Source organism: Cryptomeria japonica, chromosome 1, assembly GCF_030272615.1.
Source record: "Cryptomeria japonica chromosome 1, Sugi_1.0, whole genome shotgun sequence".
Classification (NCBI taxonomy): domain Eukaryota; kingdom Viridiplantae; phylum Streptophyta; class Pinopsida; order Cupressales; family Cupressaceae; genus Cryptomeria; species Cryptomeria japonica.
This window is the reverse complement of record NC_081405.1, coordinates 524,428,866-524,500,954: the sequence shown is the minus strand read 5'-3', so window position 1 is coordinate 524,500,954 and position 72,089 is coordinate 524,428,866. Positions and strand designations below refer to the sequence as shown.

The 72,089-nt window shown below is 33.9% G+C and overlaps 1 long non-coding RNA gene across 2 annotated transcripts; it reads right to left on the bottom strand.

Annotated features, from left to right (window-relative positions):
* Nucleotides 1-18,550: 18,550 nt before the first annotated feature.
* LOC131060217 (uncharacterized) lies at nt 18,551-57,811 on the bottom strand. 2 transcript variants are annotated; one of them, XR_009110313.2, is made up of 5 exons: nt 57,532-57,811; nt 57,054-57,413; nt 56,860-56,947; nt 56,383-56,470; nt 18,551-18,893 (listed from the first exon to the last, which is right to left on the bottom strand). It is a non-coding gene; the product is annotated as an uncharacterized LOC131060217 (long non-coding RNA). The 2 variants fall into 2 exon arrangements; XR_009110314.2 differs by lacking the exon at nt 18,551-18,893 and adding an exon at nt 50,889-50,995.
* Between the last annotated feature and the right edge of the window lie 14,278 nt (nt 57,812-72,089).

Genomic DNA, 72,089 nt, shown 5'->3' with positions numbered 1-72,089 from the left:
AAATTTAAATGAATATCTTTGATGATCATCATCATATGGGTGTCCAATTGAAGAATTAAATAATTTAATGATAGCCAAATTGACATCAATTTTTACCGACACATGTACTAAGCAATGACAATTAATAACACCAAAATTTTAATATATGACCTATCTAATGAGCATTCAATTCATAGGATCCATTAGAAAAATCCCAGTGTTACTCTCAGATCACTCAGACTTGTAGACAAATCATTAAAAATATCAGATTTTTAGATTTTTATCTCGTCTTCTTTCTAGATAAAATTGTCTCACATTCTTCATTGTTTTGAGAGTACTTTAAGAAATTTTTCTAAAGCCCCTTCCTATGCAAGTTCCTTTTCCTCTATGAGTTTGAATAAAACATACCATTGTGAATGAACTCAATATTTTATTTATTTCAAGTGAAAATATTTACTGGATTGCCTTGAAGGTTTATACATTCAATACTTTGATATTTAACTCAACATTCACAAAGGAATAGTGCCAAGTTTTTTTTCAATGTTATTGAGATAATATAAGAGAAAATATTGTAGAACATCCCTTTATAGCTTTGTTCATGATATATAGATCTAAAGGCTAAGATGAGTTGACTTATTAGCTGTATCAAAATTATTTGGTTGCATAAGAATCCCTTGATCAAAATCCTAATTTCATGTTCGATGAAAGGATTTTGACAATACAAACAAAAAAAATGTTGTTTGTCATTAAATGGAGCCCAATTTATGCACAATCTGATTCACATGTTGAGCTGGTCCTAATTGGCCTCTTCCATCACAATGTTTAGCACATAACTTCTTTCTATTCATAAGCATGTCTTCCATTACCATGTTTAACCTTTTTTCTTCTACCTTTTCTTTCCACGCTTTTTTTGTTTCTATGAAACTCTATGAGCACTACTTGATAGGCCCCTTGTATAGAATGTGAAATATTTGATTATGAATGAATAAAAAAAAAATATTGATATACTTAGAGACTTCATTTGCATCATCTTTTAAATGGTTAGTCTAAATGTTGAAATCTATAGTCAATTTAACAATTTTTCTTTATTTGACATCTATATTTTAGAATTTCTTAAATAAATATATTATGTATTTCTATGGCATGATTTTTTTTAGTTGACTGATCATGTGGTCTTAATTCATAATCTTTCTCTTATCTATCTTAATGCCTTCATTTCACACAAAGTCCAACTGCAATGTGGTATGTCCTAACTTTGTGCTCATCTATATGACTCTTTGGGGGCCTTAGATTGACTCAAATTCAAAGCACATTTCATGTTTTTAATGATCTAATTTATTATCTCTTTTGATTTGAAGATCCTTGAATAGGTTGAGAGATCCAAGTTCTAATATGGCTCTTACAAACTTATCCTCAATGGAGACTTCCTCCTCAAAGTTGAGCTCCACTAGTCCAACTATAGTAGCATCTACTTCTCGCCCTCAGTAATATCTTTCAACACAATCAATCTTTTTATCCAAAAAATCTACAACTAAGTCTTGTGTGAAAGGTTCTCAACATGTGAGCAAGGTTTGCCACACATGGTGCTCTCCCACCTACACTATTTTCCACTCCTCTTATTTCTTTGTGAGTCATAGCTCCATTAGTTTGTGAGTGATTTGAAAGCATTTGACACAAACTTTGTAAGTGGGTCAAATAAACAACTGACTAAACTTCAAGAAGATCAATGAAGAATTAGGAAAGCATGCTCAATATATTATTTTGAAGAAATGAACATCCTATGGGCCACTCTAAAATAGATGACATCCAGCCAAATTTTACTACTTGAAATAATTGAGTATAATCATCCTACTTAGAGAGACTCTTTAAGGTATAGTCTATCTATTTTCATAAAAGTTTGTTTATACTTAAGAACCATTTTATTTGCATTCTTGTCTTCAACCATTACAACCAGTTGTGAGTGACTCAATTTTCTAATGATTTGGAATAGTTTAACATGCCTAGCATTCACAATATAGTTTAACCACAACTTTGAAATAAGTGTGATACAATAGACAATCCGGAGAATGAAAAGTTATCTTTCACCTATCTGTCACTAAATCTTCAAGAAACCTAATGCTTCAATTTCCATTATTCCCTAGCTTTTGTTGAATTCCACTATAACAATAGTAAAACATTTGTAGAGTCAAAAGTATATGATGAGAATGAATTAAAATTTTCTATTTATTAGCCAAAGAATGTCTCCTTCACAATCTAATATCCAACAAGAAGAATTATCCTTTTTGGTAACACATGACACCTTGTGACATAGTCTACCAATGTAATTACATAAGGGTTGTAAGGGTTGTTTCTACTATCACTTAAGGAAGAGCCTACTTTAGAATGTGTGTCTATATTTGAGTCTAATTTACCTAGTTCACCAACACATAATCCTTTAAGTGTATCCCAACTAGAAAGATGAATCTCAATTCAACCTATACAAAAACCAAGGATCCCATCATCTTCATAGTTGTTTTTTTCTGATGACAAGACAATCACCCCATACTACATGTTGTGATCACTAGAAATGACATAAATATAACAATACATAACAAATGAGGCTATTATTATACACATACATAGTTATTAACTCACACATAGTGCTTAGTTGACAATAGGAAGTGGATACAACCTTATTGTATGCATCATCCCATTACTTGGTTTAGTAATAGCACCCTCTAAATATATCCCAACTAGAAATAGGAATGTCAATGCATCCCACACTACATTGTAGGTTTCATCCTTCTAGATTCATTTTTAGCTATGTTGACAAGACAAACTGTTGGCATTTGATCATTTGGTCAAACTGCAATGTAATGGAATGTAATGTGTTTTTGCTTGATGCAGCCAGTATATGTCTATTGTGCATAGAGATTAGAGTTATGTATGATGACTATTTTGTATATTCTCATTGATGGAAAATATGTTTCTTCAAGTCATCTAAGTCCTATATTTCAACTGACTAAACTTAACTGGTAAAGAAGAGACAATTTCATCAGAACCGGTAATTAGGACTTCAACCGGTAAAATGACTGACAGAGTTTCACACCGACAACTAGGACATGAAATCCATGAAGGATGAAGGAATGCGGTTTTGCAACAACACTGATGACTATTAGATGAAGATAACTTCATGACTGCATGAGCAGATTTGATTAGATGAATGAGATTTCATCAACAAGGTAGAGATCAAGAAACACAATTAACCGATAGTGATGAAAATCACTCAGATTGGTAAAACGACACAGAATTGGATTTGTTATGTCGGTGGCCGACATAACTAAAGCGTACAATGTAAGATTGTCTAGATTCATTAAACCTAGGAATTTGTAATAAGGTTCTAACCAACCTTGTGATAATTTTAATTATGTGATGAGGTATGAAAGGATATATATACATGAGCTTGAAAGTGTGAGATGTGATGAGCAAATTTTGTATTTCTTATAGCGCAAAGATCGGAGGAGTTGAGAGATGAAGTCTTTGTGATGCTGTATAGTTCTGAAGTGGATCTTATAATCAGACACAAAAGGTGTTATATTGAGATCATTTGTACTTTTTGTCTTCCTAACATTTACAACAAGAATCCTCTTAAAAGGTCACTCCTAACAAGGTGCAGTCAGATCCTAATAGTTTTGATCATTAAATCCTCTAACCATGTGACACATTATCTTGTGTTTTCAAATCCTAGTAACTTGGGTAGCTCCTAATAGGGCTGGTCCTCATAAGCCTTTTTGTAAATCTCTTAACCAAGCTTAGACAGTTATAATAGGGTGTGCCCCTAACTAGGTGTTGTAGACCTTAACTGGTCAGATCTCTATACTGTAGATAGTGGATCTTGTGGGTACTAACTCCCACCGTGGTTTTTCCCATTTGGGTTTTCTATGTATAAACTCTTGTGTCATGTGGTTTATAATTTGTGTGGTAATTGGATACTTGGTGTTATTTCTTACATGCCTATTGAGTTTTAAGTTTGTGAAATTGATATTCAGATTTGTATTATTTTTTACTATCATTGATTAACCCCCCCCCCCCCCCCCTCTCTCTCAGTGCCTTATAAGTTCATCAATTGGTATTAGAGCCTAACTTCCTTAAGGATTAACTGCTTCAAAGGGATCTCTAATCCTAAGGTAAATATGGGTGAAGGAATGAGTTATAGAGAGATGGATAGAGAACTTATTGAAACCAAGGATGAGCTAGAAACCCTAAGAGGCAAGTATAAGACATCACTAGATAAAAGGAAGGAACTAACTAAATAATTGTTGGAGATCTCCAACAACAACTCTTCAGATGAGGCGAACATTGATGCACTGGTTGAAGAAATGGAGGAGTTTAATGGTGAGAAGACTAACTTGAGAAGAGAGTTGGAGCACTTACAATCTAGATGAGTGAGGAACTTCAAGCTAGAAGAAAGGTTGAGGATCAAATCCAAGATAAAGAGCATGAAATCTTTAAGATCAAGCATGAGAATGCAACTTTTGTATGAACATTAGCATGAGGAGAAAGAATAAAAAGAAGCATTGCAGTCAGATCTTGAAATGGCAATTTTTCTTAAAGAGACCCTCATGAAAAGAAATGAAGATCTTACAAAGGAATTTGTTGAGGCCAATGAAGAGCTTGATAAATTCAACAAGAGCTCCTTTATGCTGGATGAACAGATCCAATCTTAGAGGATGAAAGGTGATACATCTAGGTTAGGATATAATACATCTGAGAAGGGAGAACCTTTTGGTACCAAGAGCAACATGCATGAAGGTAAAACTGATCCTAAGGCTTAGAAGCCTACTGATAAGAAAGCTTACAAACCTGTTTGCTTTAACTATCATAAACTAGGACATACTACTAATGTTTGTAGAAGTAGATCTGATGCTAACATTGGATATAGACCTAATATTAGATATGTGCCTAGGAGATTTGAAGATTATTGTTATAAATGCAACATGTATGGGCATAGATCAGTTGAATGCAGATATGGAGAAAACAATCTAGCAACTCACATGAACCCAAGACCTATTGGTGACCAGAGAAGGAATTTCACTAACCGAAGGAACACAAATTGGCAAAGACCCTATGTTAACCGGTCTATTCCTTATTAGATGGAAAAGAGAGTCAATGTGACTTATTCAATCTGCAACAATTTTGGACATGTGGCAATGAATTGTAGAAGAAGAATAGGTAGAGGCAACTCAGAACCTTGGAGAGCATCTTGAATGGCATTCTATCATTGCAACAAACTGGGACACATTGCCAAGTTTTGCAAAACACAGAAGAACCAACCGGTGAATCATCCTACTGACTGGAAAGGAAAGCAGAAGGTTGATATTGAAGAAACTAGAGCTGAGATGAATAAGACCTAGAAGAAGAAGAGTGATGACAAACCATTTGTGGAATCATATTCTTCACCTAATTTGGAGAATCCATCTCTGATAAACTAAGTTGTTTCTACAACTTGGGGTGAGCTTATTGTCAAATCTTGAGTTGAACCCTTGGATGATGTACTGTAAGTTAAATCTACATATTTTAATGCATTTTGATGTTTTGATGTGTTTTTGGATCATAACCGGTAAATATCGTTGATTTTTTGCTACCAGTAATATGCTTTATTTTGCTAAGGCATTTTAGGGTTTTGTCAGTAAATGCATTTATTGCAATAGTTAAAGTACAAATAAATAGAACTTTTTGAATTTCATTTGTCACTTTGTACCTTGAGAACTCTTGGTGAAGCAAGCAAAGAAGAGATAAGTTTGAACAAACAACATTCAGATCATTTACCAGCATCTAAGGTGATCAAAGTAAAGTTTAATTTGGTGATCGAGTATTGAAAGTATTTGACTATTGGAAACCCTAGCACCGAAGCAGAAGAGATATTTATCAGTGAATCTTACTCTTTGCTTCAAATTTTTGCATATTGTAGTATGGATACTCTCCATCTAGTTGATATGACTGAGAGGGAAAGACCTAAATACAAACGACATCCATACAAGTTGAAGGAAACTGAACCTGTCAGTGCCCTATCCAGTGTACCAAATGGTGTTTTGCATGTAGAGGGTGTAAGATCCTTTTATCACTGCAAACTTGAAGACTTGGGAGTTGCAGTTATTTATGAGCAATATAGATCTCTATGTAATGAATAGGGAAGATTGAAAGAACAGTTCAGAAGCATAGCCGATAAAGGTTTTCATCATGTGATCAATTTCATCGATGATTTTGATGACAAGTTGGCGAGATTTATTTTGAGTGGTATTCATGCTTAGTTCATGTGGTTGGACAGACCTCACAAAATCACTAAGGAAGCAATCCATGTTGTAATTGGCTTCTGCTCAACCGATGAAGTGCCATTACTTAGGCCTATACCTAAGAATGATGTTGAGAAGTTAACTAGATCTAAATGGGATAAAAGAGACATGACCGTGAATGATATTAATGATCCTGTTGTTAAATTTGCATCTATGGTGATTGGCTATAGAATTTTCTAATCAAGCAGAATGAACAACATACCAGCAACAACTATTCACACTTCTTATTGGATGATTAAGGAGGATGTTGATTATGATCTTTGTGAAGCAATGAGAGGCCAATTAGAGACAAATTTGGAAGTTGTAAAGAAAGACAAGAACCTGAGATTAAAGTTTGGACAACTTATCATAGGCTTATTCTTTTATTTCCAAAACTTTTTCCTTGGTATTGGTGATGTACAATGGATAACTGGGACACCTACCCTATTGCAGATGAAGAACAACATTAGGATGCTGAAAAACAAGTTTGATGATATTTTATGGGGATATTTTAATAAATTTCATAAAGAAATGCATGCTCGTGAATGCATACCGAGAGAGGTAGTCAATTGGTATGAAGATTCTATCTATTTTATGGTTGACACTGTCATGTGTTTGTGAAGTGTGGATTGTGAACCTGTAGTTGCAACACAAGGACACTCAATAGATCATTACAAGAAATGATAAGTGAATTAAATCAAGGAAAGATAAAACCATAGCTAATCGATCTATCGCCTCCTAGTAAATGCGAGTGTGAATTTTGCTCTCAGATCTAGTTATGTGAATTCCAGTGACTTGACTACACTTAAATGGAGGATTTAAATGATGAAGATGCATGATCTAGATGAGATAATGATTTAATCTATATGATTCTATGATATTTCTATGAAATAAGCTAAGATTTAAGATAAAATTGAACATGATAACATTGCTAAAATTATATTGCTAAGCTATATGCCTATAGTAACAATGCTTGAATGCAAATGGGATGGATTATGATCAGGATTCTTTGAGCTCCAAAATGGGGTCTATTTATAGGATTTTCCAAGGTTAGGGGTGATGTGGCATGAATCAATGGTCAAGATTAAGTCTGAAGATATCAATGGTTAAATTGGAGGTGGGTGAAGAAGAGGTTGGATGAAAGGAGACAATTGGTGGTAGGTAGGAAAAGAGGTTTGGTTGGAAGGGAACTCTTGGTGAAAAGTGTCAAGAAGATTTTCTCATGAGAGGGCAAAGTGTCCATGGAAAGGGAACATGGTGGTTAGGATGTCCAAGCTAGGATGGGGTTAGGCAAACCTGGGTTTAGATAGAATGGGTTAGGTTTAGGAGTGGTTAGGTTAGGTGGTTAGAAGTTAGGAGAATTTGAATTTGAAAATTCAAATAATTGGAAAAGGCTAATTAGTTTCAACAACTCATGAATTTGATTTGTTTTAATTAATGGATTTAGAAGAAATGGATTTGATGGGGGGAATGAATTAATTTGAATTAATTAAAGGGGATTATTGAAATGAACCTAATAAATAAATCCTTAGATTTATTAATATGTAGATGAATGGGAGAATTTAATCAAATTGTTTGATGAATTCAATTAAATTGGGATGGAGGATTAATTAAATAATTACTTATTCAATTAATTATCTTCAAACCATTTTTAGGTGTATACATTTTTCCCCTCTTTGAAGAGAGGTGTGATGATGCATTGATTCAAAGAATAATTTCATTTTGATGATGATATTGATTTGATAGGATGCCCCAGACCTTGATTGATAAATTGTGGTATGATTATGCCCCCTCAAGAGATCAATTGAGATAATGGTTTGGAGTGATTGGATGATTACAAAATTGATGTCCTGATTAGAAAAGATTCAATTTTGCAACATTGATTAATGAAAGTGCGAGTTATTTGATCACAATGATTGATAAGGTTTGATAAATCTTGTTTGACAACATAAGATTGATTCAATTTGATAAGATCTAGATTTAGTCTAGTTTTAGGAAAGGTATATCCCGCATAAGACAAAGATGATCAGAAGCATCTGGTTTCAAGAATGATATATCCTGTATAAGACTTGATCAAAAGTGTCTGGTTTCAGGAAAGATACATCTTGTATAAGACATGATAAAATAGATCAGATACGACCGATTGATAAGATGGATAAAGTTGATTGGATAAAGAACTGACATTTTGTTGATATCAGGTTGTTGAATTGATTTAGATATGCTGATGTTGGTGCATTTTAGGGGGGGTAGTATAAGATTTTTGTTGGGTTGACAATATCTGGAGAGAGATGGGTCATCATTCTGATTGTGAATACACCTATGATAATACATTGATGATTCCTGTGATATAGTTGGCCTTGGATAAAATGAGCTTTTAGGGATCCCATGCAAGAATGAAATGCAAGCTAAATGCTAATGTAAATGCAAATGAAATGCAAAGCTAAGATTGGACCAGTCACTAGATTATTACTTTTTTGTTTTGTCATCATTGAGCTTTTTGAAATGTGGGAAGTGTGTGCAAACATCGATGGTATAATTAAACCATGATGACCTAAGCACTGCTTTCTTGGATTTTGATATTGCAAGTTAGCATGAGGTATAATTAAACCAAGATGACCTGAATGGTGCTTGCATAAAATAGGCAATATTAACTAGTGGTATATGCAAATTAGAAATGTCTTTGATGATACTCCGATGATCATGTCCTAAGACAAATTTGCACCTACTAATGATTAATTTTCGGACAACAAACAAGAAAAATATCATGTTCATTCCTTGTTCCTCTAGTCAAAGACATCATGGAGGTACTCAGAAATCATGATAGCGAAAATCAAGATAATAAAGTTGAACCAAAGTGCTGAAAGCAATATCCAAAAGATATCATCCATTAAAAAATGTTCGATGTGCTTAGATTGACATGTAATATCTTGATAGTTAACAATTTGATGTCATGTTCAACATTGGATGTGTCTCAGTGAATTCGCTTGACAAGTGTTGTCTAACTATTGTTTTACCTATTTTATTAAGCTCAAAATGATCAAAAGTTTTTTGCCCCAAGCCTAGAAACAAAGTTGTTATGATATACCCAATGATCCAAACCATGGTGAGAGAGCAGCTATGATGCTTGCATACGTACAAAAGCTTATGATGGATATGGATAACATTGATGGAAAATGAATGCAAGTTGAAAAATGCATGAACTAATAGATGGAAGAGCTAGCTGGTAGATAGCGCATGTTTGCCAGGTTTTCACCATCTGTTTTTATTGCACTTTTTCTCATATTTAATTTTTATTGTTTTTAGACATCAAACTTCTTCAGATGCATGCTATTGATTGGTTCCTCAAGCTGATCCTTGTCCTGTGTTGATAGTTGGTATACTCCTGACCCAAATACTATTGTGACCAGAAATGGTCCTAACCAATTTGGTTCAAACTTTCCTTTCTTTTCTTGATCTTCCTGGTTGCGTGGATTTTCTTTGAGTACTAGTTCTCTGACTTGAAATGTTCATGGTTTGATCCTATGATTATAACTCTAACACATTCTTTGCTGATATACCTTTAAATGATCAAAGGTATTTTGTCTTCATTCATAGATCAATTATAGCTCTTGTAGTCTAGATGCTCATTGTTCTTCATCTGGGATAAGACCTTTTAATGATACTTGGAGAGAGGGTATCTCTACTTCTATTGGCAGTATTTCTTCTGATCCATAAACAAGAGAGAAAGGTGTGGCACCTATTGGTATGTGGATACTAGAACGGTAGGCCCATAGAGCAAGGTTCAATTGAACATGCCAATCCTTGCCAGCATCATTCACTATCTTTTTGAGGATTTTCAGAATGGTTTTGTTTGATGCTTCTACTTGTCCATTTCCTTGTGGATAGTAGGGTATGGAAAATCTATGTTGGATCTTGAATTTTTCACATAGCTCTTGTACATCTTGATTCTTGAATGGTCGCCCATTATTAGTGATAATGGTCATTGGTATTCTATAGCGGCAGATGATGTAGTTCAAGATAAATGCAGCAATTTGTTTTCCTATGATATTGATGAGAGGTACTGCCTCAATCCATTTTGTAAAATATTTCATAGCTACAAGGATGAATTTGTGACCATTAGATGAAGAAGGATTTATTTTTCCTACTAGATCAAGACCCCATTGGCAGAAAGGCCAAGATGTTGCTAAAGCATGAAGTTCTTGTGCTAGTGCATGGATCAAGTTTCCATGGATCTGACATTGTTTGCATGTTCTAGCTATCTAAAAATAATCACATTCCATAGTCGGCCAATAATAGCCCAAGCATATGAGTTTTTTCAAAAGGGTAAGACCACTTGAATGAGTGCCACAAATATTGTTATGGACTTCATGTAAGGCCTTATTAGATTCTTCTTGTTTGAGATATCTTAAAAGAGTACCATCTAGACCTCATTTAAACAGGGTATCCGCAATGAGAGTATAATTGGAGGATTGGTGAATAAAGTATCTCTTTTGGTTTTTTGATAGGTCAGGAGGTAGGGTGTTATCTTTCAGGTATGTGTATGTTTGGCCATAGCAGGAGGAATTATGTCCAATAAGTCAACAGATGGTTGGGAATCTGGACAATTATGAGAAGAGTAAAACAATTCTTCCACCAAGAATTCATAACGCTCTTGATTTTCTTGTGTATGTAATAGAGAAGCAAGTGTTGCCATGGCATCTGCTGCTTTGTTATCATTTCTTGGAATTTGTTCAAAAGTGATTTCGGCAAAATATTTCTTGAAATCATCTACCATCTTTTTGTAAGGCATGAGTTTGTCATATTTTATTTAATAGTCATCATTGATTTGATTGATGACGAGCTGAGAGTCTCCAAAGACCTGAAGTTGTGTAATGTTCCATTCTATAGCCATTTTGATACTTGTAACCAAAGCTTCATATTCTGCGATGTTGTTTGTACATGGAAAGCTTAATTTGTATGCTTTTAGGATTGTATGACATTGTGGTGTGAAAAGTAGAATAGCTTCTCCTAATCCATGTTGTGTATATGAACCATCAAAGTATAGATGCCATGTTTTTGTTATGATTGTTAGGATATCAGCATCAGAAAACTCAATCTATAAAGGATGATCAACTTGAAGTGGTGCCTCTACTAGTTGGTCTGCAATGACTTGTCCTTTTATAGCTCTCCTATCAACATACTCAATATCAAACTCACTTAGGAGCATGATCCATTCTGCTAATCATCTTGTTAATGTTTCCTTGCTGAGTAAATATTTCAAAGGACCGAGTTTAGCTATTAGCTTGATGGAGTGAGATAGGAGATAGTGTTGTAATTTTTGAGAAGCAAAAACTACTGCCAAGCATGCTTTTTTCTGTTGGTGAATAGTTGATCTTGTATCCTACTAATGTTCTACTGATGTAGTAGATAACTCATTCTTTTCCTTCATTATCCTATTGTGCAAGCAGAATTCCTAGTGATGCTTTAGTGGTCGATACATAGAGTAATAACGGCTTTCCTGGAATTGGTGACATTAGGATAGGTGGTTACATGAGATATGCCTTGACCTTGTTGAATGAGTCCTCAGATTGATTGTCCCATCTGAAATGAACATTTTTATGCAATAGATGAGTAAATGGTTGACATTTATCTGCTAGCTGAGCAACAAATCTTCTAACCAACTCGAGTCTTCCTTGGAGTGATCTGAGTTGATTGGTATTCTTGGGAGATACCATTTCCATGATTTCTTTTACCTTAGTTGGATCCACTTCAATACCTCTAGCTGAAACAACATATCTCAATAGCTTGCCTGAAGTAACACCAAAGGCACATTTCTTAGGGTTTAGCCGTAGCTTGTATTGTTCTAATTTGTCAAAGATCTTTTCCTGTATCCGAATATGTTCTTCTTTGTTATATGATTTTGCTAAGATGTCATCCACATAATCTTCCATGAATGTATGCATCATGTCATGAAATATAGTTGTCATAGCTCTTTGATATGTAGCACCTGCGTTCTTTAATCCAAAAGGCATGACATCCCCATGGGCATGTGAAAGTTGTCTTTTCTTGATCTTTGGGTTCTATTTTGATCTAATTGTATCCGAAGAAACCATCCATTAGAGAAAACATGGAGTGTCCAATAGTTAAATCTACAATAATGTCAATGTTAGGCAAAGGAAAACCATCCTTTGTACAAGCATTATTAAGATCTCTAAAGTCTGTACATATTCCGATTCTTTTATCTGGCCTTGAAATAGGAACGATGCTAGATACCCATTGAGGATAGGCAATAGATTTGATGAATCTGACATCCAATAATTTCTTTAGTTTTGCTTTAAGTAGAATAGCAATATGCGGATGCATTTTCCTTAACTTATGTTTGACTGGTTTGGCTTTTGGATTGACATTTAGGTGATGCATAATAAGCTCTGGATCCAACCCTGGCATATCTGCATATGACCAAGTGAAATTGATTTGCCTTCATTTGAAAAATTCCATATATTGTTGCATTTCTTCTTCTGATAGAGAAGTCACTAAATGAAGAATCTTTGGTTGCTCTGTTGTGCCAATGTTAACTGCCTCTGTTGGTTTGATCAAAATGGATGACCTTTCTTGATAGTGCTCAAGTAAAGTGTCAAATCTCCCATCTTCCGGTGCCTCAAGGAGGTTTTCAACGTTAGATACATCCTTTGTTTTTATTTTTTCCCAATCTAATGTTGCCAAGAAATGGTTTTCAACATTAGACCTGATGGTGTTTTCTTTATTTTCACTTTTGCGACTAGGAGATTTGGCACCCACTTGACTGGAAGATGTATTGCTAAAATGCCCGATGAAAGTTGTGATGGGTTCAATTTCATTAAGATATACAATTATGACATGGTCATTTGGAAAGGTATCAATGGTGGTATGTCCTTAATTTTCCCAATCAATAAGTTCGGGGTGGAGTAGAGGTAAGGGATCATCAGGTTGAGATGGTTCAAGGGTATTAAGGGTCATGATAGATCTATCAAAGTTTCCACTGTGTATTTCCATGTCTAGAATGGTACTCTCATCAGAATAGTCTTGTGCAAGTATCTCCTGATCATCCTCAATAAAGTCCAAGTCAGCCGAATGTGATTCTGATTCAAGTGAACTAGTTTGTGATGTTTGTCCTGCATACGCGTGAACTACATCAACTTTTACATCTCCTTTATAGAAATTTTCTTCACCCGAGTCTTCAGAATGATAGGAATTCCATTCCCATTCATTATAATCTATATCACTTGCAGCCTACAATCTATAGATTTGATCATATAACATTTCTTTTGTTATTCTTGCTATATCTTGTCTTCTTTCATATTCAGCTTCTTCAAGACTAAGATTAAGTTCTATCAACCTTCCTATGAGATCTCCTAGATTTGTACTAGGTTCATGCTTGTTTTGATTGAGATTTAATGTTGTTTGGAAGATATCCTTGGTTTGTTTCTCTTGTTGATTTGAAGCTTGCATATTTTCCCATTTCATTATTTGTGCTTGTTGCTCCCTTTCAATTGTAAGTTGTTCTTGTCTGTTTTCATATTCCTCTTGTTGTTGACTAAAAGGTGTATCTTCTGGTAAATTAACTTGTCCATACCCTAAGCCTACTTTTTCCGTAGCTTGCCGAGTGTAAGGTTGGACAGGTTCTAATATACCTTCTTTTCTTTTCCTTATAGGACCTGTTCCAATGGATCCCATCTTTCTGAGGATGTTAAATCCTTTTCCATACTTTTCTGTAGGTATGCGGACATTGTTGATCTTTTGTTGAAATTATTCATCCTTGTATAGCCACTGTAGTATGTCTTTGTCTTTTTTTTTCCTCTGATAAGGTCCCAGCACTAATAAATGCTCCATCAAATATTAGAAGATGTTTTACAATTGGTTGTTGTTTAGAGTTTGATGGTTTTCCCAAGGATTTAGTAGAAGGTGGTATTTGTGATATTGAATATTCTTCGTTTCCTTGATCTCTTAGATACATTTGTTTTTCCATACTTGACAAAATAGAGGCAAATGATTGTTCCTTGGATTGTGTGTTCAAAGATGATGCCTCGCTATTATGGGGAACAATGACTTCTTGAGCTATTTTTAGATCGCTACAGTATTGAAAAGGTTTTGAATATGCAGAGATCATGATTTCCTCTCCATTGTATGGAAATTTTACACAGTGATGGTATGTTGATGGGACAACTTACAATTCATGTATCCATGGTCTCCCTAGGAGTATATTATATGATAATTCCAAGTCTAGAACTTGGCATGCTATGTTTTTCTACAAAGGTCCCACTCTGATGGGTAGTATCACAATTCCCTTGGAGGAACGTTCTTCTTCATCATAGTCTTTTATAGTGATCCTTTTCTAGACATCAACTACATCTTTTGAATATCCTAAGGCACGAACAAGACTAAATGAACAGATATTTAGGCCAGCTCCACTATCTATTAAGACATGTTTAACTCGTGTTTTATGAATGATGACTCTGATATGTAGGGGAGCATTGTGGGGATATTGTAAGGACATGTCATCTTCCTTAGTGAATGATATGTAATGAGGGGTTGTGAGGTGTCCCACCATGGTTTGGAATTGATCGATATCAAGATATTTGGACACTGTTGTATCTACTAATGCTCGTTCAAGAATTTCTTTGTGTGCAGGTGAAATCTTTAAAAGTTCTAAGATAGATATTTGTGCAGGTGTTTTCTATAGTTGTTCCACTAGACTATATTGTTTTGTAGTAGATGATATGTTAGGGGTAGGACCCAGCAAAACAACTTTAGCTTTGCTTCTTGTGATAGCATGAATAGGTTCTTGATTTTTCTTTTCTTTAACTACAATCACATTTACCACATTATCATATGTATAAGTGTAGTTTACCTTTGCTTTACCCTTACCATTATTTGTTGTTAATGATTCACCTTTCTCATAGTTTGGAAGCGAAGTTTTAAAAGCTATATGAGATTCATTTTTTGTATGTCCATCTACTATTATTACTCCATTATCAATCAAATCTCGAATGACATGTTTCAATCACTGACAAGTATCTATGTGATGTCCCTTGTTTCAATGGAAATCACAATATTAGTTATAAATTTGTTTGCAAGAATTGTCTTTAGTTTTGACCCAAGGGGTTCACCAATGTTTGTAAACTGCCTTCGAAAGAAACTTTTGATAGTTGCTTTTTGGTGATGATTGTTTTACTGAGCCGCTACTGAGTGAGTAGATAAATTGAAAACTGGTTGTTTTGGTTTTACATTGTTGTTATCTACTATTCCATTATTGATGACAATTTGATTTCTATTCCAAAACTTTGGCTTATCATTGTGATTGTTGGTATTGTTGTTCTTGTTAGGAGGATGGACTCTTTCTTTGTATATTTTCAACTCACCTTTCTTTATCATGGCTTCCTCCATTATGATTCCATTATCAATCATTTTTTTGAAACTTTGATTTCCTTGCATTTTTAAATAATAACTCATTTGATCATTTAAGTTGTCAATGAATATGTCCATTTTTTCATACTTTGGAACTGTACAAGGATACCACGAGGCTAACCATCTCTATCACTGTAAAAATTTCATGAAAGGTTCTCCAACATTTTGTTTAGCGTTACATAGGTCTAGCATTGTTACTTCATGTTGCATGTTGTAAGAGTATTATGAAACAAACTTATCCACCAATTCTGAGAATAATCTGATTACAGGTGAAAGTTTGGAGAACCATTCCATAGCTAGTCTAGTTAAGCTTTTCGGAAATAATCTCATTAAGTAGGTATCCTCATGTGAAAACTCCATACTCATTGTGCAAAATTCTCATATGTGCTCTTGAGGGTCAGTGCTTTCATCATATTTTTCGTATCTAGGAGTTTCACAATCTATAGGAAATGGTATCATGTTTAAATTTATGTTGAATGGATAAGGACAGATTTCTTGAAGCGAGTATCTTCTAATGTTTCCTCTTTGCATATCTTGAATTTGTGTTTGCATTATTTGTAGTTGTTGTGTTAAAGTCGTGATAGGATTATCAACATGATTTGTTCTCAAATAATCATGATTTTGCATTCTAGGAGGATCTGGATCTCTTCTTGTTTCATCTCTAGTTCTCATATTTTCATTGAATTGAATGTTATTTAGAATTTTACTTCATCTCTTTTGGGAATGTAAGTTTCTTCATTGGTTTTGGTGTTATTAGGAATTGATGTGTTATTCATTTTGAGACAAAAAATATCCTCATATTGTTTGTTATTAGGAGGAGGATCACTTTTCTTTTGTGTTAATTTGTTCACATCAAAATCTTTGGGGAGTGTAGCACCAGATTTTGCTAACATTAGGAAATATTTTTCTTTTTCCTCCTCCAATAATTTCTGCATAAATTTGTCGAATTTAGGATCTTTCTTGATGTCTCATATATTTTGTTTTGTTATTTCTCCTTCAACTTGTATTTCATCTTCGTGTTCCATGGTTTTATGCTCTTCAGTTATTTCTAATCTTTCAATTTTTGTCTCTGTAATTTTTCGTCTCTGAGCTCTATTTAAAATAGGCATACAGTTGTGTTTGATATTGTGCTAGGATTTGATTGTCTAAAGGTCTTTTTGATAAGGGATCAATTGTCAAGGTAGATACGATAGAGTGATATGACACTAAAAGAGGATTCAAGTGTTTAAAGGTTTGCAAGTTATTCGATCTTCAATTTTGGAGTGCAATGGTGATTTTGATAAGAACCAAGTCCAGTAGGAATGATATATCCTATGATGTGGGACAAGATTATCCTGACCAAAAATTTTAGTTTCATGATAGATGATGATAGATCTTGATGAGAAACTATGTTTGAGTGATGGGTTTATCAAATAGGGTGATAATGCACTTTGAGATGTTTAGATTTTGAACTTGTTGAGGGTGAGCACTTGAAAATCTTGAGGTGTATATGTTCTAAAGTCTGATTTTGATGGATGATAACTTGACCAAGCGAACCAAAGAGACAATCTAAGCACAAGCGATAGATTAACAGGTGTTTATGCTTAGTGCAAATTGATTGAGAAAAAATGACAGATCTAAAAAAGGTATGCAGGACACGGCTTTGGACTAACAAATGCAGAGTTTCGTACGACAGGATATGCAGCTTCAAATGACAAAATATACTAGACCATACGACAAAGTAGTATTTTCTTTTTAAAAAGTAGAGTTTCGTATAACATTTCCTTCTAAACCATACTATAGATTACCAAATAGTACAACAAAGAATCCTAACTCGTACAACAGATAATAGAGCATATATAAAAAGTGTTTGTTTGGTTGAATTTTGATAACTAAAGTTTAATGTTTTTCTTATGTTTTCCAGTTTTGGATGTCTAATTTTTCAATTAGGGATGAATACACAACAAACACTCCATATGATAAGTGACCCCAAGCATGCTAAACCCTAAGGAAGTTGACTGAGAGAGAAAACATTTGCTTGCAAACTTATGTACACACCCAATAGCTAATTAGAATACAACCACTGAGTCTCATGCAATGGATTCTCAACGTCGTATTATCCGAATCCAAATGCTAATGGGGGAACGATATAGAAAGTGTCTTGGGAGAGTTACTATCTCTCTTGCATAAAGATTATCCCCCTTTTGGAGGTGAATCGAGTAGCTTCTATTTTAACTTGGAACTAGTAAGGGGTCTGTTTGGCACATCGAGGTATAAACTCAATTAAGAGGTCTCCCAGCCTTGAAAACCAAGGTTTGCTATACCCGAAGGTACGGAGGAGAGCTATTCCCAAGCACTACCGTTGACTTGATTTTCATCAAATCACATTTATTTTATAGTGGGTTCAATTACTTGGTGTTTAATCATTCCCACTTAGGTCATTCCCCTCTCATCGACCTTACAGGATAAGAGTTATTACTCCTTGAGAGGGCAAACCTACTAAATAAATGCACTAATGAAAGTAAATGATGAGTCTAGCTTTCTGATCCCCTAAGAAAGGTGAGGGCATACATGCCTATCACCAGAACACCAAATACATGTTTGTTCATTTTTAGCCCAAAAGACAAGTGTGCCTAAAAAAATTTAATGAATACACCAAGTTTGGTCAAATTTTCTTCGGCAGCCTGCAAAATAAACATGTTGGTAGTCATTTATGCATTTTGAATTATGTCTTTGACAAGTGTATCTTTGACAATTGTCTTGTAGAAAAGAGTTAAGCTACCAAAAATCTCATAAATAGAACAGAGTTAGCATTTGTGGTAATCAATTAAAGCATCAAACCCTTAACATGCAATCAATTAAAAAAAACCATAGTAGCAGAGTATCATATGACACACATTACCCACTTGTGCTAGTATCTTTCTGAGACCATACGAGTTAGGACAAGAGCTCATATGAGTCAAGATGAGAGATAGTACAACATTAAAATTTTCTTGAAGGTTCGTACAATACAAGATCTCTTGTCACTTCAACTCACAAAGTATGTTGTACTAGGCCAAAAATGAGTTCGTATGACATTCTAATTCAGACCCGACAGAGATTAAGTATGTTGAAGCTTGAGAGGCCAAAAAGGATGATTCCGACCCCACGGTGGGTGCCAAAATGTCGTGTGTTTGTGAAGTGTGGACTGTGAACCTGCAGCTGCAACACAAAGACACACAATAGATCTTTACAATCAATGGTTAGTGAATTAAATCAATGAAAGATAAAACCATAGCTAATCAATTTATTGCCTCCTAGTAAATGCGAGTGTGAATTTTGCTCTCAAATATGGTTATGCAAATTCTAGTGACTTGACTACACTTAAATGGTGGATTTAAATGATGAAGATGCATGATCTAGATGAGATAATGATTTAAGATATATGATTCTATGATATTGCTATGAAATAAGCTAAGATTTAAGCTAAAATTGAACATGATAGCATTGCTAAAATGATATTGCTAAGTTATATGCCTATAGTAACAATGCTTAAATGCAAATAGGATGGATTATGATCGGGATCCTTTGAGCTCCAAAATGGGTTTTATTTATAGGATTTTCCAAGGTCAGGGGTGATATGGCATGAATCAACGGTTGAGATTAAGTTTGAAGATACCAATGGTTGAATTGGAGGTGGGTGAAGAAGAGGTTGGATGAAAGGAGACAATTGGTGGTAGGTAGGAAAAGGGGTTTGGTTGGAAGGGAACACTTGGTGACAAGTGTTAAGAAGCTTTTCTCATGAGAGGGCAAAGTGTCCATGGAAAGGGAACATGGTGGTTAGGATGTGCAAGCTAGGATGGGGTTAGGCAAACCTGGGTTTAGATGGAATGGGTTAGGTTTAGGAGTGGTTAGGTTAGGTGGTCAGAAGTTAGGAGAATTTGAATTTGAAAATTCAAATAATAGGAAAAGGCTAATTAATTTCAACAACTCGTAATTTGATTTGTTTTAATTAATTAATGGATTTAGAAGAAATGGATTTGATGGGGTGAATTCATTAAAGGAGATTATTGAAATGAACCTATTAAACAAATCCTTAGATTTATTAATAAGTAGATGAATGGGAGAATTTAATCAAATTGTTTGATGAATTCAATTAAATTGCGAAGGAGGATTAATTAAATAATTGCTTATTCGATTAATTATCTTCAGACCATTTTTAGGTGTATACAGATACAAATACATGCTTCATGGAAGTTTTTATTCCTAGGACCACATGGGTAATGCCCATGGGTTATGAAGTAGATAAAGATCTACTTGTTGCTTATGTTGATAATTTGTTAGCTCAACTAGTTGATACCACTGCTAAGAGTTTTGGAACCTACAAGGAGAACTGGAAGTGCATTCTAAATTATAGAAACTAGTGATTGCAAAGAAAATAAGAAAAGAGGTACATGCCTTTGCTAACAAGGTCACATTCACAAAAGAACATATAGCTACAGCAAGAGCCAAATATGAGGCTCAACAAGGTGGAACTTCCAGTGTACCAATTGGTACCCCCATCGGTAAGACTAGAGAAACCAAAGCAACTGAGAAGAAGAATGTAGAAGAACCTAAGGGGAGGCCTACTGAATCTCCAAGAGGGAAACCCTCTAAAATACAATTCTGAAGGCAAGGTAAAACTATTGAACCTCTTGTTGTGCCTACCCAAATTGGAAAAAGAAAGAAGGAGAAAGCTCACAAATCGATGACAGATATAGAGGAAATAGAATCAGAAGAAGATAAGAAAGAATTAAGGGCAAGTGCTAAGAAGCAGAAGACTACTCGAAAAGCTAAAGTAGCTACAAAATAATTGACACTTGAGGATTCTTTCATAGAATGATTAGAATTATTAAGGAGTATGGTATTTACAAAGGTTTAAACATAATATTTACTCATTTGTCTGAAAGTCAATGAAGGGAGATTGAAGATGCAGTCATCTTCAGTATGAACAAATATAGCAGAGCACTCATTGAGCTACAAGGGAAAATTCTAGACACTTTGTATAATATTATTGATGCAAGATGGAAAGCCGCCATTAGACAGGATAAAGAATTTATTGATTACACTCTTAAGTACTTGCAATTGGAAGCCAGTGAGGAAGAAATAAAAGATGCACAAGTAAATGCAAAATATTTTCTTACATCAAAGAAAAGACTGACTAGAATGTTGATAGGTGATACTAAATCAGTCCAAAAGGAGACTGAAATTTTGATAAATAAATCTTTAGGTCTCATCCCTGAAGAAGAAGAAAAAGATGAAGAAGATGAGGATGATACACCTGATAAGTTAAAGGGAGAAGATTTTACTGAGGGTGTTAAGCCTACAGATTTAGAGTTAGATAATAAGTACTTGTACAATGACCCTGTTGATACTAAGCCTATAGATATACCAGATGATGACGACATCAGTAATATAGTTAATAATGATAGATAATGTTGACAATACCAGAGATAATATAAATGTAGTAGATATTAATGTACAAATGGATGATCCCCAAGAGAAACAACAAGATGCAAACAATGAATGTGAGAAGAAAACTGATAAGAGCTCAAGTGAGCAACCAGTGAATGCTCAATCCGCAGGAACCCAAACTCCACTGGTAAATGAAACCATAGATACAAATGTAAATGATGCTATCAATGATAGCCAGAAGGATATGGCTAAGGAAAAGAAGGTAGAGGAGGCACCGACTACTGAAGAAAGTGTGGAAATGCAACCACCACTAGTAAAGGAACATCATGTTGAAAGTCAACTGCCACCAATCACTACAACAACACATAAGGAACAAATAGAGACAGGGAAAGAGAAAACAAAGGAAGAAAAGATAGAGAAAAAAGAGAAGACAGATAATAAGGATCAAGAGAAGAAGAAGAAAACCTTGATCGATGATGATGATGATGATGATGATGAGGACTACAAGATTATTAAAGGTCCTATAGATATGGACAATCTAAGTTCTTTTGAGTTAATGGAGATTGCTACTTCTATGCAATCCCATGCACATAAGAAGAGGTTGAAAGAGAAGAAATGAGAAGTAGAGACCATTCAAACTGTTGTTGAAATTTTGTCAAGTCTCCTACCGGAGACTAATACAAAACATTTGGCTAACCCTATTGAAAAACTTGGACAATTAGTTGTTGATGCTAGTGAACAACTAAAATCACTTGAAGAGGCAGCTCATGCTTTAGCAGAAAAAGATTACAAGAAGAGAAGGGGAGAACAATTGATTTCAAAAATTGACAAAGGTAAGGTTGCTTTAATAGTGAATAAAGATCTTTTGAAAACCGGAATAGAAACTGGAGGTAAAATTTTGTCCGGTATATCTAAAGTATCATTATTCTGTTCCAACTTAAAGAAAAAGAGAGAAGATACAGAGAAGGAACTAGAAAGGATAAGTAAAGCTTGCATACCCGTACGGGACTCTGCTTTGATTTTTGGTAAATTAGTTGATGCCTTACAACACATATTAGAAATTTATGATTTTGAACAAGTGAAGTGGATAAGATCCTTGAAGGAGCTAAAGAATCAGTTAATTCTAAAAGTTGAGATTCTACAGAGAGCATACAAGGAATCTGAAGCAATTTTGGCTACCTCAAAGATGAGTATAGTTGATGTTATGGAGGAGTTTGTAGCTCAGATCTTGACACATGTTGAGATTACTCAAACACTGTTAGAAGCATGGGACAATCACCTTAAGCAGTTAAAGTTTCATTTAAGTGGTATTTTCTTGAAAATTGCATTGTAAAGACTTCAAAACTCTCTTATATGTCTATATATGCAATTTTTTATGATGAATTTTGATGTAATGTATGTATTTTACTTTTCTATTTGGCATTGTTGTCAAAGGGGGAGTAGAATTAGTTTAAGAGTCAAATTTTTTTATGTATTGTAAAGGGGAGTAATGATTTTATTTTTGTAATGGCAACAATTACTAAGGGGGAGTATGTGTCCGTATGAGTCCATGTATTCTATATATAGTCACTTTTTGTGTTGCACACTTAGTTGAATTTTTTTTCCCTAAGTGTTGCCATCAATGCCAAAGGGAGATTGTTGGCATTTGATCATTTGGTCAAGCGGCAATGTAATGGAATGCAAAGTGTGTTTGCTTGATGCAACTAGTATATTTATGTTGTGCATAGAGATTAGATTTATGTATGATGACTATTTTGTATGTTTTCATTGATGGAAACTATGTTTCTTCAAGTCATCTAAGTCCTACAATTCAACCGACTAAACTTAATTGGTAAAGCAAAGACAGTTTCACAAGAACTGGTAATTAGGACTTCAACCGGTAAAATGACTGAGAGTTTCACACTGACAACTGGTACATAAAATCCATGAAGGATGAAGGAATGTGGTTTGCAAAAACGTTGATGACTATCAGAATGAAGATAAATTCATGACCACATGAGTAGATTTGATCAGATGAATGATATTTGATCAACAAGCCAGAGATCAAGAAACACAGTTAATCGGTAGTGATGAAAATCACTTAGATCTGTAAAACAACATAGAATTGGATTTGTTATGTTAGTGGCCGAACATAAGGTCGGCTAGAACCTTATTACAATTCCCTAGGTTCTAGCTGACCTTATGATAATATTAATTATGTGATGAGGTATGAAAGGATATATACATGAGCTTGATAGTGTGAGATGTGATGAGCAAATTTTGTATTTTTGATAGTGCGAAGATCAGAGGAGTTGAGAGATGAAGTCTTTGTGATGTTTGTGAGAGTTGAGAAACATAACACCACAGGAGCCCAAATGATCTCTGCAAGCTGAAAAACCTGTTACAAGGAGAAGCAAGGAAACAAATAACGGATTAAAACAAATACACAGAAAATATGCTCAAAAAGATGAGAGTTCAATATTCACAAAAATGTGTAATATGATAATCCTTACAATACAATGAAAATAACTCAACCTTTAATAGTTCAAGAAACCCTAAAAAGGAAAAACTAGTCTTGCACTTAATAATTAATAAAAGAATTAATTATTATGCACCTAAAGTTAGCTTAAGTGTAAAAGAGATAAAGGGAACTTAAATAATTAAACAAATATTGTTTAATTAATCAAGTAAATACCCAAATACTCTAACACCCCCCCTTAAGCTAGACTTAGGGAGAAGCTAAAACCTAGAACAACTACTGAAAGCAAGAAAGATGGGTCCCGACAACAAAGCCTGATCAGGTACCCAAATACAACCAAATCTCTATGAACCGGAGAAATAGAGAAAACCATGTGGGAAAAAAACTGTACTCCAAATAGAGATGGAAAAAGTAAGAAGAAGGACTTTCAATATATGATAAACAAGTTACAATGTTTAGGCCAGAGGCCAAGGAGCTCCTTGCCCCTAAGATGGCTTACAAGACTAAGGTGCACAACATTAGGGAAATATACAATAAGGATTTAACATTGAAGATTGCCTCTTCAAGGCAAGATACAAAAAAATTGATAGGGAAACATGAATAGGATTGAATTGCAAGGAATCAGATCCACTGAAATCTTGATGGATCACATGGAGCACTTGGATTCCATGATGGTATATGTGCATGGAGAGATCAGTCTCTTGTTCATGTGATGGATTACTTCTTGGCCCTTATGCAATGTATACAACAAGTGGGAGAATGTTGGGAAAATGGTGTTGTACACATTGCATAATAATGTTTCATTGTTGTATTATTCTAGTATTGTGTGAGGTGGACATGGAATTCTTTTGTAATATCATTTTGTATTGTTGCACCTAGATGGATATGCAACATGTAGAGATTCCCTTAGAATATTTTTGTAACCACTTGATGAGTTGTATTGATGCATTGATATTATTATATTGTATTTAGTTAATAGTGGGGAATGTAATTGTGATTAAGTACCCAATATTAAATGTGGGTCAAGGGTAGGTAGGAAAAATATTATATTTTATTGTCACATAGTTTTGATGTAATACCACTTAGTGGTTTTGTGGGAGCTTGTGTTTATAAAAGAAACCACAAGGGTAGTTGTTTGGGTTAGCCAGGTTAGCATGAAGAACCTACAAACACTATCAAAGTAACTAATGATCTGAAGAACCTCCACTAAAATAGAACATGACCAAGTACAGAAGATTGTAATTTGTATGAGTGGCCTCAAATGACACTACTCGAATCAAAAGGCAAGCAAAGGCAAACATCAACCAAAGATGAGACATCCTACTCAAAGAAAGAAATCCCAGGACCTGAAACATCCAAGATACTTACCAAAGTGCAGAAAAGAAAAAAATGAATAAAATATACCTGGACCAGAATCTGGAAAGAAAACTCATATGACTGGAAAGGAGAACCAAAATAGAGGCATCCTACTCAGAGAAGAGATCGCAGGACTTGAAACAACCACGATATCCATAGAGTGCTGAAAAAGAAAAAACTAAAGAATATATTCCTGGAGTAGAATCTAGAAAGAAAACTTAGATGGCTGGAAATTACACAGGACAAGCTTTCCAATGCTACAAAGTTTTCAAAAAATGGAGTTTGGTTGCTCATTCTATGGCTCCCAGAGTGCAAAAAAGAGACTAAAAAAAACACAGTCAAACAACAAAATTGGAAAAAAAATCCAACATCACAAGGTGTTATATTGAGATTATTTGTACTTATTGTCTTCCTAATAGTTGCAACAAGAAAAACCTCTTATAAGGTCACTCCTAGCAAGGTGCAGTTAGATCTTAACAGTTCTCATCATTAAATCCTCTAGCTAGGTGACACATTAGCTTGTGTTTTCAAATCCCAATAATTTGGGTATCTCTTAACAGGGTTGGTCCTCACAGGCCTTTTTAAAGATCTTAACCGAACTTAGACACTTCTAACAAGGTGTTCCCCTAACTGGATGTTATAGACCTTAACCAGTCATATCTCTATACCACAAATAGTGGATCTTGTGGGTACTAACTCCCACCATGGTTTTTCCCATTTGAGTTTTCCGTGTATAAACTCGTGTCATGTGGTTTATGCTTTGTGTGGTAATTGCATACTTGGTGTTATTTCTTACATGCCTATTGAGTTTTAAGTTGGTGAAATTGATATTCAAATTTGTATTGTTTTTACTATCACTGATTCACCCCCCCCTCTCAGTGCCTTATAACTTCATTACAAACATCACATACTAGTTGTCGTATCCAAGGTTTGCCTTTCAAAATACAACATATAGATATTAATGATATGTCAACAACTTGCTAAACGTTTGATTTAGTGGATCCTAACTTCTACCACCTCCTTACGACTAACAAAAATATGTCTAAACTAGAACAAGGTAGCTCATACACACATCATAGGTACACATAGTGGTTAAGTCATGCATATATCACATGTTCACATAGTGATATGCCACAAAAGCCATAGGGGAACAATATACTAAGATGTAATAGCCAAAATAAATCATATTTGATATCACTAGTATGTTCTTTTTAGTGTTTGAGATAAGGTTCTTACACTACTAATGATAAAGGAAAGTATTATAAGAGTAATAATGAATAATTAAAATATACATTTATTTCACCTTTGAAATCACAATTTCTTTTCTTTGGGAATTTCAACATGCATATAATATAAACTATATAAAATATAATTTATTTACGCACATCATAGGTACACATAGTGGTTAAGTCATGCATACATCCCATGTTCACATAGTGACATACCACAAAAGCCATAGGGAAAGAATATGCTAAGATGTCATAACAAAAATAAATCATGTTTTATATCACTAGTGTGTTCTTTTTAGTGTTTGAGATAAGGTTCTTACACTGCTAATGATAAATAAAATAATTATACCTAGAACTATAATGAATAATTAAAATGTACTTTTATTTTCACTTCTGAATTCACAATTTCTTAAATTTACTTTGAGAATTTTTGAAATCACAATTTCTTTTTACTTTAGAAATTTTGACATGCATATAATATAAACCATATAAAATATAATTTATGTACAGACATCATAGGTACACATAGTAGTTAAGTCATGCATACATCCCATGTTCACATAGTGATATGCCACAAAAGCCATAGGAAACAATATGCTAAGATGTCATAACAAAAAGAAATCATGTTTTATATCACTAGTGTGTTATTTTTAGTGTTTGAGATAAGGTTCTTACACTACTAGAGATAAATGAAATAATTATACTTAGAACTATAACGAATAATTAAAATGTACTTTGAGAATTTTTGAAATCACAGTTTCTTTTTTACTTTGGGAATTTCAACATGCATATAATATAAATTATATAAAATATAATTTATTTACACATCATATGTACACATAGTGGTTAAGTCATACATACATCCCATGTTCACATAGTGATATGCCACAAAAGCCATAGGAAACAATATGCTAAGATGTCATAACAAAAAGAAATCATTTTTTATATCACTAGTGTATTCTTTTTAGTGTTTGAGATAAGGTTCTTACACTACTAATGATAAATGAAATAATTATACCTAGAACTATAATGAATAATTAAAATATACTTTTATTTTGACCTCTGAATTCATAATTTCTTAAATTTACTTTGAAAACTGCAACATGCATATAATATGAACTATATGAAATATTATTTATTCACACATCATAGGCACACATAGTGATATGCCACAAAGGCAATAGGGAAACAATATATATCATGTTGTAACAAAAAAAATCATGTTATATATATATATATATATATATATATATATATATATATATATATATATATATATATATATATATATATATATATATATATATCACTAGCATATTCTTATTAGAGTTTGAGATTAGACTCTTACACTACTAATGATAAACGAACTAATTATAATTAAGCCTATAATTTTTTTTTTATTTGAGAATTTCAACATGCATATAATATTATTTATTTTAAATGAATATATTTACACAAACTTTTCTTAGCTTCAAGAATATTTTTCAAACATTCTCTACTAACAAGGCCGACCATGTGAAGGTGGAAGCTTGTTTGGCCTCCCCTAATTGACCTAAGACAACCACAAAACAACACAACACAAAAATACACATCATACTACACACGACACGACGCGACACAATATATTTTATTTTATTTATAATAAAAATTATTTACATAGTATTAATATGTTGAGTCAAAATGTGTTTTTAAATAATTATGGTGAAATTCTTTTGCTTTCTAAATGATATTTTTATAGTGAGTAAACTTTTCTTTGTGCATTATTTTATTAACAATTCTTTTGAAATATTCATAAAACATTTAGTAAGGGGGCTTATGTTTTTTTTTTAAATTAGAGGCATTTCTCACGATCTAGCCCAATGCATATTCACTTTACCTTGGTCTTAGTTACTGTCAAGTTGGGGTCAGGAAGGAGTTGAGGCGAAGGAATAATTATCAAGTGTGCATAATTTTAGTAACAATTCATATATATATAGGAAGGGGGGTTATTTTTATTTTACCTCTATAGTATCCTCGTGTCCCAGTCTAAGACCCGTCTACCTTACCTTGGTCTTACTTACTGCCAGGTTGGGGTCAAGAAGGAGTTGAGGTGAAAGAAGGTGGTTTATGTTGTGAGGCGAAAGAAGGGGGCTAAAATTTATTTTTAGAATTGTGATTTTTAAATTTAATGTTGAGATCAAAATTAATAAATTCTTAAATAAAACATAAACTAAAAAAAAATCAAAGAAAAAATGAAACACAAACCTTAAAGTATGGTCTTGGCCTATTAAGAAAGGGGCTTATGTTTTTTTAAAAAAATTAGAGGCATTCCCTATGACCAAGCCCAATGTCTGTCCGTCTTACTTTGGTTTTACTTACTACCAACTTGAAATCAGGAAGGAGTTGAGATGAAGAAAAAAGAGGCTTATGTTGCAAAGGTTATTTATAATTATCCATTGTGCATTATTTTAGTAACAATTCATACTTATTTTTTAAATATTCATAAAACATTTAAGAAGGGGGCTTATGTTTTTTTTTCACCTCTAGAATATCCTTGTGACCTAGCCCAAGGACCATCTACCTTACCTTGGTATTACTTATTGCCAAGTTGGAGTCAAGAAGAAGCTCAAATGAAGGAAAGGGAGTAAAATTTATTTTCAAAATCGTGATTTGTAAATTTAGTGTTGAGATCAAAATAAATAAATTCTTAAACAAAATTGTAAACTAAAAAAAAATGCAAAGAAAATAAGACACAAACCTTAAAAAAAAGGTCTTGGCCTATTAAGAAGGGGGGACTACGTTTTTTTTTAAATTAGAGGCTATTACAAGTGTGGTTGTTGTTGCACCAAAAGATCGACCTATCAATGCCCGATACAACCACTAGACTTATAGAATCCACAGGAGGTTGTTAAACCATGTCATGAGGGACGATGGCCCACTGCCAACAATCCCCCTCCTAGTGTCACTCGCTGCGGCCTGTGTGATTTGAACCTGTGACCAAGCTCTGATACCACTTGTTACAAGTGTGGTTTCCGTTACACCAAAAGATCGACCTATCAATACTCGATACAACCACTAGACTTATAGAATCCACAGGACGCTGTTAAACCATGTCCCGAATCCATGCGAGGGACGATGGCCCACTGCCAATAGAGGCATTCCCCACGACCCACACCAACGCATGTCCACCTTACCTTGGTCTTACTTACTATCAAATTGGGGTCAAGGAGCTGAGGTGAAAGAAGGGGGTTTATGTTGTGAGGCGAAAGAAGGGGGCTAAAATTTATTTTCAGAATTGTGATTTTTTACATTTAATGTTGAGATCAAAATTAATAAATTCTTAAATAAAACATAAACTAAAAAAAAATCAAAGAAAATGAGACACAAACCTTAAAGTATGGTCTTGGCCTATTAAGAAGGGGGCTTATGGTTTTTTTTAAATTAGAGGCATTCCCCACAACCCAACCCAATGTTTGCCCGTCTTACCTTGGTTTTACTTACTACCAAGTTGGAATCAGGAAGGAGTTGAGGCGAAGAAAAAAAAAAAGGTTATGTTGCGAGGGTTATTTATAATTATCCATTGTGCATTATATTCATAAAATATTTAAGAAGGGGGCTTATGTTTTTTTTTCACCTCTAGAATATCTCCGTGACCTAGCCCAAGGCCCGTCTACCTTACCTTGGTCTTACTGACTGCCAAGTTGGGATCAAGAAGAAGCTCAGACGAAGGAAAGGGGGTAAAATTTATATTCAAAATTATGATTTGTAAATTTAGTGCTGAGATCAAAATAAATAAATTCTTAAATAAAAACATAAACTAAAAAAAAACACAAATAAAATGAGACACAAACTTTACAAAAATGGTCTTGGCCTATTAAGAAGGGGGGACTATGTTTTTTTTTAAATTAGAGGCGTTCCCCACGACCCACACCAACGTCTATCCGCCTTACCTTGGTCCTACTTACTGCCAAGTTGGGGTCGGGAAGGAGTTGAGGTGAAGGAAGGGGGCTTATGTTGTGAGGGTTGTTTATAATTATCGATTGTGCATTATTTTATTAACAATTCATACTTTTATTAAAAATATTCATAAAACATTTAAGAAATGGAGGCTTTTTTTTTTTTTATCTCTAGATTATCCTCGTGACCTAGCCCAAGGCCCTTCTGCCTTACCTTGGTCTTACTTACTGCCAAGTTGGGGTCAAGAAGGAGCTCAAGTGAAGGAAAGGGGGTAAATTTCATTTTAAAAATTGTGATTTTTAAATTTAGTGTTGAGATCAAAATAACTAAATACTTAAATAAAACATAAACTAAAAAAAAAAAAGCAAAGAAAATGAGACACAAACCTTAAAAAATGGTCTTAGCCTATTAAGAAGGGAGGGACTATGATTTTTTTAAAATTAAAGGCATTCTCCACGACCCAAACCAACACCTGTCCATCTTACCTTGGTCTTACTTATTGTCAAGTTGGGGTCAGGAAGGAGTTGAGGCAAAAAAATGGGGTTTATGTTGCAAGGATTATTTATAATTATCGATTGTGCATTATTTTAGTAACAATTCATACTTTTTTAAAAAATATTTATAAAACATTTAGGAATAGTGCTTATGTTTTTTCTAACCTCTAAAGTATCCCAGTGATGCAGTCCAAGACCCGTATGCCTTACCTTGGTCTTACTTACTGCCAAGTTGGGGTCAAGAAGAAGTTCAGACGAAGGAAAGGGGGTAAAATTTATTTTCAAAATTGTGATTTATAATTTAGTGTTGAGATCAAAATAAATAAATTCTTAAGTAAAAACGTAAACTAAAAAAAAATGCAAAGAAAACGAGACACAAACCTTAAAGAAATGATCTTGGCCTATTAAGAAGGGGGGACTATGTTTTTTTTTAAATTAGAGGCATCCCCCATGACCCACAACAATGTCTATCTGCCTTACCTTGGTCTTACTTACTGTCAAGTTGGGGTCAGGAAAGAGTTGAGGTGAAGAAAGGGGGCTTATGTTGCGAGGGTTATTTATAATTATCAATTGTGAATTATTTTAGTAACAATTCATACTTTTTTAAAAAATATTCATAAAACATTTAGGACAGGGGGCTTATGTTTTGTTTTACCTCTAGAGTGTCCTCATGACCTAGCCCAAGGCCCTTATACCTTACCTTGGTCTTACTTACTACCAAGTTGGGGTCAAGAAGGAGCTCAGGTGAAGGAATGGGGGTAAACTTTATTTTCAAAATTATGATTTTTAAAATTAGTGTTGAGATTGGGTGAGATCAAAAAACTAAAGAGTGTGCTCTACAACTTGTATGGATCCAGGGAGGATGCCCTATCACCTTCCTCAGATTTTGAACTAATCTGTTGGCGTTTTCTTGTGAGGTCATCGTGGTGTCTTATCAGGTGATGTGTGTCCTCTTTCTTGTGCGGTTTTCAATCTTGAAGGGAATGATTTTCTTTTTTCGCCTCATGTTTGCCTTTGTCATACCCTGTTCTCTTCTTTATTTTTCCCCTTCCTTCGGCATGCTTGTTTTTTGTGTACCAATTTGCCTCTGGACTTAGGTTTCATTTGTGCCTTTTCATTGAGGTCACTCATGTGAGATTGATGGGTAGTCTGAGTAATGAAGATCCCTCTCGAAGGAATGATGAGAATAGCATCATTAATAACGAAGGAGGTTTGGGACACGAGGTTGCCATTCCGTAGAAGGAAGAGCATGAAAAACTATCTTACAAGGTAGTGGTTTCAGAGCATTTGGCCACCATTTGTCTACCTTTTGCATGTTTTAATGGATCCTTTTGCAGGCCTGAGTGCATGAACCTGGAGACCACCTCAAGAGGAACCATAACTAATAGAGATAGACATAAACTCGGGGATGATAGAGCGGCAGACGACCCCTGAGGAGGAGGAAATGGTAAGTCTCATCCTCTCAGGTTGAAAAGCCTCTCCCTGTCGCCTAATGAGGATATGGTTAAGGCTATTAGGGTCAAACAATCTTGGTTAAGAAATATTGTAGTTTTCTGTATGAATAGAGAATCATTGCCTTCGAGGAAGTTTCTTGATGATTGGACTGCTAATGTGTGGGGTAGAAAATTAGGAATTCATGTTAATTTCTATAGAATGATTTAGAAGGGCTTGTTTAAAATTTTCTTTAGGTCTCATAATATGCAAGATAAAGTTCTGAAAAAAAACTTTTGGAATGTCGGACACTCTCTATTTAGGGCTTTTCCTTGGCCCCCCAAAGGGAATGCAAAGCTGGTAATTGGTCGTTCATCCCCCAATTGGGTTGAAATTGAAACCCTACAGCCTCAATTTTGGCCTTTCATCGCTTAGATTTTAAAGCCCCTGGGCTCCGTTCTGCAATCGAAGGCTCAAGAACTACCCTCCCCCATTTGAATGCTCGAGAACTCATTTCTCTTGACCCCGAGATAGTGTTTCGTGACATCATCTCTCTAAAATTTGAAGGTGAAAACTATGCTTGGGAAGTGTCCTTGTTGGGTAACTTGGGGGCATGTTTTTTCTGTAAAAATAATGGACATGTAAGAAAAGTCTGCCCTTCTCTGAAGAAATCTCATTATGCTAATTTTAATGTTGATAATAGTAATAAGTTGAGGAGTGATAATAGCATAATGCCAAAAGTTGTTTCTTCCTCGAAAGAGGGGGTCTCTATACCCATGTATACTCATTCCGATATAGGCCAAGAGACTATTAAATCTAGCCTAGAATGCCCTACTGGTGATAGTAATGGAAATAAATTTGTTAGTCTTTCAAATCCTCTGTTTGAGGATGAATATGAGGTTGTTCAAGCCCCCTGCATTAATGATCCCTCCAAGAACCTTGGCAAGTATCAATCAGTACATTCTAATCCTCCTTTCCCTGATCAAGGAAGGGTTGTGAATCCCTCTCTCCAACCTAGGTTAAATGCCCAACAAATTGCTCTTGCAAGTATTAAGGAGAAGGTTGATCTTTTAAGAAATGCCACCCTAGTCCCATCTAACTTGAGGGTGAGTAATCCCTTACCTAGTATCATGAACTCCATGGTGGATGATTCTATTGATAGGAAGATTGTACCCTTTGGCTCAGATGGCTTAGTGAATAATAGTAATGATGAGCAATTCATTGAAGTGGTTAGTAAAAAAATGAGAAAGAAAAGAAAAATGATAGACAATCTCTCTCCAATGATAATTGCAAGAAAGTTAATGAGGTTCCTAAATGCTTTAATAGACTATACAAGAATCAGAAACCCTCCTCCAAATAAGTTCTTATGATGATGCACATACATAGTTGGAATGTTAGGGGCCTGGAAATGCTTGATAAAAAATATGTTGTTAGAAAATGGTGTAATAGCATCAAGCAAAAAGACATTATATGTCTTCAAGAGATCAAGGTGGTGGGGTTTTAAGCCTATAATATGTTGAGATTTCTGTGGGATCGGGCCATAGGGTTTCATTCCAATCATGAGAGGGGTAAAGGTGGCACTGCCATTATGGTTGGCCCCAAGTGGGCTGATAAGATCATTACTAATGGTGTCTCTCCCTATCAAAGAGCCTTGTGGGTTACCTTTAAGGAGAAAGATTGTGTTTTTGGTATTTGCAACATCTATGCTGCTAATGACTATAGAGATAGAGCTAGACTTTGGGACTGGCTAACAACCGGATTACTGAATGTACACTGGAATTTTGTAGGAGATTTTAACATGATTGAACATGGTGATGACAAAAGTGGCGGTATTAAACATTGTTGGAAGGGGAATGAACAATTTTTTTGGTCCAAGTTCAAAAGAAGATTTAACTTGATTGATCCCATGGAGAGGAGGATAGGCTCTTTTTGTGGTATTTGGTTCAATGGTGCAACAACCAAAGTGGTAAACAGAGACTATATTATAGATTGGATAGATATGTTTCTTTCTTCTCTTTCCTCCCTCGGAGGGGGCAAGCCTCCATCTGTGTATCTCCTTCACTATTGATTTTTACCTTGATCCTTCCTCTGTGGTTAGACCTAAAAGGGGAATTGCCTTCAAATTGAATGTCTCCTTGCTAAATGATGAGGATAATGTAGATGCTATTTTGATGGTCTCTCAGATGACTAAATGTTGTTCACCCCATCTAAGACCAAGGGAACAGTGGGAGAAACTTACTACATCCTAGAAAAAAACGTTTCAAATTATTGAAAAGAAGAATGTTATGGACAGGTCTAAGGAGGAATCCTTTCTTCAAACCAAGCTTAATGAGATTGAACAAGATCTATAGAATAAGGGGAATGATCTTGGATTGGAAGGAGAGTTGTCCCCAGTGAAGAACCTTTTAAGGAAACTGCAGAATTTTAAGATTAAAGGGCAGAAGGTTAGAGCTCAGACGAATTGTATCAAAGGGGGAGATAAGGGGTCCAGTTATTTTTTCAATCTTATCAGAGCCAAGATTAAGAGAGAACTTATTGAAGATATTCAAGTCAACAATGTAATCACTAAAGATCTGGTAGCCATCAAAGAGACATTCTTTAATTTTTATAATAGTCTCTTCTCATCTGAGCATGGGGATAGTAATCAGAAGGCCCTAGAAAAATGTTTAGTGCTAATCCCTAAGAAAATATCTTGTGAGGATGCTAAGGCATTGAGCCATAAGATCTCTTTGGAAGAATCAAAGGTTCCATCAATTCACTATCCAATGGCAAGTCTCCAAGAATAGATGGTCTACCTATTGAGTTCTACAAGAAACACATAGAGTGGATAAGCTTGGAACTACTGGCACTATGCGAGGATGTTTTTGCATAGGATGGAGAAAATATAAACAAGGGTTTTATTAAGTTGTTACCTAAAGGTGGTGATAAGACTCTGGTTAAAAATTGGAGACCTATCACTTTACTGAATATCTCATATAAAATCATTGCAAAAATCTTGGCAAGGAGAATTGCTGGATTACTAGATAAGTTCATTTCTGTCATACAAACTAGATTTATAAAAGAGAGATATATTCTAGAAAATCTGGCCACTAGTTGGGAGACTATGCATTAGGCCAAAACTAATAATCAGAATGTTGCAATGGTCCTGTTGGATTTTGAGAAAGCATATGACATAATAGAATGGCCATTTGTTAGGGGAATGTTACAAGCATTTGGTTTTCTTTCATACTTTTGTAAATAGATAGTTATTCTTTTTAAAAACTCCTCCATAGTTGTTGAGATTAATGGAGATATGTTTGAAGTTATCCTATTAAGGAGGTCTATAAAGAAGGCGTGTCCCATTGCCCTGGCCCTGTTTGTCATTGTTGTAGATGCTCTCTATTATATTCTAAGGGCCCCAGAACTTGGAACCTCTTTCAAAGGTCTTACTCTTCCTAATGCTAATGATTTGATTAATGCTCAATTTGCTGATGATACTGCCTTATTCCTAGCCCTATCTAAGGATAACTTTGATAATGCCATGGAAAGACTTCAGTTTTTTTGCTTGGCTTCTGGTGCTAAGATAGCCCCTCACAAATCTACTATACTTGGATGGTCTGAGATTCCCCCAAATTAGATCACAAGTAAAGGGTGGCAATGGGCAGGACCGAGTCATATTGTAGGATATCTTGGTATTCCTTTTGCTATTAACCTGACTACTAAAGATATGTGGAAATGGTTATACTCTAAAATTGAAAAGAAACAATTTAAATGGAAGACTCACATGCTTTTCCTAGCTGATAGAGTATAGATTGTTTAGAAGGTTGTGCATCTTCATGGATGTTTGCTAATTATCAAACTAATAAGCTTGAAAAATATTATGAGGGATTTATTATGGTCTACTGGGATGGGGCACAAGAAGAGACACTGTGTGAATTGGAATTGGTGTTGCAGACCTAGATGTATGGGGGAATTGGGTATCAAGGATATCAGGGCCCATGGCATTGCCCTAGCCTCCAAATGGATTGTAAAATCCCTATATGGCAATGAACCTTGGAAGGTGCTGATAAGAAACAATATTGAAAGGTCAGTTGTTAAGAAAGGTAAAACATGGAGGAATATCCCCTTATGTGATATTGTACTTGGGGATTATAGCATGAAAGTGTTTGACTCCAGTGCATTTGCATCACTTTGGAAGGCATGGTCATAGGTAAGGAGGTTACTACCCTCTAAGGATGCAATAGGAAGTTCTTTAGCTTATGTTGTTGTCGATAGATCTATTTGGTGGGGGGTGAACCTAAATAACAAACCCCTTGCTTTGACCCAAAGTTGCTTTGCAAAGATTTGGAATGATAAAGGTATATATCTAATTAGTAGTGTACTGATTGAAAACCAATTTGGCTCTTGGATGGAGATCAAGTCTAAATATGAGACTCACAAAAGAAAACATACTCCCTCATTGGTAAGGCTACAAGTTGTTTTTTTCCTAGTAAGATCCTGGATACTGATTTTTTTTTTAAACAGCTTAAGTGGTTGGATGGTTCTCCATTTTTGGAAATCTCTGCTAAACAGATTTATCTGATGCTAAAAGAGGATTACTCAATCTTCTCTAGAGTTAATCAAGGTTGGGGTTGTGAATGGCCTCAGTCTAGATGACAATTTATTTTTGATCTCTTCTGGTACTCTCCCATTGAACCTAAATTTTTTTGTTTTAGATGACTCCTTTTGTTAAGAAAGCTTGTTGTTGGCTCCTTTTTATCTACTGAGGGTCTCATGTCTATTAAGTGTGTTGTGTGTGATGTGCAGGAGTCCTTTGAGCATCTATTTTTTGAGTGTGAATATGCCCGTGGTGTGTGGTCCATCTTCCTTGGTCCTTCTCTTGCTTGGAACCACAAGCCTGATCTTTCTTGGAGTGAAGTCCTTGCTAGTTTTGTAGAATCCTTTGACTTTAAGATGAACCGGTTCTAGTATGTCTTGTCTTGTGAGGTGTTATGGTTTTTGTGGAAGGAAATAAATGGAGAAGTTTTCCAGAACAAGAAGAGGAGGCTTACTGAGTTTAATAATAAACTCACACATTTTTTTATCATGTCATAGGTTTCAGTTGTCATGAAGATATCTAAAGACAAATTTATGACCTAGATTTGTGAGGGTGCCTTACGGATCTACAAGGAAGATATTCAGTTTGTTTGCTACTTTAGGAAACATATGGATATGTTGCATCCGAAGGAGATCGAGGCTTTGACTCAGTACATGCAAAAGCTCAATCTTGAAGATTCAGATGTGCTTCTTCCTAGATATGAGGAGAAAGCCATAGGAGAGCAGTGAACAAGGTGGCTTCTTTTGTTACTTATTGTATGGCCAATTAGGAATTTTGTATCAACCCCTATTATATGTTGTCTATGATAGTTCTAATACTTAATGTAAGTACAGATCCAATAGCCAACAAGATGAGAGGGGGGGTGAATCATACAAACTTAATCTTCCATAAAACCATCAGATTCAACCTCGGTAACATGTACTTTAGTAATATAACCAAAACTGCTAAACATGCAAACTCAAAAGCATATAAACATCATAAACCTCATAACACTAGATTTAATGTGGAAACCCAAATAGGGAAAAACCACTGTGGGATTTCAGGCCCACTAAGAAATACACTCTTCTAGAGTATGCTCGATTAAAAGAAAATCCCATTAAAGATTACAAACACATTGCTAGATGTGACCTGGTTAAGGGATTTCCCTCAGATCTGTTAGGATCTTCACCTTGTTAGAAGTGACCTTGTTAAAGGATTTCAAACACTCAATTAGAATGTCACCTTGCTAGAGGGTTTTACAAATAAGACTGTTAAGTCCACTCGGTTAAGAGATTTTCTGTCACTTTCACAAAATAACAGTAATAAAATCTATCTGCAACTTCACATCTAAAATGCTAAAGCAGATTCTTATTTTCTCAATACAATCTAGACATAGAACTAATCTTGTCCATCTGTTGGGCTTCTATACTATGTTATTCAAATAGGTCTTCAAGCTTCTGTGCTCGGTAATCACTATGTAGCATCCATGTGCATACATTTTCCTGCATACATTGTTTATCAACATCTCCCTATTTATAAACAATTAGCTAACCACTTAATCTCTTTGATCACATTTCCCATGATCAATCATAGCCATCAGATCTTCAATCTTGTCCAGGTTCAATGTATCCTTCGATCTGAAAAATGTTTTACCCTGCCTAGGAACTTGCATACATTTCTTGGAACTTGTGCTAGGGTATTGCGGTTCAATCTGTGTTGTAGATCTTCATGCCGATTTTCCTTTGCCATAGATTCATTAACAAACTTCATGCACAACATACCAATCATTTAATCAGTTCCAGCTCATCAGCTTCCTTCATTAAATAATGCATGTAACCATTTAATGTATTCTGTTATAGCTTGGTTACAACTCGGTAATAACTCGGTGAATACTAAACTTCACTCGGTAGACATTCCGCCTTCATTAACTGATAGCGATAACCTTAGGGTTTACCGACTAGGTTCTTTGCTCGGTAACATAGTATAGTATTAACCTTACAATTTACAACATATGTATGATGTTAAAACAATCTAAACATCATGATCTCATCATTGTCTGACTCAGTAATAGTTACCCATTGAATACCTTATTCATCCCCTTATTCATCATATTATTTCTATGTCTTTTACCGACATCTTTATACTCATCAAATCATACTTCTCAAGATATGGCAACATCATACTGAATTAGAAAATCAATTTCTTGACATCAATGACAAAATAATAATATTAAGACAGTAAATCATCCTTAATCAATTATATCCATAATCATCAACAACCTTCTCAATATCCTTATTGAAATGCCAACAATCTCTCATTGTCTGTTATAATGCCAAATGCCAACAGTCTATACTGTAATACTCACTCGGCTGACTCAGGGCTACGACCAGTTTTGTTATACATGTAAAAAAAAAGGATATTGTATAGAAACGAAAAACAAAGGATAAGCAATGCAAAATATATGTAAACAAGACACTTGATAATATACTGTATATGTTCTGAATTATTTTAATATAAAAAAAATAGTGTTGAAATCAAAATAAATAAATTCTTAAATAAAATGTAAACTAAAAAAAATGCAAAGAAAACTAGACACAAACCTTAAAAAATGGTTTTGGCTTATTAAGAAGGGAGAGACTATGGTTTTTTTAAAATTAAAGGCATTCCCCATGAACCAGACCAACGCTTGTCCACCTTACCTTGGTCTTACTTACTACCAATTTGGGGTCAGGAAGGAGTTGAGGCAAAGGAAGGGGGCTTATGTTCCAAGGGTTATTTATAATTATCGATTGTGCATTATTTTAGTAACAATTCATATTTATTTTTTAAATATTCATAAAACATTTAGGAAGGGGCTTATGTGTTTTTTTTACCTCTAAAGTATCCCCGTGACCCAATCCAAGGCCCATTTGCCTTACCTTGGTCTTACTTACTGCCAAGTTGGGGTCAAGAAGAAGCTCAGATGAAGGAAAATGGGGTAAAATTTATTTTCAAAATTATGATTTGTAAATTTAGTGGTGAGATCAAAATAAATAAATTCTTAAATAAAAATGTAAACAAAAAAAATGCAAAGAAAACGAGACACAAACCTTAAAGAAATGGTGTTGGCCTATTAAGAAGGGGGGGACTATGTTTTTTTAAATTATAGGCATTCCCTACGACCCACACCAACACCTGTCCGCCTTACCTTGGTCTTACTTACTGCCAAGTTGGGGTCAGGAAGGAGTTGAGATGAAGAAAGGGGGCTTATGTTGTGAGGGTTATTTATAATTATCGATTGTGCATTATTTTAGTAACAATTCATCCTTTAAAAAAAAATATTTATTAAACATTTAGGAAGGGGCTTATGTGTTTTTCCCCCTCTAAAGTATCCCCGTGACCCAGTCCAAGGTCCATCTGCCTTACCTTGGTCTTACTTACTGCCAAGTTGGGGTCAAGAAGAAGCTCAGATGAAGGAAAAGGGGGTAAAATTTATTATCAAAATTATGATTTGTAAACTTAGTGTTGAGATCAAAATAAATAAATTCTTAAATAAAAACGTAAACAAAAAAAAATGCAAAGAAAACGAGACACAAACCTTCTTGGCCTATTAAGAAGGGGGGGACTATGTTTTTTTTAAAATTAGAGGCATTCCCCACAACCCACACTAACGTCTATCTGCCTTACCTTGGTCTTACTTAATACCAAGTTGGGGTCAAGAAGGAGTTGAGGCGAAGGAAGGGGGCTTATGTTGCAAGGGTTATTTATAATTATCGATTGTGCATTGTTTGGGTAACAATTCATACCTTTTTTTAAAATATTCATAAAACATTTAAGAAGGGGGCTTATGTTTTTGTTTATTTTACCTCTAGAGTATCCCCGTGACCCAGCCCAAGGTTCGTCCTCCTTACCTTGGTCTTACTAACTGCCAAGTTGGGGTTAAGAAGGAGTTGAGGCAAAGGAAAGGGGGTAAAATTTATTTTCAAAATTATGATTTTTAAATTTAATGTTGAGATCAAAATAAATAAATTCTTAAATAAAACGTAAACTACAAAAAATGCAAAGAAAACGAGACACAAACCTTAAAGAATGGTCTTGGCCTATTAAGAAGGGGGCACGGGGTATGTTTTTTTTTGAATTAGAAGCATTCCCTATGACCCAGACCAACACCTGTCTACCATACCTTGGTCTTACTTACTGCCGAGTTGGGGTTAGGAGGAGTTGAGGCAAAGGAAGGGGGCTTATGTTGCGAGAGCTATTTATAATTATCAATTGTGCATTATTTTAGTAACAATTCATACTTCTTTTAAAATATTCATAAAACATTTAGGAAGATTGTTTTTTATTTTTTAGCTCTAGAGCATCCCTGTGACCTAGCTCAAGGCCCGTCTGCCTTAACTTGGTCTTATTTACTCTCAAGCTGGGATAAAAAAGGAGTTGGGGCAAAGGAAAGGAGCTTATGTTGTGAGGCAAAGGAAGGGAGTTAAAATTTATTTTTAGAATTGTGATTTTTTAATTTAGTGTTAAGATCAAAATTAATAATTTCTTAAATAAAATATAAACTAAAAAAAATGCAAAGAAAATGAGACACAAACCTTAAAGAATGGTCTTGGCCTATTGATCAATCTTTAGGTTGTTAGAAAACATGACCTCAAGGAATAACCAGCCTTCCTATCAAGGCAATCTATTTTTGGCCCCTAACAAATTTTATGCAAAGAATAATCTATCCTAACCAATCACTCCACCCATGCCCTTTAGAATAGTCTAATCATATTGGTGAACCACTAAATCATAATATTCTAGCTCAAAAAATCTATAATTTAGTTGCTAAAAGGAAAAGAAAATTACAGGTACAACAAATCAATGAAACACAAATTATGGGTTAAATTTTCTAGAGAGACTTGTAACCTAAAAATAAATTTCCATGGAATTAGAAAGGAAAGGGCTATTAATGAGTCTTTAATTTTGTAATAGATAAACAGATTTCAAAAAGGTCCTTGACAAAACTCTAACCTAAAGTAAAAGTCATTAGAAGCAGGAGAAGTGTATATCCTATTAGGGAATCTTTACTTTTGTAACAAAAACATATTTCAAAATGGGCCTTGACAAAAATCCAACTTAAAGTAAAAGTCATTGGAGGCAGGAGAAGTTTATATCCTATTAGGGAATCTTTACTTTTGCATCAGACAAAAAAATATCAAACAAGGCCATAAACAAAATTTCCACTTAAGAGAAAAAGTCATTTTAAGTAGGTTAAGTTTTGAACAAATAATCAATAGGAATTTGGCATTGTATTCATATTGAAAAGTAACAAATAATATCTTATTTTTATCATAACAAATGTTCAACTATGGGTGCAATACAATTTTTTTGAATCATAACATCAAAGCATTGCATTCTTTGACACTAGAGCTACATTACTTAAAAGATTGTGGTAACATCCTTTTGCATCAGTCAGAATAGAAACAAAGGTAACATGATCTGGATATGGACCTTTCTCTTGCATTTATTATTAATCAGTTAGACTATACTCTATGGTTCACATAAAGGGAAATTTGTTAATTTTTTTGAAGGAATCTTAATCATTTATTATGCGCCTAAATTGAGAAAATTATTCATCCTAGTCTTTGTTCATGCTACATACCAAAGTGTTTTCCATATTTTTAGACATCTATACAACATTCAACCATATATCTAGTGTCTCATCACCTATGTTGCTTTGATTTCCCGAGAACAACACTACTATAATTGACTTAGCAACTAGAGATGGGCCTTGAAATATTGTAGGGTTCATTCTCAAGTGTCTGACATTTAACATTTATATGCATTGATATTAAACAATAAAATATTTTGTAAATAAATATGAGCTATTGGACCATGGTGGCATCTACATTTTTCCTATGTGGAATGACTTTTAATCTAGGGCCTATGTACTAAATGGAAAGAAGATTTGTAACATTTAAAAAGTTAAATAATTATTAATGATGTCATGTGTGAGATAGAGAAAATCATGAGGGTCATAGCAAAATAGAGAGGTATGGGATGTGAAAAGAAAAGATCAAGAATCCGTAGGAAGTGACATTATTGGGAAAAAATAAGTGTGAAGATAGTCCATCCCATTGCTTTGGGAGACAAATCGAAGGGAAAATAAAACCAATTAATTTTAAAGAAGAGCAACATGAATGAAAGGGCGTAAGAACCTGAACAAAAGTCCCAAACAATAATAACATTAAAAGTAATTGTTACCTATTTTTTTCCTCCAAGTCAAAAATTATAGTCAAAATACCTTTAGTCCCTATATATTGAGTCATACACATTAAATTTCCTCCTCATTTTGATTAAAAGCTTTGACTCTCCAAATTTATGTATTTTCACGTTGAATAAAGGCAAAAAAACATCTTTTGAGATTTGGAGGGAAGTTGGAGTTGAAAGCCATCAGTTTTTGTCATGTCCCCTCCTTGATCATTATTATATCCTAAATGAAATAATTATTATTGATTAATTTAAAAATTATCAACAAATGATTACTTGGAATCATTAAATATTTATTTATTTATTAAATATTATTATTTTAATAATATTTATTAATTAATATTCTTGAAGTATTTAAATAAAAATAAATTAATATTATATTTGAAAATATTATAAATAAATATTACATATTAATTAAATAGTGGTTTAAATGTTTGATCAATAACAGTGTGTAATTGTAATTGATCAATAATTAATTAATACGTAAACATTCATTCCCATAACAATGTAATTAGAAACAAATATAATAATAAATAAGTTTAGAAAATAAATATTCAATAATAAAATATATATATATATATATATAATATAATAGAATTCATTTTGATCAATAAATAAAGTTAATTATTATATCAAATACTAAGCAAACTGTTGGTGTCAGAGGTTGTCCCCTCAACAATAGACAGTGATATTAAGGAAGAGTGGATTCACAAGGCAGCGTATCATGAAAGGAAGAATACATACGTTTCAAAATGAATGTTATATATTAGCAAGCATGAGGTGGTAGAGGACAATAAACAACGTTGGAATATTGACAAGTCAACAATGTAATCAAAACTAGTTAGATTTGACTTAGTCAAGGAGACAAATGATAATTCATATCCAATTGATAAATAATTAAAAGGTGCGATGGATATTGGAAGAGATGTGATCCCTCTCAAGTAACCATTCCATCGAGGGGTAGAAATATATTAGGAACCAACTCTCATCTGTCAATGGTTGGGAATCCTAGGAAAATAGGAATCAAAATATATGGATAATAAACATCGATTACCACGAAGACGTATGATTTCTTCATGACAAGGTCAGGTATTAATCAGGTAACACACGCAAACACGCCAAGAGGGACTAAGAGAAATGAAGGTTAATATCATCACAGAGAACAATCTGAGTAATAAACTAATATATTCCCTAAGACGATATCTATAAGATGAAAAAAATAATCAACTTGGTAAAGTATAGATTAACATTTTAGTTGGCAGCATCAAACCAATCGATATGCCTTATCAAACCCAAAGACCAGTTTTATGATTAATTATGAACATCAGATTATAATTAATAAGTAAATATACTCATCAATAACAAGTGATACATGCAGAAGCATTCCAACATTCATGACCAAGGAAAGATAATAGATGCTTACATTAATTAACTAATCATTAAAGTCAGTTAGCTTTTCATATGGGATGTGATCTCATGTCGGGAGGGCAACTATTCACATTCACATCTTTTTGCTTCTTATTTAAGAGACATCAATATCATTCTAATGGGGGCAGATAGAAGAATTTATATATTTATTTTATTCAAATCCGAATGCACCAGTATGACGACAAAAATACCAAATACGGGTGCATGAGGAGCTGATGTTACTGATCAAGGAAGACTCCGTCGTAGAATTTCATATCACTGATTAGAAGGACCCAATACTATATTGATTCTCCACATTGAAGGGTGAAACAAGTTGTGCAATGAGAGATTTTTGAGCATATGGAAATCAATATATAATATAAGAGTAGATAGTGAAGAATTTTATGAAAGATTTATGAGGAGACTACAAGAGTTCTAGAGTAGTTTGTAAGAATATGATAATCAATTTATGGAGGAGGTTTATGATCGGCATAATCAGGGAAAGTTACCAAGATAAGTTCCATCTTCTAAAATTATTCTTAGCATTATGATAGTAAAAATGTCTTTAGAATCCATTAAATTATATTTATGAATGTATTACAAATCTCATTTTAAGTTAGAATTGTTGATTCAGGACTAAATTAAGATAAATTCCAAAAGGGTACATTACAATTTTTCATGCATTTAGGGCTTCATTTTATGTCTAATCTGAGTTCTTTCATGAGAATGAAGTCTTATTGTGAGTAGGTTCTCATGCAAAGTTCCACATGTCTACTACAACATCAAAGATAAATATCTTAAGATTCACAAAAGGGCAGTCATCTAATCTATGTAATGGGTCATGTCTAAAGGAGAGCAGTCATAAAATGAAGGAGCAGTCAAAGGGTTACCTCAAAGAGTTTGAACTTGAAGTTAGCCTCTTCAATGAAGGAGTTTGCATGAAAAGGTTAAGAGAAGCCACATGCCAACTACAAAGGACCATATCATGCAAAGGCTCAACAAGTTCCAGGTAGGTTCTTCTTTTATATGCACACCATCTTTCTATTTCAAGATAGAGATTAATTTTTGCATGTATATAGAGGATTTTACCTCTTTGTTTCTATGTTTTTAATACAAATCAGTCCAAAATCTATGATAAAGAATGAATGAAATTTCTTGAAGAGAGAATGAATGAAATTTCTTGAAGAGTAGTTCACATGTTTCAAAACATAGACTCGCACCTTTGATAGTCTAAACCCTTGAAGGAAAGAATGCTTAATAACTTGTATTAGATTGTCATAGGTATAGGGCAGGTTTGCTGATAATTTTTTTAAGTAGTGAGCAAATAATAGAATATTTTTTTATTTCCAAGCCTCCACATACAAGAACATCAAGATCAAGGTGAAGACAACCATATGAAGCTTCTACAAGACAAAGAGAGTCCAATCATAGATATACACAAATGAATGATAGTCAAAGGCAACCATTAAAGATGGAAGGACAACCCATGGCAAGCAATGAGTCAACCTCTTCAAGGACAAGAATAGCCCAACCCATTCTAGTCCACAAAGCACATATATCACTATAAAAAAAGCATCCTTTGAGCACATAATGACAAAACCCTACCCAAAATAGAGAGCAACACCTATATCAAAAGAATGAAGAGTTCAACAATGTTCATTGTTGTTGCATTTTTAAACAAACCATTAATAAGTAGTCAATATTATGAAAAAAGGAGATGTGATCAAGGATGGATCATCTTCATAGTAAAATGATAAGGATACAAAGAAAGCTTTTATCCAAACATAATGGAGGATAATCACAACATTAATGTGATTTGTTATATACTTGAAGGCTACATGTATTATGGAAAATTGTAGTTATTGAAGCAGAGTTGTTGCAACAGTCTCTTCATGATTTCACAAAGCCATAGCAACACAAAGAACATAACATCCAAAAGAATAAAGTCAACAAATAAAGAGACAGTTGCAACCCTCAAAATCTGAAAAAGCTCAAGCAAAGGATAAAAGGATCAACTTCAAGGCATATATGGCTATCAAGACAGTCCAAGGATATTAAATGAGCATGAATACTCATTCACAATGATTATATGACACAGAGATTTTTTTTGTAGACCTCGCACGATCACTATTAAAGAGAAAATGTAGTGATAAAGTCATAAAGATAGTATGATAAGGTCAAAAGCGAATGACTAGGGTTGTGTGAGTAGCCTACATATAGTGCCTATGATACAACCCAATAAAGATGTTTATCATAGTGGTATACAATGAGAAGCCCTAGATCATAATGAAAGATGAAGAGCAAAATTGATTTATTTTGTTTGAGTATATTGGAGATTAAAATACCAAAGGTGACAGTGAATAAAGGATGCAACAACATCATGAATCATAAAGCCAATGCTAACCTTAATCAACATACACAGAGCATAGATGATTCATAGAATAGAGATGGGTGTCAAATGACATGTATGCATTTATTTTTTACAAGAAAAGACAATAAAACTATCAAGACGCGGTCCATTTCAGTCTCTTTGAAATAAATAATAGATTCAAGAGAAAAATAGGGAGGGTCTTAATAGTAAATAGAGCAGTATATAAAAGTTGTGACAGTGAATTTTTTCATGATTAAATAGAAGACCTGAAAGTGAATAAGCAATAACAATAAATAAAAGAATGAATTTGTCTCAAAAATATTAATGCTTAAGAGCCCAAGTATCAAGAGTTCGCCATCAAAAGAGGTAAAGAGTAGTTCATTCTCAAGGCATAAAGAGGTAGCCTTAGTCATAAAAAGCTCTAAAAAGACAATTCTAAGAAGCAAAAGGTACAGTTCATGATAGTGATGTCAACCTCCTAAATAAAGTTTCCTCTCCCCCCCACCCTGGAGGGGCCCATTCTTCACCAGGGTGGGTGGATCTACCAAAAGACTAATGACGGGTATGTGACCTATCCCTAACCTTGGATGAACTAGTTGAGTATGATGGATAGATGGTAAGGGTCGATACAATAGGCATTAAACCGGCCCCCACCTAACCTGAGCAATGAGGGTAAGGTTCTCCCATTCCACCTTTCTTTCATCTTAGATAGTGCACCGAAAGGCCGACTCAACCAGGTTGAGCCCGCCTGTTCTCGATTCTATACGTAACATGCCCGACTGCTAGTATGGTTCTAATTATTGATAGTCAACATAAAGGATTGAGCACAAGGTAATCATTGTGATATCAAGATTGAAGTCATAGTTTAGTGTATGTGGTGTATATTAAAGAGGATGGATTATAAAGATACTATTGTAGCATTTGTGGAAGAACATAGTCAATCCTACCAGATATCATGGAGGCATGACATAAAATGTTCACCAAGGATCATTACATACACAGTCATAAAGATACATCATTGTCAAAGAAACGAAGCATAGTATCAAAGCCTCAAAGTAACACCAAATCATTGAACAAAGGCAACTTCAAGGCCAAGAAAGCCTTCTACAAAGGAATTGCCCAACTTGTGAAAGTGTTTTCAGCATTTCAATGGACAAAGAACACAAATAGATGAGAAAAAGGTTTTAGTCACAGATCATTGCAATCAATGCCTTGACAAGCCCTTTTAGTAGCAAGAAAGATTAATTTCAGTAATCATAGTAGTCCCTAATGGTAGCCTATCCATCCAAAAGGCTCAAGTAAAGAATGTATAAAACACAATACTCCAAAATCTCAGTTACACGCTTTAAGGGGGTTATCAATTTTTAGCAAAAACATCTCTATCAAAGCACAATGTTGCTTCTACAAGACAAAAGAGCCTAATTCAAAAATGTGAGTAGACCTAACCTTAGATCTAAGGCATGAGGTAAAGAGGATAGTCATTTCAAAGACAAATCAGTGATAGCAGGTCTAAATAATAATAGAGATAGCCATATTCAGTCTAAAAGAATAAATCAAACAATCACTATCCTAGTATCTTTTCCAGAGCAATTGAAGCTCACAGAGCATTCAGAGGTTAGGGATGTTTTATTTATAAAACTGAATAGCAGTTCAATATTATGATGCAAATATAGAAGCAAGGACCTCGTGACTATGACAATAAGAAAGAGCCAGGAGATAAAGGATAGAAGTTGGTTTCATAGAGCACATGATAAAGACACCAATGAAGAGTAAATATAGTGACTATTTTTTACGAAATGAGTCATTGCCTTGGAGAAATCATGAAAATAAATGGACAAAAGATAGTGAAGGAATGGAGAAAGATGAAATCCATTCAAGGAATACCTAGCAAGGGGAGTACTATCAAGGGGAGACAATGACTTTGATAGAGAGAAAGACAAGAGAGCAAAGTCAAAACTACTGAAAAGATTTAAGACAAGGATTCTAGGGTATAGAGTAGTAATATTGTTATAAAAGCCCCAATAAAAGCCATTTCTCGGAGCAATCTTTTAGGGACAGTCATATCATCCTAGTTTATCTTTTTGCCAACAATCAAAAGAAGGTCTAAAAGACAACCCATAGCCTTATAATGAGTATAAAGACAATGATTTAAGAATGTTGAGAGAAAAGAAGACTAAAGAAAACTCTTGGTTAAGTCAACAAGCTCCTAGATCATTCATTAAATCAAGGATAATGCAACCACTTGATAGCATCAGACAATCAGTTCATGATCAGTTTTAGAGGCAAAGGTGGAGCTTTCAGTTTTAGGCCTGAAAATTGGGATTTTGGAAGATAATGCAGTAGTTTGTCATCAGTTTAGGATCCCACATGGATAATGCATGGGGTCAAGGAGAGGTTTGGGCTTGTAAATGATATTCAAATTTATGTTCAAGTCTGAAGTTGTATAATATTGTTATTCTTTTACTAATATTTTTGGTTGCTTCTTATGTCACAGGTTGCTGAAGATAACATTAATTATTTTCTATGCCTCTACAACATTTCATTAACATATACTTATAGACAATGCCCACCGATCAAGGCATGCATTGACATATACTTATATACTTAAGTGTTATACCAATAACTATCGGTCACGTCATTTAACATATTAAACTGATTGCCAATCGGGTCACGTCAAATAGTATAATTAACCGATTAACAATCGGTCACGTCAAGTAATATAATCACTCGATAAACAATCGGGTTATGTCAAATAATATAATCATCAGATAATCGATCGGTATAATGAGATTAGGATGATAACTATTATATTTATCATATGATATCATCAATCGATGCTATCATATGATAGCTATGATAGTTATCATAAATCTGGTCTGATCTTATTACAATCACAACATGAGCAATATGATTACAGTATGATCAATTATGCATATAAGATGATTATAACAAGTTCATTTATTTAATCATGAGGTCTACATTTAGATTGTAGTTATATTGATAAGGTAGATGATTGAATGAGAGATAAATGAAGTCTCTCATTCAATCATTCATCTTATCAAAGCTACTAAGTTTCAACAGGGCCCATAGACTCTCAGTTTGCAGCTCTTATAGGCCTTTCTCTATCTCATTCTTCACCAAATTTGACCCAAGATGAATCAAACATGCAAGACAAATATAGAAGCAAGAAAGGACAATCAGTTAGAGCTCAGTCCCAAGAGGCACAAATAGTTCTTCACCAGCTTCTCTTCAATTACTCTCAAGCTTTCTTTTATATTCTTTCCTTGTTCTTTTCTTCATCTCAGCTGGTATTGTAGCTTTTCCAAGCTCTTTCAAGATGAAAAACGTTGTAACACAGATTTTAGAGGCATTTTTAGATTTGTATCAACAATTCTTTCCAATTTCAATAAAAGAACAACAATTTTCCTTCTTAATACTTCATGACATAGAGAGTTTTGTTGTAGACAAATATTTAGGGCTAATTTTAGTATTTTCTTTGTTACAATTTCAAATATATTGAAAACTATTTTGAATGATTGTTTAGAGAGTTTGAATGTAAATGATGTTTGTAGCATCACAAACTGTAAGATAAGTTTTGTTTTGCAAAATAAAAATAAACATGTTTGAATTTATTATTGCTTGCTTAGATTATGGTCAAGGGAGTACTTGCTACAAATTAGGCTCTCTTTCTCAATTCGATTAGTATCATAGTCAATATGAGAAATGTTTTTTTAAAGGGTTTTTAGTCTGTTAGACAAAACAAATGTGTGTTGGACATCTTTTATAGAGATAAGGGAAATAATATTATAATGTAATAAACTATCGCTTAAATGATTTAATATATCAATCTCAATTTTTATTGTAGTTCATTTATATTCAAAGAAACAAAATAAAGTAATGAAATGCATACCAATATTAAAGATCCCAAATCTATAAAATTACTCTTAAAAGTTCATCATAGAGGGGTATAAACAAAAAACATATTGAACAAAGCATGGTGGTCACACAAAGTGATCATGAAAAAAATATAAACATCAAGCATATATACGTACCAGGTTTCATGTTTAATCATTCACATCAACCTCCCCAAACACATCAACTTCAATGATAGCAACTTCCTTGTAACTATTAACATCCATGGAAAATCCTAGTAGTTGATTGTCAATCATAACAATTTGACAAAAAAGTACTTAAAATAAAATAAAATAAATACAAAAATACATGCAAAAGACAAAATTCCACACCCTAAGTTGTTAAATAAGGAAAAAGAAAAGGGAAAAAGGAAAAACCTAAGTTGATGATGCAACTCAGTAATCCTCTATTGTCAATGGCCTATGAGAAGTGCTAATACCAGCATGAGAAATGGGCCCACCCATGAATACAATGTCAATGCCATGAATGGCTGAAACATACATATGAGTCAATCTATAAAAATTAAAACAAATCAAAATATTTGTTCTCAAGAAAAATAAAACACAGTGTGAAAACTTAAAGAATAAGAGAAAAATATCCTTTGAAGTGGTCAAATCTAAAACTTATTATCTACAAATTTATACTAATTTTATCAAAACATTGAATTACATCCTAGATCTAACATGTGATGCTCACTATTATCATCGTAATGACATATAGAGTAAGCCATGTTAAAAACAACAAAGATAATAATAGTAAGGATGAATAAACCAGGACTGATAGCTTCAAAGGTAGATGGCTATTTTATATTATTATTATCATAATATAATCAACTATCTATATATAAACAATCTACAATTCCTATTTGTTCAAATGTTCAAACAGGGAAAAAAATCCATTAGTTATTTGAGTAAAGATAACCTATAGTAAGATCTATGATTTTTATTCATTCTAGCATGGTAAATAGTCCATTAGTTTTTATAGTAAAGATGATTTATAAGAAGATCTCTGATTTCTATTCATTCTGGTCGGACAAACAACCAAATTTATTTTTATATAACAAAATAATTTCTTAGTGTTTCTTGTCAAAGTTACGGGCCTTTATCCCCAAGTACCATTTGCAAGCCACTTTGAGCTCCCCAAGGTCTGTCAATTCCTCAATACATTTTTTTGGCCCTTAACCTCGATACCTTGTTTAAGTTATGCTTAACAACTCTTCCTCGAATGCCCTTCCTTTGTCAAACTTTCCTCATTCAATAGTTGTTTCTTGATGTGTCATCATCCTTAATCCCTATTAATCTAAAGCCTTGCATGCCTTAAGAGGGAAGAGTTAATCCTCAACCCTGATCCTCAATTCCCTAATTTCAAATATTGACTACATAACAGCTCACCGTAATGGCCCAAAATTCCGTGTGCATGCCAAATAATCTACTAACACCTAGGAAGGTACAATCAACTATCAAATATCTTTCACTACTTGAGGATTATTAGTTCCTGCCATGCATGGAACTATAGCAGAGGGAGAGTGTCCTTAAACAGTGATTAAACTAAGCATGAATAGTCAATCAGGATTTAGTATTTCCCAAGGTTTATTTTTGGATGCTAGTTGCCTTAGTAAAGTTGCATATTTGTTAAGGCCAGTATTAGTTTAAATTTTTTTGGCACTCTATTATTGGCCTCTATTTCGGCTGCAGAATGACAGGAAAGTTTTTTAGACCTTTGATGGGAGAGAACACACATTTTTTTAGGTAGTGCTCCGACATTTGCAGGATTGTAGAGTTTTTAAGATTAGATCTATTCGCCAATTTTTTGGCTTCTGCAAGAATGCAGTGGTTTCAAGGCTTCAGAACAAGAGAGGACATAGATGCGTAGAGGACAGTTGGCTAGTAAAATAGTAGTGTCTAGAAATTGGCGATTAGCATATTATATGTGTTGCATGCAGGTGAGGATTTTAAAAAATATTAGTTTCATTTATAGACACATTCCTTTTACAGGAATTCAAAACCCAAAGGTTTATCTTTGTCTCCAAAACTAGACCTCAAGGATTGGATTTTAAGTTGTTTGTTTGCAATCACCATTCCTTGCGCTGCCTTCATCCTTCCAATCTGTCAGATGGAGCAAGGAGAGATCCGATATACAACATGGTAAGGGGTCATTAGTGGTAAGGCTTGCACCTCACAAGACAAGAAACTAGCCAACTATTGACTCTTCCCGTGGAGACCAATACTCAATGTGTGAGCACCAAGGATACCGAGGTATTAAAAATTTAGAATAGGTTGTATCAATTTGTGAAGAGGAGAAAATTTCCTATATCAAAGCAATTAGTTATTCTTGTTGCATGTGTGGTGACAACAGTAAGCTAAGTTGAGCATAAATCCATAGCTACGCATTGGGCATTCAGTTATAGAAGATATTAGGTGATTCAAGGAAATCAGTATGAGTCACTCATATTTTCCTATTTGTATTTGTAACTTTAATTATGGTTCCTATACCATTTAGAAGTAATAAGACCCACTCTGATTATGTATGTGAAGCACATTAATGTTATGAATCAAGTGACTGGTTATATTATTTTAGTGTCAAGTTCCTAAGTATTTGTATAAATTTGAAGATTAATTTGTGTCCAGAAAATATGCTTTCTTACACATGAGAATAGTGCAAAATATTTATTACTAAGCTTCTTTATCTAGTATACTTCATCTTGATGGACAATCAAGCACTAAAATATATCAAATCTCTAGACAAATTATCCCATAACAATGTCAAATAGATCTCCTTTTACAAAGATACATTTGTGGTACAACATGTGAGTGGCAAAAATAACGTGGTGGCTTATGCTTCAAGTATGAGTTGTCACCTACTTGTCTCAATAAGGAATTAGATTGTTGAGTTTGAGATGGTTTTGATGTAGACGTAGCTTTTTATCCTTGTCCATCAAAGCTACTTATGTATAGGTAGCACTAGAGTGTTCTTTAATCTCTATTTGTTCTTTTGTTGTACCCAAATCCCTACATGGTTAGGCCTTTCCTCAAGAAAAATGGGATTAAGCTTTCCTTTCCTATCCTTGCCAAGATTTTTCCTAATATTTGCAACAATTACCAAAGATCACACTCAATAAATTATTGTAAGAAATTAGGTGATAAAATGACTAGCTAGCATGCCTCTATCATGATTTGTGAATCCTTGGTAGAATCTAGTCTCCTTTTCTTGGTAGGCTCTTCATGCATGAGTGTCATTATCGATTTTTCTTTGTTAGTTTCAACCCTTTTTCCAAACCCTAATTATTTGGGCAATTCTTCCCACCTTTTTCATTTTCCTAGAATTCCAATGAGTAAACTACACACTCAAGCACAATTTTCATTTTCTCTACTTCGTACACAACTATTAGTAGAGCTTTAAAAATCTCTATGTAGACCAACCGACATGTCTGTGATTGATGGTTTTTCCTCTACTAAATGATTTCCACAAGCTCTATGACTATGAAAATTTATTGCCATTGTCCTGTTAGACAATATGATGTGGTGATCAATTAAATAAACTATGAGAATGACAACAACAATGATCACAACCACACATAACCTAGCAGAAAAATAAAACCTAGCAAAAAAAACAATGATCACAACCACTAACAATTTATTGAGTAAAGCTACAAATTGAGCTTACACCGGATTGCCCATAGCTTCAACTCTTTGATCAACTTTTTCTATATTCAAGATGAAGTTTTTTTTATTTTTTAGTGTTTTTTTGTTTAATTACAAATTAAATGCTAGTTCCTTGTACTTTTCATCAGTTAACAAAGTTTTATTTCATTGGTTCATAGTTGTACTCTATAAATAATTCTAGATTCTGATGTATGTCCTAATTCATATTTATAATTCCGAGCAATTTCAAAAAAAACTTAGTTCATTCCTTAATTTAAATTTAGGTGATCTAGATACAAAAGCCTTTTTCCAGATCCAAATTTCTTCTTCCACAACATAGTAGGGTTTACAAACTTCCTTACTCTATTTTGTAGACTCTAACAAACTTATGTTCAATAGTGTATGTAGTGGTATAAAATGTGATTTGGTTATGATACAAAAAGATCTCACATCATGTGCCTCAAATCTTTAGAAGACATATATGTCTTTGATTCTAGTTTATGTCTCTCTTCTAGACTAATTTATGTTTCTCTTCTAAATTAACTTTGAGTTGCAGATGATATTGAAGCATGACAACCTAAATAAGGTGCTCTACCTTAAGCTTTTCCTCATGCACTAGTATCTTGTAGCTGTTATTTGGGAAAGTTTTCCTTCCTCCATATGTTAAAGAAATGAGGCTTTAAACTGATTTTATTACAATTTACTTCATGTTTTCTTAGAGTTCTCTACTAATTTTCCTCAATATTTTCTATTTGAACCTTTTTTTCTCTTGAAGCCATATGCACAAGTGATTTGAAATTTGAATATGCTTCATTTGATCTATCCTATCTTACCTATTTCCATTGAATAAGCACCCTGCTATGTAGATAAATGGATCAAGCACTGTGTGAGAAAAAAATAAAATGGATATCACAAACATAAATAGTAAGATTCAAGCTTAAAACCAACATTAAATATAGGATAGGGATGGATATCTACTTCAAAGTTAACCACCATGACTACTCTTTATTTGGCCTTATAAGTCCACTATTTGTGGGTTTTTATGGGAACCAAAGAACTCCTAAATTTTTGGGCTTTTGGATATTGTAGTTCGGTTTAAGACAAATTAACACACACAAAATCTAACATTGTACAATCTAAAGGTCTATCAAATACCTATACATTGAGATCAAGTGATTATTGTTAATATCATAATTTAAAAAAATTAATTGCCCTTTCAAGGACAGGTGCAGGCTATTATTGTATTAATGTTATTATTATATTACTGTCTGTTATAACCAGAGTAATACTTCTAATTCTCAGACAAACTTATACGAATTATATTCTACTTTTTTGTATTTTTATTTTTTTTTCTATATATTCATTATGTTAAAAAGCATAGATCTATATGAGAGTATGATGAACACTACAAGCAACCCTATTTTAGTTTAGCCCATTTCATGAAGATAAACTGATAAACAATAAATTAGAACAACAGTTACAAGAGACTTACAAATGACCAGTTTTGTATCTAAATTTATCAAGATTTAAAAATCGTATTTCATTAAAATATTCAAGCTAACACTTAGTTTGTTTCATAATAGTTTAGACTGAATTTGTCTGGGCCATGAAACCTTTGTATGCAATATAAATTAATTTACCTAAATTCATTACTTACTTTGTAAATAAAATTTATTTATTGAATATCTCATCTTGCACTTGTTTACAGTCTTATGTCTTATGCATTAATTTAGGCAGCAAAGCCACTCATTAAGTGCACCAACTCTTATTAGATTTCAAGTGACCCATTTAAGTACACATTGCTAATTTGTTAGCTCTATTTCCTATTTTACAGCATAGAAGTTGAGATGTCAAAGCCAATTTACAATTGTGCATTTCATGCTGTGGAAGAAATAGCTAAACATTTAGACATTTTTCTTTCCCAATTCTTTATGCTTTGATGGATTTCACAGGGTGTTTATCAATGCACAATTTTATTAGGCAGGGTAAACAATACATTAGTCTGCTGCTTCATCTACTACCACAAAAATTCACAAAAATTAATGCAAAGAATTAAATCTTAGAGGTCAATTTTTCATGCCATTTTGAACGATCTATTATTAAATTTCACAGGGTGTTTATCAATGCCCAATTTTATTGGGCAGGGTAAACAATACATTAGTCTGCTACTTCATCTACTACCACAAAATATGTAAAAAAATAAATAAAAATAAATATAAACTCTACAAAGAATTACCTAGAAGAGGGAATTTGATCTCATTTGGTTGTTATTTTCTGATCCTCTGTTTTGCCTCTTCATCTTTTACCAGCCAGAATGTGAAAAACTAAAAAACAAATAATAAATAAAAATCTTTCATGTCATTTTCAGCAATCTATTATTAAATTTCATAGGGTGTTTATCAATGAACAATTTTATTGGGCAGGGTAAATAATACATTACTCTGCTGCTTCATTTACTACAACAGATACGTAAAAAAATAAATAAAAATAAACCCTACAAAGATAAACTCTACAAAGATGAAAAATAAATAACAATAAACTCTATAAAGATAAAAATCTTTCATGCCATTTTGAGCTATCTATTATTAAATTTCATAATTTCATAAGATGTTTATTGGGCAGGGTAAATAATATATTACTCTGCTGCTTCATCTACTACCACAGATATGTAAAAAAATAAATAAAAATAAAGATAAACTCTACACAGAATTACCTAAAAGAGGGAATTTGATCTCATTTGATTGCTATTTTCTGATTCTCCGTTTTGCCTCTTCATCTTTTATCAGCCAGAATGTGAAAAACTGAAAAACAAATATTAGATAAATATTGTTCATAAACGTATCTTCATCTGAACAAATCAAAACAGTAAATGATTTATGACAGTAAATAAAGTATGTATTAGCTTACAAATTTTGAATTCGAACATGTATGTCCATATTTGATGCGGATTCGTTGAACGAAGCTATAAGAGGTATTTAATTCCAGCGTTTGAACCTTAAGTCACAGGTTCGAATCTCCATATGGCTGAAGAATTCAGAGGAGAAATCCTGTAAAAACCTTTGATCCTTCCAAAGAATTCATCGTTGAACAGGGCAAAGGCACACAACTTAACAACATTCCAAATGTGGCATATAGTGTTAATTCAATTACAATCTTCTTTGTAATGGAAGGCGCAGAAAGGGCTATAGGGAATTTGATTTCATTTGGTTGCTATTTTCTGATCCCCTGTTTTGCTTCTTCATCTTTTACCAGCCAGAATCTGAAAAACTGAAAAACAAATATTAGATAAAAACCATGAACAGATGGACCAGGGAGTTTTCAGAGTTAAATATTGTTCAAAACAATAACTGATTTATGACAGTAAATAAATTATGTATTAGCTTACAAATTTTAATTCCAGGGTTTGAACCTTAAGTCACATGTTCGAATCTCCATATGGCTGAAGAAGTCAGAGAAGAGAAACCTGAGGATTTACTTTCCGCTGGATCGGCCTAGATCAGCCTGTAAAAACCTTGAATTCATCATTGATCGGCCTGTAAAAACCTTGATTTAATCGTTGAACAGGGCAAAGGCACACAGCTTAAGAACATTCCAAATGTGGTTTTCCCCGCTCCATTACCGTTGTAGGTTTTCATTACACCTTTTCAAACATTCTTTCAATGCCGTTGTAGGTTGGTTAGTTTGGCCAGCCTTAAACATTCCTTTCACATTATTGTTTCCGTTCCGTTCAAATAAAACTTCAACATTAACTTTCAAATTCAAAATGTTTGGATGTGCTCTCACGGAACAGCCTGGATTTGCTAAAAAAAGCTTTAGAAACACTCAATAAAATGCGATTGGCTTAACTTAGCAAGCTTTAAAACTTATTACCAGGGATTAGAACATTTAACTTCTTAATGCTTTGGCAGTGGGGCTTACAATTTTGTTTTATACAATTATAGTCAACAGAATTATTTGTGATGGTTCAAAACAATTAAAAGAAACAAGTTAATTAATATTTAATAAATCTTTTAATCTTTTTGAAAAAATTATATTCATAACAAATCACTTTAGAAAGTATGAGATATTCTAAAAATATGTGAAGCTTAAAAGTTAAGAAATTTTTTTATTTACATTTGATTGCATATCGTCTTCAAACTATTCATTATGTAGCTAGCATTTATTTAAGTGATTATGGAGTATCACAAAGCTAAACCAAAACTTATATTCAATTGTTCATTTTTTTGAGACCAATAAAGTTATTCCATAAAATTTAAGAAATTATTTCATTTACATTTGGCCACATGTCCTTTTCAAACTATTCATTATGATATCCTATATCCAGTAGCTAGCATTTATTTAAGTGATTCTCTAGTATGACAAAGCTAAACCAAAACTTATATTCAATTGTTCATTTTTTGGAGACCAATAAAGTTATTCCATAAAGTTAAGGGTAAAACATATAGCATAAATTAATATTTATCGATTTATATTTAGTTGATGACTCATTTTGTCTAAATTTTGGTATCTCATCTTTGGATGTTATATGTGGTCACAAAGAATAATCCGTCTACAATTTTTAGAAAGAATAAGTTGCACAAATATAAAGTAAAAAATACACATTTGAATGTGAATTGCATGTGTAATTATCTTTCTCCAAATTTTTTAAAAAAAAAAAAATTAAAAAAATTAATAAAAATAGAAACAAATAAAAGCAATCAAATTATATAAGTATGATTAAAAATGCCAACAAAAAAGATACAAGCAAGTGGCTAATTAATGAGTGATGTATAATAAAATAGATGACCCAACTAACCTATTGAATTCATATTAAAAGACCCCACTATTTAGATGAGACGTAAAAATTTGAAGGAGTCAATTAATAAATGGCAGATAACATTGTGGCTATGTAGTAAGGATTATCCCAACTTAGGAAGAGAAGGGATGCAATAAAGGGAGACTTGAGGAGCTGTAAAGTTTGAAAACTAAGAATGTGAAGATTAGACAAGTAAATAATGTAGAGGGAGGGAGGTCTTTGAAAGGCCATGTGATTACAGATTTTTTTGTGCACGTCCATGTGATTGATTTGGAAATAAACTACTCTTGTTTTTAGTCTGCAATTAGCAATTGAATGGAAATAGAGAGTCTTTGTTTTATGTTGTGTGTTTTTCAATTTCTAAGTTGGTAGCCAGAGTGGGAGAACCATGTCTTGCATCAATAAGGTTTATTTAACCATAAAAGAAATATAAACTATTTGCAAAGAGAAATCTATTGGGAAAACGTAGCTCACATATTTAGTGTGGCTAATGCTATGTAATGTCGCTTTACTAGGAGTAAGCATGTTTCCCATTATTAAACATACATTATCATCCCTTATCATTCCTTCATTTAGATTATTGAAACTAGAGAATTATTAATTATTCATAATACAATTAAGAATTATTAAATTTAGACCTCATCCTTACTTCTTTGCTAACCTTGAAGGAGGATGAGGATAATTTGTTGTCATAGCGCACTTGGAAACCAGTCTACAAGTAGGCTCCCTCAAGGTTTCAAGACTTCGTCCATACCCCATCTTGGGCTTACCTATCTTGTGAAGATTTACTCTGCCTCTCCCTACACACACCAACCTATCTTCTTGAAGGACATAGTGAATGATTATTTATACCATACCATTTTAATATAATAATATTTCATTTATTATGAATGCATATATACATAAATACAATTAAGTATAAATCTAATCTCCCTATTATTAACAACTGCAAATCTTATTGACAATACTTCTTTATACATATTGATACTCAAATAAATATAATAATTTATATTATATTTATATATATTTGATCATTATTCCTAATAGATTGCAAACATAACATATCATAAATGTAAATAAGAATATGATCATAAGTAAGCTACAACATACCAATATGTTGTTATGATAATGATAGTATTTAAGTTTGATTTCTTTTTTGATACGAACTTAACGTATTTTTCCCTAATCTCCTTTAATGCTTGACAATAGTTGTTATTATAAACTAAAGGTATATTTATCTGAGTTCCTTTTTATGATTCCTTCTTCTTAAATGCATAATCATTATATATCCTTGAAGTCGATATGTAGAGTCATCCTTTCTTACAAAGGAGGTGGTCATATTTCATAAGGAGGTGTCTCTTTCTTACCGGTTGTTGTCCCTTCAATTCTTCCATTAAAATTGTTAATTATTATTAATCTAATTAAATCAATTTCATAATCATTCCTCTTTACTCAATTTTATTCCATGATTATTGTCAATATGGAGATCACTTCTTTTGCTAAATGAAATTATTTCTTTATTAATACCCTAATCACAATCTCATGACATCATTCATTGTGTCAATGTTTAGTAAATTAATGTTTGTTTCTTCCTAATAGACCATTGATCCTATGCTCCTTCATTTGTCTATTTCAATCTTACTAATCTTCATTTCTATTGTAATCATATTATATCATTATCGTAATGGGATCATTTCTTATAGCACACCCTGATATAATTACATGAGGTCAAGCATTTTTTTTAATCAGTTCCTTAATTATGTGTGTGCATCTCATCTTATCAATGAGTATATATCACTCTAGCTATAGGTTTTGAATCAAGTGCTTAATATTTGATGGAGTAGAATCACTATTTCTTTTTTCTGTTTACTTGTCTAATAGAGGTTATAAAAAATTATGAAATCTTAAAATTAAGATAATTTTCTAAGTTTATCACCTAGTCAACATCCTACTGGTGTTGGTAGTCCCACTAAGGGGATTCCTCATGCTCCCCCTTGTGTTGGTGTTCCAAATGATATAGTATTGTGTGGATTGTTGTTCATCAATAAAGGAAAGATCGCTCTTCCTCTTCTTCCCAAACTCTTCCTCGAGTTGTGGGTGAAACTTCCACCCACCCTTAATGTGGATTATTAGTTTCTCTACTAGTGTGTTGCAAGTGGATTGTTTTGGCCCTTGTTGTCAGAGGTTTGTTCTTTATTAGTTGTTTGTAGCCTTTTTGGCTTGTCTTTGTATAGGGTCAACACCCTTATTTCTTTCTTTATTATTCAAAAACACCTCTAAAATCAAATATTAGATAATTCATTCTAGTAACCCCCTCAATATCACCATTCCATAAGAGAATTATCATAATATGATTTCTTAAATAATATCATGAAATAGTATTAGCTCATAGATGTATTACAAATGAAATGTTACTAGTATTAATTATTTCTTTGCTAAATTTTTACCACTTTTTCAAGGGTGCACTAAAATTTATTTTCCTAATCTTTTCTATGATAAATATGATTATATGATTACTCTTTACTAATATTGCTAAAAATATAATTTTAATTAATGAATAAGGTTAGAGGGAGACACATCTTAGGGAGACACATCCTTATTTAAATAATGAAAGCAAGAAATTGAATGTAGAGCATCTAAACACTATGTAAGATAGACATTAAACCAATAAAACTATGATATGCAAGACAATAATTTATACCTCACACATAGGCCATAAAACATTAGAGTCATTGTAACATAGGAATGATAAAGCATATTGTCTAGATCAAAACCATATTTGATTGTGTCTATTTTTTTTTCTTTTCTTTTCATAATAATCTATTGTGCTTTATTTCACTCATCATTAGGAGCTATAAGAGGTAGTTGGGATCTTTCATATTTGAAAGAGATGTGGCCAAAAATAACTATTGGAGTTGAGAAAATACAACACCACAAGAGCCCAAATGATCTCTGCAAGTTGAAAAACCTGTTACAAGGAGAAGCAAGGAAGCAAATCACAGAAGAAAGAAATACACAGAAAATATTCTAAAAAAGATGAGAGCTCAATATTCACAAAAATGTGTAATGTGATAATCCTTCTTACAATGAAAAGAAAGAACTCAACCTTTAATAGGTCAAGAAACCCTAAAAGGGAAAACCTAGGTTTGCAAATAATAAATTATAAAAAAATTAATTATTATGCACCTAAAGTTAGCCTAAGTGTAAAAGAGATAAAGTGAACTTAAATAATTAAACAAATATTGTTTAATTTATCCAAGTAAATACCCGAATACTCTAACACCCCCCCTTAAGTTAGACTGAGGGAGAAGCTAAAACCTAGAATAACTACTGAAAGCATGAAAGATGGGTCCCAACAACAAGGCCTGATGAGGTACCCAAATACAATGAAATCTCTATGAACTGGAGAAATAGAGAAAACCACGTGGGAAAAAAACTCTACTCCAAAAAGAGATGGAAAAGAACACCACTGAAGCATGAAGAACCTGCAAACTCTGTCGAAGAATAACTGTTGATCTGAAGATCCTCCACTGAAATAGAACATGACCAGGTAGAGAAGACTGTAATCTGTATGAGTGCCCTCAAATGAAACTACTCGAATCAGAAGGCAAACAACTAAAATCAAAGATACAGATGGCATGAAAACACCAAAGCCTAGAGAGCTGATCAATCAAACCACAGAAGCATTAGAACCAACAGGACAAACCTCTCCATAATGTTGAAAAAGGAGAGGGATAAGAACACTGAAAAGAATGGTCAAGAAGAACTGCATGACGAAGAACGAGGAACATCAAAGGTGTCGAGAAAAGTACATGGTGTCATGGAAGGAACACTCACTTGACACACAACATGAGGCAAATGTCATGCAAGGAACACTCACTTGACAAAGGTGGATGACAAACAAGGTAAACATCAACCCCCTCATGGCACTTTATAAGTAGTGCATGTACAATAAGGCACAAGAAATGTAAGATCCCAAGTAAACAATGCATGATGACACTTTATCTTAGTGAGTTTGCATAAATACAATGTTACAATGATAAGAAGACTAGAAATAGAAAGGAGAACCAAAATAGAGACATCCTACTCGGAGAAGAGATCCCAGGACCTGAAACAACCAAGATATCCACCAGAGTGCTGAAAAGCAAAAAACTGAATAAAACATTCCTGGAGCAGAATCTGGAAAGAAAACTCATATGGCTGAAAATTACATAGTACAAGCTTTCAAACAATATAAAGTTTTCAAAAAACGGAGTTCGGATGCTCATTCTATGGCTCCCGGAGTGCAAAACTGAGACCTCACTTTGACTAGAAAAAAAAATCAAATAGAAAAATTGGAAAAAAATACTAACATCACAAGGTCCGGCTCGGAACCATATTTTTGATGCCTATTTATTTTCAAAAAAATGACTTCGTATGCCCAAGATATGGCCAAAAAACCAAACCCACCTTCAAAACAAGAGGAAGGGGTAGTCTAGTGGCTGGGGCAAGTGGAGGTGGCTAGTGGGCAGCACTCCGATGGTAGCCGGGTGGAGATCCGGTGGTCGGGTGGTGCCCCGATGGTTGGGCAGCGAAACCAAGGTGACCGACGGGTCGGGCGGTAGGAGAGCACCAGCGGGCGGGCATAGGGTCTCCGACGGTACGGCGGGCGATGGGCGCAGCAACGACCAGGGGTCGATAGAGTGCTGCGAGCGACGGGGCACAACAACAGTTGTGGGTTAGCATAGTGTTGCGGGTGGCAACCGGGGGTGTAGCAGCAGAGGTCGGGAAGCAGGGATGCCGAAAGGAGGTGCCACCAGAAGGCGAAGGCGGAGGACGCTAGCAGGGCCCGCTCTGTCAATGGCGGCGGGGGCCTGCAAGTTGGCAGGGGGCCCCAGGGTACCCTACATACCTTGGGGAACCCCCTAAAAATGATTTTTTTTTCAAAAAAAAAATTGAAACCCTATTTTTTTGCCCTTTTTTGCTTTTTTTTTTTGAAGATTTTTTTAAAAATCAAAAATTCGGTCTGTATGCCATAAAAAGGCAAAAAAAAAAAAAATCCTCGAACTACATGCCAAGGTCGTACAACTTGGATCTGGAGAAAAAAAAATACTCCCAGAGGCTCAAGAACTGAAACAAGGCTAATTTTATATGACTGTAAGTGTTTTCGGGCCTTCTGAGCACAATGGTGAGGTCTGTTAGGCCCAAAGTGCTCATAAAAAAGAGGCCTATCCCTAAGTACAAAAAAAAACTTCTTGAAATCCCAGATCTACTTCCAATGCAAAAATTCTCAAAACAATAGCAGATAGTTGTAGATCTGAAGCTCTGATACCATATTGGAGTTGAGAAAATACAACACCAGACGAGCCCAAATGATCTCTGCAAGCTGAAAACCCTGTTACAAGGAGAAGCAATGAAGCAAATCACAGAAGAAAGAAATACACAGAAAATATGCTAAAAAGATGAGAGCTCAATATTCACAAAAATGTGTAATGTGATAATCCTTCTTGTTACAATGAAAAGAAAGAACTCAACCTTTAATAGGTCAAGAAACCCTAAAAGGGAAACCCTAGGTTTGCACATAATAATTAATAAAAGAATTAATTATTATGCACCTAAAGTTAGCTTAAGTGTAAAAGAGATAAAGAGAACTTAAATAATTAAACAAATAATCAAGTAAATACCTGAATACTCTAAGAATAACCCCAATAGAAGGTGAATTTGATTCACATTAAATAAGGGATGAATCTTTCTACATAGTAGGAGGTTATAGCAAATTTTCTTATAGTTCAATGATATAGAGTTGGCATTCAAACCATCAAGTAACTCAAAGAAGGAAATAATAGACTATTAATAATAAAATTTTGGGGAACAACATCTTTTCCCCATAAATTTTGATTATCTAAATTTCATCTATACTTGTGCATTTTATAGTAATTCGAACTAAAACCTAATACTTCTAGTCATGCAATAGTATACCATTAGAATAAATACCATGTTTAGGTATGGTCTTCTACTTTTAAAGAAATGTCAATGCAAAACTCATACAAAACATCAAAATCAACAAGGATGCAAGCAAATTTTTATGTGCTATTTAGATGTATTTATGTTTGTAATTAGGAAGCATCCCAATAAATTAACAATTTCTTGAAACCATGAATAAATCCAAAACTAAAAAAGGAGATCTAAAAGTTGAACCTAAATATGCAAACAATAAAAGAATTCATACTATGATTGAAATCAAACTAACATAGATTGTACACAAAAAATATTATTTATATATCAAAAAAATCTATAAAGGACTACATCCAACCTTTGATAGAATTAAAAAACATGAAATTTCTAGGTTATCTTTAGTAAGGGACCACCAAGTTTTAAATAAATATTTATATTAATAAAAAATGGTATGTTAGTAGCTATAAAAATAATAGATTAAGTAAATAAACAAATTATATTCTCAAAACTCTTTATGGCCATCAATGAAAATTGGGGAAGTACAAGTGTGTGAGGATTAATCTTTATTTTAGGTGATGCTTGCAATAAACCTAATTTCCTAATTTGAAAGGTTTATTTAGTAAATTTAAATTAAATGTATTATTTTCAATATTTGTATAATATATTAATTAATAAATTGTTAAGCGGTTATATGCCTACTACATATTTGTAAATGTACATAGATATAATTATATACAAATACATACATACATAAATGTGTGAAAAAGATTTCCCTCTTAAATTAAAATTCAAATATGTTTTAATATTATTTTATTAATTAAATAATACTTAATAATTATTATTAATAATAAATGTATATATAATTAGTTATTCAAAATATGGGAGCCGGTGGAGGAGGAAGAGACGGTCGAGCAGTAATTTCCTTTTCAAAAAATAATCAATGGAGGGCAGAGGTAGGTTGGCAGTCAAGAGAAGGTTTTATCAGTAACTTTTATCTTTAGTAATTCAATAGACCAGAGCTAAAGAGAGGGTATTCCAATCGAGATAGGAATAGTTGGGTCAGAAACTAGAATATTAAACACTACAGTCAATCAAAGGCTCGCCATGAGAATCAAGGTTTCTTTTTATCCTTCCTCTCACATCAGATCAAGGACAAACAACCTATCTTTGACATTTGCCTAAATGATAGGTCTGGTAGTTATCACCCCCTGCATCTTGAGACTTTAGATCAGACAACATGAGTATCATTCATATTATCTCGAGAAGTTTAATTTAGATCAGAAGCTCCCCAAGGAGCATTGCTTAACTTTTCTGAACAATATCCCATTTGGAAAGCGTGAGGACTTAAAGAGCACTTCAGCTTATGGATCCTCTTCCTTAGGGCCAATTATCTCATCCACCAATGACATCCCCTTGGAACCTCGCTACATACCTAAAATATTTGATCATAAGCAGTCAGAGAGAAACTTTTCTCACATCAGGGGTCGACAGCATCTCAAGGGTAATCAGGGTAACTATCTTCATCGCCCTTTAAACAAACAATGGCTGCTTAAAAAAAGCCTTTAAGGGAACTGGAAGTAGATAAAACTAAGTTTTTTCATACAGAAGAGAAAGAGAAGGAAGAGTGCATTAAGATATATCTCCTAGATTCCATGTTAGAGCTCTAGATCTGGACATTGAGTAATTATGCACTGATTGGTAAGTTCTGGTCATTTCCCCCCAACTCTAAGCATTTAAATTTATGGGCCCTGAAACATTGGCTGGGTATAGATCAAATCTTTTATTGTAACTAGGTTTCAGGTTTTTTTATTGCTACATTTCACTCAAAATCTAATAGAGACTTAGCTCATAAAAATAAAGGTAGGTTTTTTAAGAGGCATGGTTTATTCACTATGTTATGATATCTGAATTTTGATCTAAAAAATGCTGACATCAAGTATACCCCTTTTTGGATTTCTATCCTGGACCTCCATCTTGAATACAAGGACTTAGACCTAATAGAGATCTTGGCTAACAGATTGGAAATATTTATTAGACACAATCTTATCCCATTTGAGAAACCTCAACTCCCTATAAGGGTTTGTCTTCTATTCAAGCTGTCAAAACCATTGGCCAAATAAATTCTTATCTCTTCCTCCTTTGGAAGATGTTCACAGCAAATCCACTTTGATGATCCAGATACAGTTACTATTCACTTAGAGTGCTTAGGGCATTTAACATCTGAATGTAAGGAGGAGGATTGTCAAATCAATGTGGTCTATGAGGACCAATCCTCTGAGGCCTGCCAATGCAAAGCTCATCCATCTACTATACCCCCTCAACAGTGTAAACTCCAATCCATATCGCACCAATCAGAGAATTTTCACTTAGAGGATGGGCTTGGGATCCCAAACAGAGCTCTGGACAATGAGGGGGGTGTATCCAGGAAGTGTTATTACGAGAAGGAGATAATTCAGTGGTAACATGTAGACTAAAAGATCATAAGGAGACACTCTTTTTAACTCAACAAGTTGTTTTCAATTATACTAAAATGAGACATCAGTGGGATAGATACCATAGAAGTATAGGGAACAAAAATTTTAAATTCAGATTTCAGACAATGGTCTTATCCTCTGAACTGAGCATAGTCTTAGTATTAAAGAGATTGAAGGTAAAGGCTCATAACAGTAACTGACACAAAAGGGAAAATGATGGATTATTTTCCTTATCAATAGACAAGCAAATTATGTTGAATAGAGAAAAAGTTCAAGCCTGTTATTTTGATAACACATTATTGGGGAAAAGGTCTCAGAAGGATGATCAAATACAAGACTGGGTAGTCATTCAATACTTAACTGAAGGAGGGCCCATCAAAGTTACAAATTGGATTGGTAGGCAGAAAATCCAATCAATAACAATTGTGTTAGATTCTCCAAGATGACTTCCCATGACCCCTAGTGATATCATGCTTTCTCCACTCGACAATAATAGAGAGTTTCTATTGCACCTTAAAGCATCATTGTTGTGGGGATACCAAAGTAAAATCATTGAAAAATAGATATTTTAGATCTTGTTCATTGTTCTTAGATGAATAATTGGCCCAAGTAGCATATACTCTAGATATTGAGGACCTTTTCCAAATTTATGACCAAATCACAAAAAAGGACAAGCTTAAGCTAGGATTTAAAAGCTCCTCTCCAGTAATGCAAGATAATGGAACTATAGAGAAAAATCAGGATCAAACTTCATCAAGACACATCACTGACCTCCATCTAGAGCAACAAGACACTCCAGCCATAGTGTCCTCTATCTACCAAACAAGATCAAAAATCCCAAAACAAGTACCGAAACCAAAAGGAAAGGTGGGAAGGCCTCCAAAAAAGAAGAGACTTGCAAAAAAGACATATGAGGAAATTAAAGCAGGTTTGCAATCCACTCTAGAGGACAAGCTAGGACTGAGGAGAGTGATTCACTCTCTAAGTCCTCGATGAGGATAATTACCTGAAATGTCATTGGTATTAATGCCCCTGACAAAAGATGCCACATTAAATCTCAAATTGAGAATTATGGGGCATATATTGTTCTTATCCAAGAAACAAAATTATAAGATAGTAAAGAAGAACAGTTATTCAAAAAGTGGCAACATTGGAATTATACAGCTTCTCAAGTCATTGGTGGTTCTAGAGGGTTGGCCATTTTATGGAAACCAAATGTAGGCAGTATATCAGTCATAGAAACAAAGGCAAATATCATACATATTTCAGTCCAGTCAACCAAAGGGCTTTTTCAGCTCATAGTGGTTTATGGCCCAACTTCAACAACAGGTAAGAAGGCAGTTTGGGACAACATTGCCCAAATTTTGTTTAGATTTCCCTGAGACCCCTTTGTTATAGGTGAGGAATTTAATGCAATATTGTCTTCTCAATGTAAGTCTGGGGGTATCATCCCTCCTCCAAAAAGTATGTAAGATTTCAATAATTTTGTCTCTAACTTTTCATTAAAAGATTGCATCCCCATCAATGGCTCTTTTACTTGGACAAATAGAATTTGGAATGGATGTCAGCATTTGGAATTCCAAATTCCATTATTTTGCCACTTTCTGGGCCATATCACTTTTCTCTTCAGATTGAAGTTCCATTAATTCCCATTTTCAGGAAAGGCAGACCAACTTTTAGAGTTCAGAAGATTTGGTTTAGAGATTTTTCCTTTCTACTGCTCCTGCAGAAATGGTGAAAAGAAATGCCTTGTGTTCAAGGAAGTAGGATGTTTCAGTTTTGTAAAAAGCTTCAATGGATAAAAATAAAAATTAAAGAGTGGAACATATCCTCTTTCCAAAATATCTTCCAAGCCAAAAGTCAAATAGAAAACAAGATCAAAGATTTAAATGTACTCATTATTCAAGATGGAATAGATGAGAACACCTACAAGATGCAAACTAACCTAAATGCCCAGCTTCAAGAAATCTTGGCAAGAGATGAGCTATATTGGAAATAAAAGTCCAGAGAAATGTGGTTACAAGAAAGAGACAGAAACACAAAATATTTCCATGCTTCGGTAAAAATGAGGAGAGCTAGCAATCAAATACACCAAATAAAGAATGAGGATGGTGATATCATAGTGGATGTAGAAAAGATTCAACAAGAAGCAGTTTCCTTCTTTTTCGCATTATTTACAAATGGGGTTCTAGATGGGGAAGATATCAGGCAAAAATCAGAGGTTATCCTCCAGCATATTCCGCAGTTAATCAATGATCAAGACAACTTGCTCCTCTTGAAACCATTTTCTTTAGAAGAAATCAGACATACAGTTTTCTCTATGCATCCGGACAAGTCTCCAAGGCCTGATTGTTTTCCTGCCCTCTTCTTCCAAAAATGCTAGTTTTTTGGGATCAACCATTTGGAGAGTAGTTGAGGAATCAAGAAAACATGGCAAAATGTTAGCACAGTTCAATACTACTCTTATAGTTCTCATCCCTAAGATACCCAATCCTTCAACCTTTGCAGATTTCAGACCGATATCGCTATGTAACATAATTTATAAAATCATCTCAAAACCCATTTCTTTGAGGTTGGCACAATTCATTCCTAGGATCATCTCGAAGCAGCAAGGGGGTTTTGTCCAAGGTAGGGAAACTATAGAAGGGGCATTGGTGGTTCATGAAATAGTTCACACAATCATGGAGCATAAAATAGAAGCAATGATGATCAAATTGGACATGCTAAAGGCATATGATCGAGTAAATTGGAACTTATTACATCAAGTTCTTATTAGATTTGGGTTCTCAATAGCTTGGAGCAAATGGATTCTTTCTTGGATCTCAGGTACAAAGTTCTCAATTTTGTTGAATGGATCTCTAGTGGGCTTTTTATCGTCCTCTCAAGGTGTGAGACAAGGAGATCCTTTGTCTTCATCTCTCTTCATCATTATGGCTGAAGTCCTAAGCAGAATGATATTAGCAAGTTGGGAGTCCTCATTATGGAGGGGGATTCATATTCCTCAATCTCAAGTAGTCCTCACTCACTACCTATTCGCTAATGATACTATTATGTTTGGAGAAACTCTGGTTAAGGTAGCCAAGAACATCAAGAAAGTCCTCTAGTCTTATTGTGAAGTTTCTGGTCAGAAAGTGAGCGAAGCAAAATCCAAAGTTTTCTCATTTCATTGCTCTCCCATCCTGGCAAAAAATATGATCAGTACCATAGGATTCAAACAAGCCAAGCTTCCCTGTAAATATTTGGGTATCCCTTTGTTATCTGGTGTGAACAGAAATCAGTATTGGGAATCAATCATTTAAACTATTAAAAATAGGATGGATTCTTGGAAGAATAATTGGTTATCACTTGTCGGTAGGATATTACTAATCAAGTCATTGTTTTCTTCTATCCCCAATTATATCATGTCAGTTTTACCTATGCCTTCAAAAATGAGAGATGGTCTTGGGTCTCATCTTAAGAAATTCTTGTGGAAAGGAAATAGAGACCCCAAAAATAAAATCCACCTTCTAGCTTGGGAAAAGGTGTGTGCTCCTAAAAGGCAAGGGGGAACGGGCATTCCAAATTTTGAAGACAGGAATATTGCTCTTGGTACAAAGCTAGTATGGAAACTTTATGAAAATTCCTTGTCCATCTAGGCTTCTATTATTAGAAGCAAATACCTTTATTCCAATGAACTTGAAAGGATCTTTACTCTATCTAATCCTCTCAAAGGATCAAAAATGTGGAATTTCATTGTGAGTTGTAGAGAGTACATGTTACCAAATCTAGCTTGGGTAGTACACAATGGAAGACTAGCAAGATTTTGGGAGGATCCATGTAGCAATTACCCAACCTTGATTAACATCCAAAGATTAGAGGACATTAAATTTTTTTTGCAAAATGCTTGGGGTTGTTCAGTAAGAGATTATTTTAATGTCACCTCTATTAAAGGCAAGCTGAAAGCAAAATGGAAATCCTTTACACAATTACCAATTCCCCAAATCCAAATACAAAAACTTGCTTCAGAACTAGAGTTTAGACAAATCTTTTACAAAGAAAATGATGATAGAATGGTATGGACTCCATCAAAATCTGGGGCTTATTCAGTCAAGGAAGGTCTAAAAGTCTTCTCTAATCATGACTCCACTCGCTCACCAAGAAATTTTTCCTCTTGTTGGAATGATTGTGGCTTGCAAAAGGCTGGATCTTTTGCATGCCTTGCTTTAAAAGAATGTATCTTGACTAGTGATAGATTGGCTTTACTGAGAATAGCCCCACCTTTGAAATGCATATTATGCAATACAAACATTGAGACTACCAATCATCTTCTCTGACAATGTGAAGTAGGTCAAGAATTTTTGAAGTGGCTTCTCCTCAAATTAGATTGGCATTCCCCCCTATAGCAGTCAGTCTTAGAAGTTTGCGAAGCTTGGCCTAGACTTTATAAAGAGTCCTTTTTTGCAGTTATTTGGAAAATAACCCCAGTAGTCTTGATCTAGAATATCTGGTGGAAAAGGAACAAATGTATTTTTACAAAGGAGAAAAATAATATATCGGATATGAAGCTCAAAATAGAGTCATCAATTTCAGAGGCAGTTAATGCACGCACAACCAGAAAGAAGAAGTTAAACTCACTCTTCTCCTCTTGGGATGATAACATATTGCAAAAATGGAAATTCATTAAGCTTCCATTCAAGGGGAGTCTAATGTGCAATCGGGAATTCAGAATTGACAGAAAAGAAATTAGATGGAAACCCCCCA